This window comes from Cibotium barometz, chromosome 18 (assembly GCF_041138505.1).
Source record: "Cibotium barometz isolate CiBa-2024 chromosome 18, ASM4113850v1, whole genome shotgun sequence".
In the NCBI taxonomy this organism is placed as follows: Eukaryota; Viridiplantae; Streptophyta; class Polypodiopsida; order Cyatheales; family Cibotiaceae; genus Cibotium; species Cibotium barometz.
In genome coordinates, this window is record NC_141063.1 from 42,699,396 (window position 1) to 42,760,343 (window position 60,948).

General features: G+C 39.9%; 1 protein-coding gene across 8 annotated transcripts; it reads left to right on the top strand.

Moving 5' to 3' along the window:
* The first annotated feature begins 36,894 nt into the window (after positions 1 to 36,894).
* On the top strand, positions 36,895 to 41,849 carry LOC147629376 (putative pentatricopeptide repeat-containing protein At3g11460, mitochondrial). Of its 8 annotated transcripts, none has more exons than XR_015267943.1 (4): positions 36,901 to 39,984; positions 40,105 to 40,366; positions 40,442 to 40,589; positions 40,832 to 41,849. XR_015267943.1 is itself a non-coding variant. In XM_086812608.1 (2 exons), the coding sequence occupies exons 1-2, from the start codon at positions 37,196 to 37,198 to the stop codon at positions 40,127 to 40,129; spliced, it is 2,814 nt and encodes a 937-aa protein (XP_086668734.1). In that variant the 5' UTR covers positions 36,895 to 37,195; the 3' UTR covers positions 40,130 to 41,849. The 8 variants fall into 8 exon arrangements, 1 of the variants encoding a protein (XP_086668734.1); XR_015267945.1 differs by having other exon boundaries at positions 40,493 to 40,589; positions 40,730 to 41,849; XR_015267944.1 differs by having other exon boundaries at positions 40,493 to 40,589.
* The last annotated feature ends 19,099 nt before the right edge of the window (positions 41,850 to 60,948 follow it).

The following is a 60,948-nucleotide window of genomic DNA, read 5'->3' on the forward strand; positions in this document are numbered from 1 at the left end:
TATCAACAAGAACATTGATAGGATGCTGGCCAATAAATCCCAATAAGCTCAAAACTTGATTGGAAAGGTTAACAGGCACTGAAGTATGGTTGTGGGCATTCAGCATTAAAGCACTGACAACTTTAGAAACTCGCACTGCATGAACCACCTGCTTGCCTTTTTCTGGCGTAGAAGGATGATGATGTCCATGTTCACCTTCTGGAAAACATTCCATGTTGGAATTCTGGCGAGAATTACGCTTTGGGCACTCATACCACCTGTGGTCCATTGCAAATTGTGCAAAGACTTGAAGGGTTGGCTTGAGAGGTTGAAGGTGCCGATGTAGAGGCTTGCTGACCTGCTGAGGTATCGCGGCGAAAATTGCGGCGATTGTTGGGTCGGCGATCTTGCCAGTTGCGTCCTCGATTCCGATTGTTGTTGTTGGAAGAGGATCCTATTTGTGAGGCTGTTGCCTGACCTGAAAATCTAGGCCGAAAGGGCTGTTGCCGAGTAGATTGCTGACCAGAGGATTGGGAATATTGAGACTCAGGTTGAGATAAATTTCCTCTGCGATTGGGCTGGGAGAAACGAGCACTGTTTGAGGACCGATTGCCAAAGAAGGATGTCCTGGGTTGTCGTCGTAGATCTCCAAGGCGCTCTACGTAGGCAATGGCAGCATCTATGGTGAGAGGGTTAAACTTCTGCACATCTTCCTGTAAGTTGGGTTCAAGCCCATCGATGAAGCTGTGTAGCTGGTCAGCGGGGCTGAGGCTCTCAATTTCCAGAGTTAAACGTTGGAACTCTGTGATATATGCGGCTGAGGATCCTGTTTGCCTTAGGCAGCGGCGGAGAGCAGACCGGGCATGGTAGTCCGCACTGGCAGGTTCAAAGGCCCTGCGGCGGAGGGCACGCCGGAATTTATCCCAAGTAGGAGTGTGTTTACTATCTGCAACACGTCGTTGCCACCATAGAAGTGCTGTATCCTTGAGTAGGGAACTGGCTAAAGCAACCTTCTCGACCAAATCGGTATTGGTCAAATATACCTCCATTTTGAATATCCATTGGTCAAGCACGCGCTTGTCGCGGCGACCATTATAAGGGGCAGGCAGTTTGACATCGAGTTTCTTTTTTTGTGCAGCAGTTAATATTTTATAAAGAAGTTGGAGTTCTGCATTGTTTACCTCGGCAGTTGGATCTGGTTCATCTTCATTTTCTGCTACCGAAGTCTCTGAAGAAGATGGTTGTGGATCACTGGCTGGTGTGCGCGCTGGATGGGGCCGCTGCAACTGGTCGAGTCGTCTGCTGATGGTAGAGAGACTTGTCGAAAAAGTCTGCTGAAGTGTCTCCATCTGCTCGCGTAATAATGTAATGGCCTGCATTTGCTCGTCTTGTTGCTGGCCCTCCTCCTCTGAGATAGATGGCATGTTGGATCTGCTAGAGGGAGTAGCGCGGAGAAGCTGGTGAAATATGTGGTACTGCTGGAGGAGAGAGTGACAGTGAATCGTCTCCCAATTCTGCTAAGAAATCGGAGCCTAACTCCGAAGGCTCGAAGTCTTCCACCTCGTCGAGAGGAGGTGTCTCTGCAGGGGTTAAGGGAGTGTAATCTGGCACAATGAGCTCGCTGTATACTCGAACCAAGGGTTGGAGCGAGATGATCCGGTTCACTGCATCCACACGGCACTCGTCCAGGAAATATGCAAGATGTGGGTACCGTCCCAAAATAAACTCGTAATGAGCAAGATGGTGTGCTGGACACGTCAAGTAAATATGCCAGATCACCCACGCCTGGAACTGAGTGGCGTGGCGGTGACTGACGTATAATAAAAAGTCCAGGGGACCTGGTACATGAACTGGAGCCGGAACAGGTTCTGCAACAGGTTTGGGTAATGGGGCGGGCTCCGGTGTGGGTGTCTCGCGAGAGTTTTCGGGCAATATGGCCTCTGGGACCTCGTCTATGTACGAGATGTAAGGCACGGGCTGATTGCTGTTGAGTTCCATTGAACACCTTGTTGAGAAGGGGGATGTGTGCCAGAGTGGAGAGAAGTCCCTGGCGTGGCAGCGTGTGAGAGGAGCACACCTTGTGTGGAACAGCGTGCAAGAGAAGCGAATGGGCTGGCCGGCGGATGAATTCGTTGCGCTGGCCCCATTCACTCTTTTATATTTTTTTATTTTTTAAAATGCGTTGGTCGGCTGGTGGGTGTCCTTGCGCTGGTCGGCGGCGGCGGGTGTCCTTGCGCTGGCGACCGTAGGGTGCTGGCGCCCGACTGCTCACGTGGCTGATGGAAGCCACGTGAGCTGATGGAAGCCACGTGTATTTAAAAAAAAAGGCTTAAGTGTATAAGCCTTAAATCATAAGGCTTTTTGGTTAACGTTTCGATTTTTTTGTTGAAAAGTTGACGCTTCGCTGGAAGGGTGCGTCGCTACGAAGGCTGGATCACATCGTCGACTGGAGGGTGCGCCTCTTCGAACAGTGTGCCACCGGCAGTATTAAGGAGGCTCACAACCGGTAGCCACTCTTAGCAATCAAGAGGCACGCTGGCAGCAAACAAGGCGGAGAGGGGGGGGCTTCCAAATTCAGCAGCGAAGGGGTGCCATGCGAAGAGGTGCCATCTCTTGGTGCCATCGTTCGTGTGAAGGGGTGCGAACCCATGCACGAAAGGGCACAACCCGATGAAGAGGCTCACGAAGGGCTACTAGCAGGAGATCGCTGCATACTCACCGGGTATGCCACACACACATCTGTGCATCTGTCTTCTATATGTGAATTGAGAAAGAAGGTTTAGGTTACCTCATACTCGTAGATGTAGGTTCCATCTTTCTTCTGCTTCCATACAACGCCGGGTAGGAGAGTAGAGCGGAGAGGGTGAGAGGCTCACAACCGTAGGCCCGGGAAAAAATTTTGCTCTGATACCACTGTGAGGATTACTGTTATTACTTAGTATTTCATCCACTATCTGTGTATTTAAGACTGAAACTGAAAGTAGACTTGAACACAGATGTTTGATTAATTGATTGAAATTGTGATACAACAGGCTCCTTATATAGGAGTTCAAGAGACACGAATGAAAAGACACATCCCATGAACAATAGTCATGACTCTAGGCGAAGAGACACATCCTTTGGACGAATAGCTGCAACCATTGGATGAAGAGTTGCAACCCTAGAGCGAAGGGGTGTGACCAGTTGTCGAAGGAGTGTGGCTCTTGATGAAGAGGCATGTCTCTAGAGCGAATAGTCGTGACCATCCAAGTGTAGGGGTCCTCTGTAATCATCACTTCAGTATCTGTAATCATGAGGAGACTGTATAATGAACTAAGTCACAATCGTGACATTGTGTTTGCATAAGCCTTCCATTGTGATTCTCTATCTGTTAACACTCTCACAACAGTACTAGATCTACAGTTGCTATTATAGCGTAGGATTCGCTAGAATATGTTTTTCTTTCACAGCATTATCTCGATGTGGTGATTGTTTATGAAGATGCATTTACAAGCTCTTGTGTTTATGAGGGAAGGATGTATAGTATTAAGGCATTAAAACTCCTCCAAAAGGCATCCAAAACTTTCAGATTTTGGGGGACGCCTGGGTGATAAAGTTGCACAATGCGGAAGCAAAACAGATAGGAGGGAGGGAGAGAGGAAGAGACATCAGACAATGAACATCTTTAATATGTAGCAAGAGGCTTTACAATGGCAATACTAGCTAGCAGATGGTGTAGAGCAAGTGTGGCTATGAATAGGTTCAATGATTGACAAATGAGAAGAGAAGAGGACTTCATATAGGGAGGCTTGTGGGTGGCTGACTGACCCCATGTAGCTAGCCGCCGATAGCAGCAGGTTAGCATAAATGTGAAAATAAACGAGTCCAATAACAGATCTAGATCCCACATCACAATGAGATGCACAATATTCTAACACCCCCTCTGTAGCTCATAGTGTGCAAAAGTCTGAAGGAGATAAGCTGATGAGGATGCAACCACGTGACACTCCACAGTACTGCAGATACCGGACAGCCTGACTCCTCGAAATAAAATGTCACCTTGGATAGCAAAGAAATCTGCTTGGCTCCTAGTATAGAATTATGAGTCTACGGAAAACACCGCTCCCATCATCCCCCAATAGGAGCTAGTGGACACATCACGTCCAAAAAACCTCTAACAAATGAACCTGGAACTTATCCACTCCATAATCTTTGATACAACAAGCAATAGACTTGGAACACATCCAGTCCATAGCTCCAAAAATGAACTCGTCTCGCCAGATATTTTACGTGCTTGAAACTTTGACACACTGGTCTCATGCACCAAAAATCAGGCTCCTCTCTTGCCCACAGGCTTCCTCTGGCTAGAAGGACACGAGGGGAAACTATCTGTATAACTATAGGAGTTGACCATCCAAGTCCTCCGTAGCTTTTCAGCCTTGGGGACACTAGCAGTATGAGAGTCACCATCCTGTATATGATCATTGCATTTCTTTGACAACTTGGTCTTGGCATGGGCTTTAACGTTGTTGCAATCCTTGGCTAAATGATCGTGCTTTCCACAAGAGCAGCAGTGACACTATCCTATCTTTTGCATTGTTTGTAAGTCCTTGATCCTGTCCACTAGGAGGAAACCTTACCTTCTCCATAGAAACATGGAGAGTCATAGTATAGGACACTTTATGGGAAGAAAACATAGATCATAGGGCTATTAAATGAGGAAAGAGTTTATAGGTTGGTTACATCATTTGAAAAGAATGCACCATGCATGGCTCATAGGCAATACACATATGGGTGAGAAAATGTAGCACATAAGGTGACTATATGAGCTGCATGTGAGCATCAGTATTGAAAGCGTATGAAAGATGGTTGTGTGAGCTTTTACATGGGGATATAACCACAGCTCATGAAGGTTGGTCAACCAACCAAGAAAACAAGGGGATTATATGTCAAAAGAGTTTCATGCATATATGGGTGAAAGAGGTATAAAACATAAATGCACGGTGTTTTACATGCCCTAGCAAAATGAGGTGGTTGAGAGAAAGAATCTCTCTCATAGAGATGGCATGTTGCATGGTTAAAGGCCAAGATTTGCCTCGCGTTCTTTGGTTGGAGGTAATTTTGTGTGCGAGTTATGTGCCAAACACATGCCCCATAAAGGCCTTGCAGAGAATTATCACTTATGAAGCTTGGAATGGTACGAAGCCCTCTATGTCTCATTTGCATATTTTTTGTTGTCTTACTTATACTCTTATTGCTAAACAACAATGCAATAGGTTAGATGATTAGATGTTAAAATACATTTTTGTGGGATACAACTCAAAAAGAAAATGATATAAACTTTGTTATCTAGCCACAAGGTAGATTTTGTTGAGTAGAGATGTTGTCTTTGTTGAAAACTTAAAAATGTATCGTCGCGGAGGACATCTTTGATATACTGCTATATGTGAACAATACCGAAGAGTCCAATGTGGAACAAATGAATGCTCAACTAGGTGCTACAAATCAACCCATATATTGGTTGTTGAAAATCAACTCAAATTTCAGCCCACAGATCAAGGCAATTGTGGATGATGCAGTGGAATACAAAAGGGCATCCATAGAGGCATGCAAGCATATATCAAAATGGCTGGTGGTGCAAACATTGACGGATAACAAATTAGCTACTCCTTTGCCTAACAAGACACATGCAGGTTCTCATTATGCATCTTATTCATTTATGGATCATGCACTGATTGCCGTCATATGTGATGAAGAGGAACCTGTTTCCTTTGAAGAAGCAAAGAAAAATGATCATTGGATGGATGCAAGCCATGCAACATGAGTACGACTCAATCCTAAAAAATGACACTTGGTATTTGCTAAATTTGCCTTATAGTAAAAAGGCCCTTGGCAGGACGCGGGTTTATATGCTTAAGTATAAAGCTAATGATAACGTTGAACACTAATTGGAAAGGGTTATGCTTAAAAGAAGGATGTAGAGTATAATGGTACCTTTGCCCCCACGTCTCGCATGACTACAATTTGGTGTATTATTGCATTTGGGTGGGTACCATGGAATATACACCAGTTGGATATCAAGACTTCCTTCTTGAATGGTCATTTGATGTATGTCAACCTAGTGGTTTTGTTCAAAAGGGACATGAGTCTAATGTATGTAGGTTAACAAAAGCTTTATATGGCCTTAAGCATGCTCCCAAAGCAATGTACGAGAAGAAAAATACACACTTTATTGCAAATGGTTTTCGTAAAAGTCGAACTAAAAGTACCCTCTAAGTAAAGACCTCTAAGTAAAGAGGAGTAAGACTTGTTTCTTGGTCATCGTTTTATACGTTGATGACATACTGCTCTCACAGGTCCTAATGAGGAGAAGATTTCAGCCTCCAAGGATGAATCACGTGTGTCATTTGAGATAACAACTTGGGCTCATTATATTATTTTTTTGGCTATACAACTTATGTAGTATGATGATGGTATTGTGATGTTACAGTCAAAGTACATACAAAGATTGCTTACATGGTTTGGTCGTAAAGACTAAGTCTGTTGCTACACCAATGGAGATAGGTGCTAGGCTTAGTCTCCAGGATGCAGGTGAACTATTTATGCAATATGAGGCTAAACATTTAGTTTAGGGTCTCTGAATTAAGCATGTTTATGGATAGTCCTAGAAGTAAGCGTTGGTAGTAAGCACAGCAAGTATTCCAATACTTATAGGACAATGTTAAGAGGGGTGCTATTCATCTATATGCTTTTAGTGACTCCAATTGGGTTGGATGTTATGATACGCAGTGTCTTACACTGGTGGACTTTTCTTTCATCTTGGTCTTTCATGTATATCATGGCTCAGCAAGTAGTAGTGCATGATAGTGATGTGGATTGTGCATATTTGTGGGGAAATGAAAATTTTACAAAAGAAACATATGGATTGATAGAAGGAATAACATCGCTCAACAATGCTCGGTATTTGACCATGGATGTGCACGCTTGTTTGATGGAAGTGATGTTATTCATCAACAAATTGGGGAGTTGATGCATGATGGTGAACCAAATTTGTGTTTGGTTTGGCAGGCTTGCTAATGGAGAGAACGGGATAGCGATGTATATTGATGACGTTATAGAGCTAGAACATGGCCCAATAGTTGAACATTGGATACAAAACATGTGTCGAAGCTTGTAGGTGTTTATACGGTTGCACTTTGACAAACCAATTGGTTTGTTTGTTGACATACACATGTTTAAGTATGGCCCCATACACATGTTGAAACAAAATTGGCTAGATAAATCCCCTTTCCATGATGATATACTCTTAATTTGAGTTTTACAAGGAAGCCACATGATTTCCTCCTCTCAAACCACAAGTAATGGTGAGCTATCAGTGTTTCCTTACTTGTAAACTCTTAGTCTCATTTCAATATACAAGGGGGCAGTTTTGGTGGGGGGGCAAAGGGAATAATGGAAGTGGAGGTAGCATATACAAGGAAGCCACATGATTTCCTCCTCTCAAACCACAACTAATGGTGAGCTATCGGTGTTTCCTTACTTGTAAACTCTTAGTCTCATTTCAATATACAAGGGGGCAGTTTTGGAGGGGGGGCAAAGGGAATAATGGAAGTGGAGGTAGCATATACATTGCAAGATTGTGTGGTTGATTAATTTCTTTTTTAATTAATCTAGTGCCTGATTTTATTTTTGAATTCATTTAGTGCCTTTTTTTTGTTAAGTTAATAATTTCCATAACACTTTCTAATATCATCATGTGTATGCCCCTCCCCAATGCAAAAAACTACCACATGCTTTTTGAAACACAACACAAACTTCTTTCCTCATCAAAACATTGTCCTTTTTTTAAGGGGGGTTCAAGCCTTGCTTTGATACCAATATTTAAGACTTAGATTAAAGTGATTATCTTTTATTAGTGCTTGTTTCTTTGATTTTTCTTAGATAGGAATTTATACATAAAACATTGGCACGATCATCCACATAAGTGCTATAGGTCCTTTGATAATCAATAATGTCTTAATTGTTAAGGGGGAAACATTGACATGATCATCCACATCAGTGCTATAGGTCCTTTGATAATCAAGAGTGTCTTAACTGCTAGGAGAAAACTCCACAAGCCTAAGGGCTTCACACTAATCTTTTAAATTTCACAGGCTAGAATACTACTTTCATCGTTTTACAAGTTTATATGGAACGTTAACCCTGTTTTGGTATCCTTTTCCCCTCTATCTTTCTTAGAGAGGTTGAACAAATATGTGGATTGAACTCTTGTGTTTTTCATATATATGAAAAATGGTTTTGAGTTTTGAGTTTCATTATGACTAGTGGAACCTTTGACCACTACCTGTTGTGTCGGTGGCCATTCTCTAAATGGGAGGCCACCCCACCGGTTCTTACAAAAATAAGCTACAAACATTGAATACATCATTATCTTTATTTCCCACATCTTATATGTGTATGATGAACCATGAAGTTGGGACTAAGTCCCCTTGTATAAATTCATGGGGTTTTATTTTTAGTCCTTAGATTCATTATTCATTTCATGCAAACCAAAGCAGTCCCCTTTCTAAGAATCTTAATCTTTAATTCTTTTCTTAACAAGGATATAAATAATATTATTAATGTCTAAATATCATTATTTTCACCCCATTGGTTCTTTTACGAACAAGTTGCAAACATTGAATACATCATTACATCATTATCTTATACATCCCCAATTTATTTCCTTCACTAGTCCTAGAATAAATCCCCTTATAGTCATAAGACATTGAAGTAAAATCTCAATCATTCACTTAACACAAAACTTAAAATTGAACAATTGATACCATAATTGAAAAACAATATAAAACATAGAATATAAGAGCTTCCCTAAAACTATCTAAACTTAATTTCAATCCCCAATCATAATTCATATTCCCACGGAATAATTTAGCTTTATAACTAAGTCCTACATTATTCACTCTACAATTCTTCTATAAAATTCAGAATCAACTCATAATTTGACTTATCCTTAAACCTAAGATTTTACAAATCTACAATCTTAGATTTTTCAAAAGCATTTATTCAATCTTTCCTTTAAAATAATAAATGTTTGTGAAAAATATACAATCTTAGATTTTTCACACGCATTTATTCAATCTTTCCTTTAAAATAATATGACTTGAACCATAAACCTACAAACATTTTATAAAACGTGCTTACTTACTAACTCAAGGCCTCTTAACACAAGGTAAAGCCATGCCGATTTCCTTATGCATAAATAAGGTGTATGTTATCCTTATATTCAAGCTTGATTTACAAACCCAACCTATTACTAACTCAAGACCTCTTTTAATACAAGCTTGATTTACAAATCCAACCTATTACTAACTCAAGACCTCTTAACATAGACATAACAAAAGCCAAAGCCCTGCCAACTTCCTTATGCATAAATAAGGTCTATGTTAATTTTATATTCAAGCTTGATTAACAAACCTATCCTATATGGTAAATCAAACTAACTCTTTATGCATGTGAATGCTCGTAAATGAAATATTCATACCATGTTTAAGTAATACTTAAATAACTCTTCTTAGTTTTACAATTACTCATAACCTAAATCTAGGTGATTACACACAACTTAATTATTGGTGTTTGATTCATTATTTTTAGAATGTTTTATTACCTACCGGAAAGAGGAAATTATCATGCTATTTCATGCATGTTATATACTAAGCTTGGGCAAATCTGAGAAGGATATGGGGGAGAGGATGATTTTCAACTCACAATATTGTTATTGCCTACTGAAACACATTCACAAGAGACTACCTTAGTAAGATATAATCACCATGGGGATCTCACCAATGGTCGAGCTCATAACCCTCATGGTCAGCAAGCCGCGAACATATTTGTTAAGCAAATTTTTGTTCATCATGGACTACCCAAAGTGATAGTTTCTGATAGAGATTCTAAATTTTGTAGTCACTTTTGGGTTGCTCTTTTCTCAAACTTAGGCACTAAGTTAGATTTTTCCACGGCTTTCCATCCGGAATCGAATGGACAGACCGAAGTCACAAATAGCACTATCTTAGATATGCTTAGAGCCTACGTTTCCCAGCAACCTATTGCATGGGATAAGTACATACACCTACTCCAATTTGCTTATAATAATACTCCTCATTCTGCTACTGGTCGAGCACCATTTGAGATTATCTATGGTAGAGCTTTACCTATTCCGGCTACTAGACTCTCTCATAAGATTGAAGCTGCCTACCAATATGTTAGAGACTTTGATCGCATTTTATCTGAAGTGCGTGATTGTATTGCAAGAGCTCCAGAGAAGTATACATCTCAAGCAAATAGGAAGCATAAAGATTTTTCATTTCAAGAAGGTGATTATGTACTTTTGAGAATTGAAAAACGGCGATTAAAGAGTGTGGACAAATTCCGTGCAGTTAAGCTAGCACCTAGATATTATGGGCCATTTAAAATCCTTCAAAAGATTAATGATGTGGCCTATAGACTAGAGCTTCCATCTAATTGGAATATCCACAATTCTTTTCATATCCATCTCTTGAGGAGGAACACTTCCTACTCACCCAACATATGAGGAACCACCTCTTATTGAAGGAGAGGAAGAAGTACTAGTTCCTGATACTATCATTGATCAAGAGATAACAACAACAAGAACAGGTAATCAATACTTCAAGTATCTTTTGACTTTTAAGAATCATCCTCAAGAAGATGCTAAATGGATGCCTGAGAAATTTTTCCGAGTTTACCCTGAAATTCTTCATTCTTTTCAAACCCAGCAAATCCGCAATTGAGGACAATTGCAAACTCAAGCAAGAGGGATGTTATGAGAATATATTTTAAGTCCTCTAGAAGAATATTATTTCTTTTTTCCCTCTGGAGTAATTTGGGGACGCCTAGGTTACTCTTGCGTCATGCCGGCTAGGTGAATATCGTGGGTGACACCACTATAAATATTAATACGTGCGGTATATGACGTATGTTTGAGGCCGTCTATGATTATTTCAGTTAGGTTTGTATTGGTAGGGTGATCCCTGGAAGTACTTACGCCTGATAGTCATGAGTTGGTTATGATTTGTGCCTATTTAAATATTTGTGAAATTAATTTAATTATTAATTGGGCTTATATTTTCAGGTGATGAAGACTATGGGAACTAAAGAGTTTACTTTGAAAGAAATGTCTTGGTTCATCACATTTCATTTTTGGCAAGCATAGTAGCTTGCAACCTTAGCAAATGATTTTTCCATTTTTGAACTTTAGGAAAGATACATTTATTATGTGGAATTTATTAAAGCCTATGGCTTTACCCTAGTCCCAATATTTGACACTCTATTTTTGTAAAAGAAGAGTGCCGTGCTCTCTAAAAAGCACATCTTGTATATTTTGGGGGCTATGGCCTAATTTTGGTGAAAAGAAAGCTAATAAAAAAATACTCTTGTGTGGGGAGAGGCCACGCACAAGAGGGGGGAAGATTGCACCCAACATGGTCTATTGAGCTAAGTATTTTAATTTTGTTAAGTGTTTGAATTTCAATTGATTTGATTTAGTTGAAGCTTGCAAAGCAATGGTTTTTATGGTTGAATCAATTCTTGTGAATTCTCTACTCTTCCACAATCTATCCTAGAATAAGATTCCGGTTGCAGTTATCCTTATATTCAAGCTTGATTAACAAACCTATCCTATATGGTAAATCAACCTAACTCTTTATGCATGTGAATGCTCGTAAATGAAATATTCATACCATGTTTAAGTAATACTTAAATAGCTCTTCTTAGTCTTACAATTACTCATAACCTAAATCTAGGTGATTCTCCACAACTTAATTATTGGTGTTCGATTCATTATTTTTAGAATGTTTTATTACCTACCGAAAAGAGGAAATTATCATGCTATTTCATGCATGTTATATACTCATGGATATAAACTAAAGCTTGGGCAAATCTAAGAAGGATATGGGGGAGAGGATGATTTTCAACTCACAGTACTGTTATTGCCTACTTTCGGCCTCCTCTAGAAACACATTCACAAGAGACTACCTTAGTAAGATATAATCACCATGGGGATCTCACCAATGGGGATCTCACCAATGGTCGAGCTCATAACCCTCATTGTCTCCTCTAGAAACACATTCACAAGAGACTACCTTAGTAAGATATAATCACCATGGGGATCTCACCAATGGTCGAGCTCATAACCCTCATTGTCTCCAAGATCCACTATGTAAGCTATAATCACCATGGGGATATTTCCAATGGCCGAGCTTATAGCCCTCAAGGTCTCCAAGCTCCACACCTCCTTGGAGAGGAATTTCTATCACCATCTCCCACCATGATCATTATCACATTGTCGTGTTGTCATGTTAGACTATGGGTCCTCATCCCTCCTTTCTCACCTCAAAACACTCATACAATCTCACTATCATGTATTATTAGAGAAAGGATTAACACAAGAGAAAGACTCTATTGCACAATGGAGAGTATGTTGTATTATAAGAGAAAGTGATTTATATACAAGGCAATAAGTATTCACACACATTTAAACTGTGGTCGATCGGGCATCCAAGGTTCATTAGTGGTCTATTGCTTGTACAATGCTTAATCTCATATTACATGCATGAAGTACATTCATAGTAGGTAATCCATTCTAGCTTGTTGCCACCCACACTTAGAGCAGGAATCGTCATAAATATTCCACCATTTTTGGGTGCCCATCCAAGTTATATATTTGGAAACCATTGCTTCATAAATTGATCATACATGCTTGTGGTCTCTGTATATTCAATGTAGAATTATAGTGACAACTCTTATCAACCACAAAATGGATTGACATTCCCCCCTTCATGATGTCGTGTGACAGTGCATCCTTGTGATTGAGTTTCTAGACTTTGTTGTGGGGGAGAATTGAAATGTTGTTTTGTTAATGTTTATGATGTTGCATGATGGTCATGGTCATTGCTCCTCCGCAAGGATAGTTAGTACATGATGAAGTTAGTAAACGGGATATACATTTTGTGAGTGAATTCCCCTTTTTAATTTCTTCTTCTTCTTTTTCGCTATCACAGGCAGGATTACATTGATTATTTTAAGTTAGCAATGAGTCTAAGGCTTATTAGCAAGGGACGGGAAGAGGTGGGGGTTTTGGAGGAATGTTGACACAATCATTAGAATACGAGAATGAATATCAGTTTCTCATTTGATACATTAAAGAGATGCAAATGTAGCTTCGTTAGTTGTTACTTTCTTTATTTTACAGGACTTTGTCAAATGATCTTAAAGTGATCTTGGAGGGGACTTGTCCTTGTACTCTTCATCCCATGTGCTTTTTATATTTTTATGTATAAATATATTATTTCTCTTACAAGTAGATATATAAAGAAGTGCATTAAAGTGAGTCAAGCAGACTCTTGATGGAGCTGCTCTATGATGACAAAATCATTGGAGAGACATGAAATAATGCTTTTAACTTGTCAGGTTACTTAAAACGTTCTCCACCTTCTTGATGAAATTATATAGTGATGAGATTATTGATGATTTGGTTTGTTGTTTATTGGCGAGGTTTGAATAGGTGTCACACTAAGGATAACATATTTTGTTTGCACTTGTAAAGGAAATCCAAGTGATGGGTTGTACCATTGACCAGGCTTTCGCCCACCAGGTTCCCCCATCCAAAGATGTACCTAGAAGGATCCTAATGACAAGGCTATGGTGCATATAAACTTGTATTTTTCCACCAGGTGAGTATTTATGGTTACTCACGGAGCTATTGAAATAGTTAGCCAATTCAAGAAAGAATGGTAAGACAATAAGCCTACCCATTATTGATGTGATTAGATTTTAATGAAATACTTGATCTTCCATCCAAGTATTACACCTATGTAACTTGATTCTCTTTGGTGTATGACTTGACGATATGAATGAAGCATGGCTAGTAAACAGTTAATCTCTTTTTTTCTTTTTCTTGTGTGTGTGCGCGCGCGCATGCGTGCACATGCATTCAAGTGATCTACATGCATGTAGAATGATTTGAAAGGGTTCCCTCTGGTGTGAAAAAATCAGATTTATTTTCAAGATATTCATGTCTAAAAAACGTCACCATCTTAGGGAACAAATATGCTAACATTATTCACTTATGTTAAAGAATCTGAGCTCAATGTGAAAAGTGCCATTCATCCTGAACATTTTTGTTGATGTGAAAAACCAAACTAGTTTTTCATGATGTGAATTTCTTGAGATATTCATGATGTGAATTTCTTGAGATATTCTAGCAACAAAAACAATCTTGTTAATTTATGATTATGACTAGATGTGGGATTTCTTAAGCCCTATGGAAGCTTGTGATCACCTTAGTTGATGGAATTGAAGTGCTTTTTTAGGCATGAAAAACTTCAGATATTTACACACCAAATTTGGTCCTAATTTGACATAGTTGGGTTACTATTTACTTTTAGCATTTCTTGCTAAAATTAGTAGATATTCATGAAAAAGTTGGGTTGAAGCATCTACAATGTGCATGGCACTCCAAAAAGCCCACCTATCAAGTTTGAGTTAAAAGCCTTTTGTAGCTTCTTTTTGGGAAAAAAGAAAAAAAAATCTAAGTCTAGAATTGAGAAAAACCTTAGAGAATGTTAGAAATGCACCAAAATATCATGTGACATTGGGGACATGAGCATATGGTTCATTAGGTTTATAGCCAACTTGGTGTGAACACTTCGTGTGAACTACCTCTTCGTTAGAGTTAAAAGATAGGGTTTGGTGCCTATAAAAGGGTATTGTACTTGGTGGTTCATTGATCTCAATCAGTATCCTCCTCAATGGGACAAATAGAAGGTAAAATTGGCATGGGTGAGATATTGATATCTCGGTGCCAATAGTGTACTACATCATCGGGGAAACACCACCTGAATTGTGCCTCTTGCCTCCTGGTCCTAGGTGATACTATTGCTATTCTTTGATGATGGTGGATAGAACATGCCCTTTGGGATTGCAGCATTGCACAAGAATCAATATGTGAGATATAAGCTTATGGCTCGAATGGATTCTAATTCAGTCACATACATTCTTTTCTGGTTTGCAGCAATAGCATGCATGTGAGAATATTGTCAGGATGCAAGATAGGCAAGGAGTATTGATTATTGATCCTACTTGTATTCTAAATGTGTGTATGGACTTTTATTGCCATTTGTTGGGTCCGCAGTAGAGCAGGAGGTCATATCTCCTTATGTCATTGCAGCTAGAGAGTAATTATTTCACTTGGTTCGTCTCACCAAGCAAATGAATTGGAAAGAGATATTTATACGGATGAGGTGGGAAATGTGTTGAAGTATTTGCTTAAAGGGAAAAGTCCAGGATGGGATGGGCTCCCCAATGAGCTTTTCACAAAGTACGTTGATAAGTTGAAGGTCCCTCTTGCTTCTATTTTTTAGGAGGTGTGGAATACAGGTATCATGCCTATTGTGAGTTGGAAGATTGGGCTTGTATGTTTATTACCTAAAGTTCCATCCCCAGTTAGTCTAGGTCAATAGAGACCAATCACATTGATGGAGGCCATGTATAAGATATTTGCAAAGGTCTTGACCAAGTAAGTTGCAACGATTTCTTCCTACTTTGATTTATTCAAGGCAATATGGATTTATTAAAGGTTGGAATATTTTGCATAATATACTGAATGTACGATTGGAATTGATTATGCAACTGCTTTAAGGCAAGAGGTGGATATGATTCAACTGGATATTGAAAAGGCTTATGATCATGTTAGTTGGTCTTTTCTTTCACAGCTTATGCAGGCTATGGGATTTGGCCCTTGCATGTCTTCTTTGATTTATACTAATAGCCAGCATGCGCAGTGGCTAGGCTTATGATTAATGGTGGAGTGACTGATCCCATTCATTTGGCGAGATCGGTCAGGCAGGGATGCCCACTTAGCCCTCTCTTGTTTGCAATTGTTACCCATCCAATCTTATCACGATTGGATAAGCTAGTGGAGGACAGTGAAGTTGTAGGGCTTACTCTTAGTAGAGAGCAGATGGTCGGCCACGCATTGGTAGATGATTCTTTCATGTTCCTTAAGACTCAAAGAGAATGTTTAAAAGGCTATGGCTGTTTGGCATACTTTTGGTCTTACTTCAGGGTTATACATTAATATGTAAAAATCTGCTCTGATAAGCTTTACCAAAAGCAATTTTCTTGGTTTGGGATGGAATGGGTTGGTCATACAAAAAAGGGGATGCATCACACGCCACTTGGGTTATCCGATTGGAGTTGATATTGATTCACAGGCTTTGTTGGCATGGATTTCTGCAAGGAAAAATGAAAAGCTTGTGTATTGGAAATCTCAGGGTTGGCCTATTTTTGTTCAGCTCAAAGTGGCACAATCCATTATGATTAGCATGATATCTTTTTCCTTGCCTTTCTTGCCATGGACGGGAAAAGATTTGCATCATCAGATACAATAGCCAATTAGATTTATGCTACGGAAAAGAGTAGGAAATCAGCCAAGGTAGACATGGATTTCTTAGGAATATGTTACTACTCTGAATAGGAGTGGAGGGGCAGCCCTATTAGATGTCAGATGACATATGGTCACTAGGAGATGGCCTTTATTGCAAGATATGTGTGTATTTCAAGAGCCATCGGTGGTAATGGCTAAGGCCCTCATAGAGGAGGTCGCACTTGTGCATGGTCATACCAGGATTAATGGTACATGGTGGATGGTTCCCAACAAGTTCAAATGGTGGCTTCACCTCTCCTTTCTCATTTGATGATCTCATGGAAGGAGGTGTTGGCACACACTAAATGGAAGCCTTCAGATCATCCATTTGTAGTTGAATTCTATGGAAAGTGAGGTGTTGGCTATTTCATGACTTTTGGAGTGGCCTGACAAACTTGTTGAGCGACCAAAATTCAATAGAATGGCTCAATTGGGACTAGTGAATCTTATGGATGCTTTGTTTCTATGTAGAGGTCGTTTATTGTCTTTTCAAAAAATCCATCAATATTTTCGGGTTCCACGTGGATATGTATAGTTATGGGAGAAGGTAAGGGCAGGCCTTACACTGTTTGGTGATATTCTTCAGTTGGAGGATCAGCAACTTGGCTAGATTGGGCATTTAGAAAGCCTTAGGACATTGTCACCGTTTGGTGATATTCCTCAGTTGGAGGATCAGCAACCTTGGTTAGATTGGGCATTTAGAAAGCCTTAAGACATTGTCAACATATAACAAATCAAGTGTGCCATGTGATGGTGGAAGATAAGCGTTGGATCACTAAGAAGGCTAATCGGGTATGGAACATCAAGAAAAGCAGGCCCTAGTGGAAGGAAGTAATCTTACAGGGCAGGTGGTCTAAGATTCCATATCAAGGGAAGGTGTTCTTATGGCGCATGCTAGTTGGAGGCCTACCATTGAAGAACCAGTTGTTGCAAAAGCGGTGGATTACTTCTGGTAATTGTGTGTTTTGTACTACATGCTTAGAAACATGCCCGCTTCTTTTCATTTCATGTCTAGTGGCAAAGAAGGTGTGGGATTTCCTTTCTCGCATATGGATTCTGTCGATAGCAGATAGGCTCGTAAAGGTTAAAGACTGGATTTTTGGCACGATTCTGAATGGGCCGGATAACCCAAAACATTCAGTTTTCTTTCATTTTTTCAGGTGGATAGGTTTGTGGTATATTTGGTTAACTAGAAAGGGTATATTTTTTTGGCGGCATTTTTGAGCAAATACTTTTTGGTGTTCACGCGAGCGGTTTCTCTCTCTACACTTCCTTCCCTCTATTGTCTTGCACATTATGACTCATGGTGACAATAGAGGACAGGAGTGGATGGATACAAGAGCACTATACACATTGCAACTCATTTATAACTATCAACTACCATTGCAACTCGTTTACAAAGTCACCATATTATGATCTTAAACTTCCATTTTATATTCCCTAATAAACTTACAAGGCCACAGCATTACATGACAAACACCTACGACATGACACGATCATTTATACTTCTTTACAAAGATACAATATGAAAGCATTTTGGGTATCAAGTATCATCTTCGCCTTTTCCATCTACCCTAACTTGCGAATGAAGGTGGGAACTTCATCTCTTCGAGGATCCTCCTTTGCCTCTTCAATGATGCCTAAAGCTCTCCATATCTCAATGGCTGAAGTTGCTTTCACCTCTAGCATGTTCTTGTCTATATTCCCTAACAAACTTACAAGGCCACAGCATCACATGACAAACACCTACGACATGACACAATCATTTATACTTCTTTACAAAGATACAATATGAAAGTATTTTGGGTATCAAGTATCATCTTCGCCTTTCCATCTACCCTAACTTGCGAATGAAGGTGGGAACTTCAACTCTTAGAGGATCCTCCTTTGCCTCTTCAATGATGCCTAAAGCTCTCCATATCTCAATGGCTGAAGTTGCTTTCACCTCTAGCATGTTCTTGTCTGCAAGGTCTATCGCTTGGTTTGAGCTTCTTGTAGAGCTCATTTACTTTAGACGTGTTGTCCATGCCTCCAAAACGGCATCCCGATCTGGGTGCCTTTTCTTTGAGTTGCATGAAAGATTGAAGAGCTTTACTTAAGATGGTTGCAAACATAGTAGTATTAGAGGGATTACTAGATGAATTCATAACCATAGAGTTTACAAGGACTCTGTTGTTGCAATATGAAGATATAAGGGGAGAGTGGTGTGCGATGTGTCTAGAAGAAGAGTGTCTAGAAGAACATGGCAATCTGTACTATTTTTAAAACTTTAAAAGGAAGAATTCTTATTTTAAGCATAAGAAAAACTACTGTAAGCATAATTGTTATTATTTTAATGTCTTGATCATTCACTCTCTCTCTCTCTCTCTCTCTCTCTCTCTCTCTCTCTCTCTCTCTCTCTCTCTCGTGTTGTTGAGATCTCACTCCAATTGCATCATCTCTCTCAAAAATATATGCCATGAAAGAAGCAAAAAACAAAGCCATTGTCATAATATGAGTGAACGACAACAATGTCTAAAACCAATATATTTCAAACATTACAAGCTATTGAAATACATCAACACGGATGCCGAACTCCCTGATGGAAGAAGGGAGGTGGTATGGGGTAGGGACCTCTACCAAATGGTGCAAGTGCGAGTGAAAAAAGTGGCCTTGCAAAATCAGGTCGTGGTGCCCATGAGGGAACTGCAAATGAAGCTATGAGGGAACTGCAAATGAAGCTATGAGGGATGTATGTGGCAACAAGACATGTCAATATTGGGGCTCCATTGGAACACTAGGTGGCCATGACAAAGCACTAGACTGTGTTGGGCTCATGGGTACTAGGAGGACTGGAGGATATGGTGCCCCCACATCCATCTACTATTCTCGTCAAATAATCTCACTGACCTCACCCCTGAAAAACTGGTCACCCAAATCATCGTGCACAGCGGCAAGTGGTCGTAGACATGAACTAAGGCACACCTCGTCGCTCTCCATGCTAATGCAATGTCATGCATGCTTTAGCCATAGACCTAGTACTAGCAAAGCAATCTAGGACTGCATCCCTGCGAGGCGATCAGTGAACATCTCGAGTAACCACCTGCCACCCATAGTAGAATCCCACAATTACCATATGTACAAATGGATGACAATGTCTAAGAATCATGCACATGATTACCTTATGAAAGACTCGCTACACTCAACAGTGTATCAGATGGGATCCCCATCCTGCATCCAATTGGTATGGGGAGGTTTCCTCCTGCGCTTTTGGCTCCAAGAAGATATCATTGCCAACCTCAAAACCTCCACAATCTGCAGCTACCTCGCCTCCCGCCTATCATACTTTGGATGAGTGGACGTACTCTCACTGGGGTGCATGAAGATAGCGAGATGACCAAAGCAGAGACCTACTTGCACACACCATAAGGGAGGGAAATCATTGAGCTTGACTTTCACAAAAACTAAAGAATCCTGCACTCATCTCTTCTTGGCCATCTTTTGACATGACATAGAGATATCGGGACGCGCAAGAACAAAGTCCTTCACAATGTGAAGTTCCAAGTTCCTGCCTTCCGCACACAATCCCTAGGTGCTTTGCACGTAGAGTGCACACCATAGTGCCATTAGCTTGTAGGAACTCTGCAATAAGCACAAAAGCCGACTCCACAAGTATCTTCCAAAAAACATTATACCGAGGAAAAGCTCCCGTGTGGAGACACATATCTATAGGAAAATCAGCCCACACCAAGCGCACGCCTCCAAGGCTATCGAAACATCCATGCTTTCCCACCTTGTCAGAGATCCCATGAATCGTTGCAATACTGCAAGATTCCTGGAACAACAAAGCATGTAAGGGGAGTGCAAACGCTATAATGACGATGAATGGAGAGAGGTACTCACACGCCTGAGAGATCGCACCTGTGTTTTCGCTTTCCCATAAGTGTGAGACAAAGGTGATTAATGTTCGAGCTCAAAACTAGGTAAAGGGGGTTCACCACAATGGGACAGTAGTCTACATTTACACAACACCAAATACATATGAGCGTTGATGAATAAATAATCTAATGAATGCTTTAACACGTTAAGTTTACTTACTATATATCCCAAGAGGTCTGCCTTGTCATCTTTTGAACTCTCCGACCCCTGCTCTTGGGTCTCGCCATGCAAAGGGGTCACCCTCTCTTTGCCCCCTGTGCATGGACTGTAGCTCATCTTCATGCTCATCATCCTTGGAATGGCTGTCCTCAAATTCCTCATCTGAGTCATCCTCTTCCCAGTCTGGCCATGACCTTTTATGGGACGATGGAGGTGTCAATTTCTTACCCTTTTTCTTCTTAGTGTCAATTCTTGCTCGGTGGCAGGCTTCTTGCCCTTTTTGGCCACTGCATTCAACCAACATTAGAATTGTAAACTCCCAAAAAATAGGCTTCATACCTCATACAAATTAAAATACTGTGCACAAGGAAACGTACTCTGAAATTGTTTTGCCTCCTCTGGAGGAAACTCCCCCTCTAGGTAGTCTAACCACCATGGACAAAGTATCCATGTGCCCTTGCCCTAAAGCTGGTCGATCCACTCTTTGGGGTACAATCCTGTCTCCTCCACCTCAGACAGTACCCCTGCGTCTGAAGGGTGCTTGGGAATGTAGACCCAATCACGTACACTACTTCTCCACCACCTAATACATAGCCAAGAAGCAGGATAGCTTCTCCACTATGCAAGGCAAAAAAAAAAAAAAAAGAGTTGTGGTGCTTTATACCTGTACAAGAGGCATCGTGTTGTGTATGGTAGGTGTGGTTGCTAGTAGGGATCCAAGGTAGCACGCATTTGTCCTTCCCCCCTAACGAATGCCTTCTCAAAATGAGACTTCTTGTAAGATTTCAGGGCATCTGTGATACCTACCCCAGAGTCTTCTATGGCTCTTTCGTGCATGCCAACTATTCCAGCTTCACATGCAATTTGAGTGTGTACTCGGTTAATTGAAACCAATACACATGACGATGGATCCACATGAAGAAGGCTCTGTCAGATGGCAGAATGTGTGCATCCCTCATAGCAAACTCGACACCGGCCAATATGTCAAGCAGCCTATATTTCCTGCATTGTAAATAAGAATTAGGTTTTTAATAACTTTTAAAAAAGTTTAATGCATCAAGAGAGCTGGAGATCTTACTCTTCATTTGAAACATATGCTCGAGCAATCTTGGCTAGCTTTGGCATAGTGAATTTACTAGCCTTTTCACCCCACCATTGGTACAAGATCACTTTTTTAAAGAACTCTTTCCCACAGTCGGGTAGGCAATTTGTGCCAGGTCAAGAAGTTTCAAATGTGTGTGGCAAAAGAAATCGTCATGGCAGTACTAGTGCAAGAAGGTGGTTCCTCACATTTCATTAGGGAACAAGAGTTCATCCAATCTTGCAAAGGAGATGGAACGACTAGTGGAAGACAACTAGTAGGCTAATCTAGTTGGGAAAATGAATAGTTATTAAAATCTAGATAAGATGCATTGTAATATTTGAACATTTTATTTTTTTAGGTTTAGGAGAGTTTTGGCTTGGATGCACTTCTGAAGCTGAAACGAGAGTGCACTTACGACTTCTTCCACGGAAGCAGGTTCCCAGGTCGAGGGTCCTCAAGTGAGAAGTGTTATGTTTTCAAGATGTCCACCATTGGACCTGCTTCACAAGGTTGGATTTGGTGAATCAAATGCGATGGACCGCGTCTCTGGCGACCTGCGATATGCATGGATACAATTCGACCACACCTGACGAACATCATATTGGGTGACCATGGCTTGTCATGTATATGATCCAAGGTAGAAATTTACCAATGTAGAGTATTTAGGTGGTTAGAGCAAGCTAATTTTACAACCTCTTAAATGACTATCGTTTTCACGCAGCATGCAGGATCTTCTCACCATTACGACATATGAAATGAAAGAGGAGGATATGGAGGCCCAATGTCTATTCTGGGAATGCATTAATGAAGTGATGGCCAACCATGGTTGTGAGAGGACAGATTTCTATGGTTTCATGGGAGACGAGGCTCAGGCAAACTAGAATGCAGTTCGACATGTGTTCAATGGTGGAAAAAACAACGTCTTGATAGATAGGGAGAGGTCTTTCCTATTTCATTGGGAGCAAAGCATGGTTGCCCACACAACAAAGTATTTGTGTGTTACGTCTCAAGGAGAGCATAAAGCAATGTGTGAGAAGTGGTACATGGCTCCTACCAGTGAAGCTGCATCAGTGGAAGCTCGATTGATACGTCAATGGTGGCGCAGTGGTCATGTGATGGACAGGAATTTGTCAGCAATAGACTCTTGGTTGAGCTGGTGGTGGGAAGTGTGGATAGCACATTGGGGTTTAGTCATGACAATGATAGAGAGAAGTAATGATGGTCCAAATACCCCAAGAACAAACCTAGCAGAAAGCAAGCATGGAAGTTGGCTCTGGCAGGGGAAGGATATAGACGCAAGATCTCTCTTTATGATGCATGTACTACTGATATGGCGAATGCAATTTTGCAAAGCACAAAGGCAGTCTCTTACACTCAAGGCAAGAAAATAGGGAGACGCCCAAGCTTGGAGAAACTAAAAGAAAGGTTTTCTACAAGCCCTGCCCAAGTGATCTGAATAATTAATCAGGCAACTGAAGGAACACCCATGTACAGGGGGTGCCTACCACTCTCACTGTGGTGACAAAGAAAGTGCATGTCACACGAGACCATCAAGGGTGGTAATTGATATTGATAATGAGGCCATGCATTGACCAAAGTACAAGACACATGTAAGAGACCACAAGTATTCTGGGAGGCCACGGAAGATCAATTTCAAAGAACATGATACAAGAAGAACTCCAGAAAGAACTGCAAAAGTCACAGAGGGCAATGTTATTGAGCGCAAGGTGAACGAAGCAATGTGGGAAATCCGAAGGACATGCATTGGCAACAAGGTCACATGCAACGGAATGTCTTGTGGGGGTAAGAGGTGTGGGCAACACATAGTCAGATCTGCTAAGGGTGTGTCTGCACCTTCCTTTGAAGGCTATCGCAAGCACCCTAATGGTCTCATTAGACAATGGATGTGGTATTTCCCTGACCACGTGCTTCATTGTTATATTGTGGACAACAACATAGACCCAAAGCCCAGTCTACCACCCAAGATATGGCCAGTTGCTATAGGAACAAACCTTACAAATGAGGAGATATATTCATTGTGGGAAGGTGGATACCATGTGGAGAGCAAGCATGCAGAAGGTGTTGTGCCCACCCCATCACATAGCAGTGGGTCTTCAAGGTTCTTTACTACAACTTCAAAAGATCCGTCATATGGATCCACTACTAACATAGAGGATGGTGGGTCAAGCATGCGAAATGGCATAAGAGTCAAGTATCGCATGTTAGAGGAAGCAACCAAGAAAATAAAGGCCACTTTAAAAATGAAAGCTATAGTGGTAGAAGAAGTGCAGAGAGTGGAACATAAGTATGCAGTTTTCAAGATCAAATCGCATGGGGATGATGCACACGTGGGAAAATATGATGTGCATGTAAAAGATGAACCATCTTGTACATGTCCAGATTTTGAAGATAGAGACGCCAAGAAGAAGCCGTACCTTGCATGCAAGCACTTGTACTTCATTTATTTACGTGTGCTAGGCTTAAGCCAGAGCAAGAATATGTTTATCCACCAACCTATCCTATCTAACCTTGAGCTTTACAATGCCTTATCTCGTAGGAGAACATGCCTTAGTTTAGACATTTCAATGCAAGGATAATCAATTGAGCTTCGATATTTTGGGATAACCTTTGTGGATGTCACCTCATTGTAGAGGGTTCTATTGTGCAATGTCTATCTCCTTCAAATACATACTCACTCTTTCCCAAACAAGATCAAAATATGTATTTTTTTATTGTGGTGCCAAAATTCAAGGATTATTAACAACATTAAAAAAATACTTTTTTTTATTTTGAGTGTTGAACCTCTCCCGTTGCTATAAATATAGAGGCAAGCTCCAAAGTAATTTGTTATACACCATTGCCACCAAGCCTTGTTAGTGGAGTAAAACAACCTAAACCCTCCTTCTTTTTGTTTGTGATGGCCTCATCAAATGTTAGCATTGAAGTTGTTGTTGCGCGTATCCAAAGGGAGGCCACTGATGTGGAGATCAAGCAGAAGACCATAGATGGTGCACAAGCATGGAAAGGTCTCACATCCTTTCCACTTTCTGGAAATGATGATGCTATTTCTCAAGTTAAGGACAAAGTGGTGGGCTTAATTGCAAGTTGGCGAGTCCATGGTTTTATTGATGAATCGTCTGAGCGTGTCTTGCTAAAGAAAGTACGGAATGATATGAACACCATTCGCTTACTTTGTGCCTACACCCCAAAGAACAAGTGAGGCCCATAGTAGTAAAGATGTTGGTTTTCACATTTCTATATTTGGAAGGTGTACGTGAATGAACTTGGTTTTATTTTCAGTTTGAACCAATAACCCCAATGTAGAGGATGTGATGTTGACATGTGTTTATGTGTTCACTCTTGCTGACATAATTATGTCATGTTGCTCTCTCTAACTTGCTTCGCCCCTCTCTCTTCATGGAGGGGGGCTTGGAATTTCTGTAATTGGAAGATGTACATGAAAAAACTTGGTTTTATTCTCAATTCAAACCAATAACCTCAATTGTAGGATGTGTCAAATAATTATATCATCTTGCTCTCTCTAACTTACTTCGGCCCTCTCTGTCTTGGGGGAGGGGCATCTTTTTGGAATCCGCTTGTCCGGTTCCCAAAAAGCGCTCGCTCGAAAATGCTCGCCAAAAAAAACCCCCACCTAGAAATGCCTTCATATTTGATGCAAAAGTGGGTATTACATCTCACATAGGTCATATAAAAGGGCTACTATTGTGGCAAGTCTCTTCCTTGCAGTTAGCTCATTTGGTGGAGAATGACACGGCTATATATTGCATGAGGGTACTCTAAGCTACACTCGTGGTTCGGAATAATTAGTGAGAGAAAGGTAGTACATCACGTATTTGTAAAGTAATTTTGGTAATATATCTTCTACTATCACTAGAGAGAGAGAGAGAGAGAGAGAGAGAGAGAGAGAGAGAGAGAGCCTATACTCAAGAGAGAGAGTTATTGCATGACTCAATAATATCTTCTATTGATTGATGTTATATGAGCTTCAAAGAGTATAGTGCCTTCTATAGGGTTAAAAGCTTTATCTTTGACGCATCACATACATTGAGGCAATCACACATGGCTAAACACATGACATCACTACTTACCACTCACACATAAAACGGCTATAAAAGGTTGTTCACACACAACAACACACTAAGCCATCTAAGGGCTATTTCACACACACATGAGGCTTCCAATACCCAAGAACTATAAGCCAAGTCTATTATCCTTTGAAATCAAGACTTTGTTATATGTCACTACATTAGTAGCCAAGAGTAGCTTAACATCATCCTATTCTTCAATCTACAATGTGCTCCTCACATTAGCCCTATTTTTGTGTGTGTGTAGCTTCTTTTGGTGGATTCTAGCTTCACATCTACGATATTGCAATTAGTTCTCCCTTACCTTGACCAAAATACACATAGTCTAACTTACCAACATATGCATATTTAATCATTATTCTAGAGAGAGAGCACATTAGTATTTGGTTGAGTATATCACATTAGTATTTGACTGAGTATATCACATTAGTATTTGACTGAGTATATTACATTAATATTTTTCCAATACATGCATGTTTAGTCGTCGTTCTAAAAAGAGAGCACATTAATATTTGATTGAAATTTTCCATAGATCTTTAAGAGAATGAATTTATGCATGTTTAATCATTGTTATAAAAAGAGAGCACAATAGTATTTGACAAACGTTTCCACAGACCCTTAGGAGAAGCAACTTGGTAGGTAAGTTTCTGAAAGAGAGTGTAGTAGCATTTGACATAACTTTCCACAAATCCTTAATAGAAACAACTTAGTTGTATGAGCCCTTTCTTTATTTTAAGTTTACAATGAAGCCACACAAATGCCTCCTCTAACCACAAGCTATTGGTAATCCATTGACATAGCCTTCTTCACATCATGAGGTGTTAACTTATTCCATACATTTGAAATCCCCACCCCTAGCCTAGGAATAGTACACATTATCACCCATAAGCCTTGCATATATGGGTAGAGATAGGCAATGGGCACCCACTTAAGTTGGGTGGCCAGGCAAAGACCACTTGTATATATACAACTTTTGATAATGTGAACCAGGAAACTCAATCATTTTTTAAGTACAAAGCTCTCTTCTTCTCTTGAGCTCTTACTTTCTTGCTTGCTTTTGGTTATAGGATGCATGCTTGTGTGTGTGATTGGAATGTAACGAGTTCACATGTGTTTCCATGCATATCTTGAGAAAGGGCCTCCTCGATTTCATGTTTCTTGTTGGGAGGGTACTCAATCCACCATGGGAAACATACATGCTCCCAATATGAAAAACCCTCATCCTTCCATGTACGAAGATACATGCAAGATGGACTCTCCTATGACAACCATTTATTTGTCTCATTTGGGCATTGTATGAGCTGCCCACTCTCAATGAGATTATAGAGCCACCTTTGAAACCCCACAGGACACATAATTATCTGATAAACCGATTATAAGAGTAAAAGTGACATAATGCATGTATCTTACACTTAAGCTTTACGACAAATGGTTTTTTTAATTTTTGGCTATTTGTCCATAAACCTACCATTCTTTAGGATGCAAAGGCTTTTTGGAAATGATGCAATTTCATGTCCTTGAAATATGCCTTAGCACCCTCTTACAATGGCTCACCACCCCAATGTCTAGATCTCGGATAATCTCTAAAGCCCTCATACAAGCATGGTACCAATATGTCTCCTTCATATTATCTGTTGTGGCATTCCCCAACTATCTTGCACTTCTTTAGGCCCTGATAAGATTTGTAATATCTCCTTTTTCCTACACACAACTCAAAGTTTTTTTTACGTGCACTACAATAAAAAAAGGCAAAAACAAGGATAAGAAACTATGTGAAAGTATAAGACATATACCTTGTAGGACTAATTGTTGAACCCGTTATCCATTGCAAGTTTTCCTTCTTCACTGCCTTGTTATTAATCCAATCAATGTTAAACAAGACTCAAAAGAAATCGGGGCCATTATTTGGATTAGTAATAGTAGCGATTTTGTATGCCATACTGATGAATCTCTGCACCAATCACACAGAATCTTATCCAACCTCTTAGAGTTTTTCACTTACATAATCGAAAGCTGATATTTCTATACATACCTGTGTTCTGCTTTTCATATTCTTCATCTCCAAGTACTTGTTGATTAAGCACATAAGTTTTAGCCATTAAGGCCTCATGAAAATCTTTGGTTACACAAAGCAGAACAAGCTTGGTGAGTCACCTCTTCAAGACAAACATCAATTGGTTTAGTGTCTCGAGAAACTAAAATCATACCTGGGCCATCATGTAAGCCAGATTGTTATACTAAGGCTTGACAGGTGTACTTCTTATCTCTAGAATCATTTCTCTTTCAATTATTGATTGTGTCTCTCATGGGAGAGCTACCATTATACTCTCTTTATTTGCTAATCCAAACTTTTGGAACATATAGATCTCATTCCTAACAGTGGAAGGTGCATGAGTGCGAGTAACAGCTTTCCCTCTTGACCACGGGCCACATCCAAAAACTTGCACCTAACTCTTACGTGTCTTGATATCTCATTTGCATAAGCTCCACACAATCCATTAATTTTATAACAAATTGAGGATAAATAGTATCAAGAAATTGTACTCTAAAAGGAGTAGATAGCCATCGCCAAATAAGCAGGCTGTCGCCAGCGTGGAAGTGATAAGGTCCACTTAAAATGATTTTTTTTTTAATCTTGTTATCCTCCTAAGAGGTTGTTCACACATGTATTTCACTTTTATGCAAGACAACAATCATCACCAACATGGGCACCATTAAAGCCACATCATCAAACAAATTTTGTAAGCGGCTAAATGAGCATGCTAATGCATGTGTGTAGGAAAAAGAAGAGTGTCAACCACCAAAGAGTAATAATCAAAAGAAGCTTCGCAAAGCACGATAGCTCGAACATGAAGACAAAAGATATACACACCTCACTACCAAAAATTATACTCTCTACAAAAAAAAAAGTGTGATGTAATCAGCCTCTGAGCCCTGAAATTCATAATGCCAAAGTAACACAAAGGTCAAAGTAGTCGAGCTCATAGTAGGGAGAGAAAGGAAGAGTAAAAACAAACCGCATCCAACCACCTGAGGCCAAAGTTACACTCAAAGGGGGTAGGAAATTGAAACCAACATCCAACCACTATAAAAACTTACATTCAATACCTTTACAAAAAAAACTTATGGCACTAAGGGGGGGTATTGAGAAATATCGTGGCATGGAGCACAAGGAAAATATGGAGTAAGTGTGAGAATTCACACCACCAAGTGAGAAGTATCCCACATGCAAGAGAAAAGCCAAGTTGTACTCTCCTCATATAAAAGGGGGACATCTCAAGCAATGGAACACAAGCACAACATCTCAAGTCTTTCTATGAGTACAAGTTTCCATCTCGTAACCTAATGGAACACAAGAACAACATCTCAAGTCTTTTTATGAGTACAAGTTTCCATCTTATAACCTACTTGAACTTGAGTCTAATCCACACTCACAATTAGTCTCCTTCATTTCTATCAACCTTAGATTAGTAATGTCATTAGAATAGATTAGTGTGTGATTAGGATGTGTAGTTTAGGAGAGCTCGATCCATGCTTTTAACAAGTTACATAGAGGTAGTGAAGGCCATGACACCTCAGGAGGCTATTCTGGTAAGAAATCTTTAATTACATATTTCAGGACATTTGGTTATGACTATTTTGTGTATGTTCCAGACTCATCCAAAACCAAGTGAGATTCCAAGAGTTCCAAGAGTAGGAAGTTGTTATATTCACATTATGTGTGCATATACTAGGAGGCTAACCCACATTAGGCTTGTGAGCATGGAAGCATGGGAACAAGCTCTAGTGGAGCATGGGTTGGGACTAACCTTAAGGGTTAAGGTTAGGGTCAGGCATCCAAGGGTCACACATGGGAAATAGAGAGTCAAGAGTCACTTAAGGGCCCTCCTATATAATAGGGGCATGGGGCACACTCAAGGGAGAGGCTTGGAGGCTTGGAGGCTTAGGCTATGGTCTCTTAATGTTATCTTGAGGCTAGGTTATGTTATGTTCTCTTGTGTAGAGGATCATATCTACTCACCTACCATTTCACACTATAGCTACATGCTATTGGATTGGAGTTATACCTCTTGATGGTATGGGACATCAAGGTAAAGGTATGATGTACTTCATTATATTTCATGTGTGCATCCCTTGGGCTCCTGAGGGAGGTCGGGTGGATGAGATTATGCTTAATTAATGCATGTTTATGCATAATAATTATCTAGAAAGATCTTAGGGTTTTAACAGTGGTATCAAAGCAATCTCTAGTTAATTGTTGTTATTTTTTCTTTCTTATTATAAATTTTTAGCATTTTTTTAAGAAATTTTAATATTTACTAAATAAAAAATATTATTTTATTGATTTGTGTTGATGATTTGCACGTGAATTGTCGATATGGTGATTGGAATGCATGTTACTACTATTCAATGGACGAATTGACGTTGCGAGGGAATTTCGTGAGTTTAATTCTATTTTTCTCTATTTTTATGGTTAAAAATAAGCATTAATGGGAATTTTTACAAAAATACCACATATTTTATTATGGATATTTTTGGTAGAATGGATTCCCTAAATTTCTAGATTTTTTAGGAAATTTTTTATAATTTTTTAGAAATTTTTTGAGCATTTTTATGGTTAAAAATGTATTTTTAATGCATTTTGCGGATTTTTCGCGGGTTTTCGATTTTCTGCCAATTTTTTGCTGAAAAGCAATGCGGGGCAGTCAATTGATGCATTGGGTTCTCTCCCGTACACGTAAAGTTCTTCTCTTCCCCAAAATCTGATTTTTTTCTTCTTTTTCTCTCGTGCATGTGTGAACGCCTTTTAATAGGCATGATTTGATTAAATATTAATCATAATTAAACTTTAATTATGATTAATAAAAGATTAATTAAATCTTAATCATCCTCCTCTCTAAGAGAGAAGGAGAGGGTGGAGAGAGAATGGAGTAGAGAAGATGGAGAGGAGAGAAGAGTGAGGAGAGATGATTTCTCTCCCTCTCTCTCATTTCTGCGTGCAGGCGCCAGAGGGGGGGGGAGGGGGACTGTGCAGCAACAGCCACCGGGCGAAAAATGCCCCCCCCCTCAAATTTTTTTTAAAGATTTATACTAAAGCTTAATTAAGCTTATTGAAACTTTTTTTAAATTTGAAAAAGTGTTTTTTAATTCCAAAAAAGCTTGAAAAAAAGTCAAAAATGAGAAAATTTGAAATCTGAGAAAAGAAAATTCTCTGAAAATTTTTAGAAATTTTTTCTTTTGGTGCCTTTTGGCTTTTCATCTTCCAGGAAACCTTTTGGCTTTCCGCATTCTCGGGAAACCTTTTGGCTTTCCAAATTCCGGAAAATCTTTTGACCTTTTGGATTTTGGAAACTTTTGACCTTTCACATTCCGATTTTTTTGGTCTTTTCATTTTCCCGAAACTGTTGGCTTTCCGTATTCCGGGAAAACCGTTGGGATTCCGATTTTTTTTTTATCATTCATATTCTAAATGCGTTCGGGATAAATTAAATTTTTTAAAAAAATCTTGAAAATTAGTGGAAATTTAGACAAAGGTTATTTTAAATTTCGGGAAAATGTGGGATTGGTGTTTGGCATGTGGTGTGTCCATTCAGGCGCCCATGACCATTAAAATTCCTTTAAAATATATATTTTTTGACCCAAAAATTTAGAAAATCCATTGAAATTGTAAATAATTATTGGATTTGAGAATTGTCAGGCGGAATTGGAAATTTCATGAACGATGGGATTCTCTGGAAAAATAAGGAATATTCTAGAAATTATTTTTAAAAATCCTAAAAATTGATATTTTTAAAATATCAATGGTATTTTGACAAATCTAAATTGCTAAATTTTTTTTGGAAAAATATAGGTTTGGAATGCCATAAGATAAGTTTGGTGGAATTCAAAATTATCATATTTTGAGGCCCTATAAAATTAGGAAAAATTAGAAAAAAATCATGATAATTCTTTTTCTCGAGAATTTATTATTTTCGAGAGTTATTTAATGTTGAAGTATATTTTCTCGTGTGCTGACATTAGATAGATGCGGGTTATTCGCATATTATTAATACGATTATACCTCGTATTAATAGTTATTTCTGTTTGGATTAATTCTAAACGATGTTTTCATGATTTTTTACCATTGTTTAGCCATTCTTTTTGGACATGTTCCTTAATTTCTTCAATGATGGCTATAATTTGCGTTCAAAGTGTGTTTCACCTTTGACACTTGTCCATGATAATTTATTTTGCACTTGTTTAAGTGTGGTCTATGCTTAATTTCCTAAGCCTAAGACAAATTCTATCATAGGTTAGTTGATCGGTTTGTTTTGGTGGATTTTATTGGATGTTTTCCAAGTTTTATTTGGACTCATCAGGCTTTTGCGTAAATCACTTGTGTCTAGGGGTTTTTTTTAATGAGTGCTACTCACTTGCTTACTTTGGAGGTTTGCTTGAACGACACCACGTTCATATACTCCGGATTGATGAGTTGGCAACCAATTTTAATGCTTCTTTTGGTATGATTAATGTCCATTAGATGGTATGCATTGATTTTTTATGATCAACTATGATTTTCATGGATTCAAGGAGCTTCTATGCTTTTATCCATGGTTTTATAAGGATCTTTTGATCTTTTGGATAATTTCATGTGCTTTGAAGATAGCATTTGCCTTCGTTTTTTTGCATGTAATTTTGGAGTATATTCCTTGTACTCTTGTACATATTCAAACTTAGATACCTAGTTGCTTATGTATCTAGGTGAGTTATTTTTCTACCCTAGCTTTATTGTGTTTATTGGGTAGTTATCATTAGAAAGGCGCCAATAATTCAATTTCTTTTCTAATGATGTACTCAAAAAGAGTTATTTTTTTATGTAGTCTCGGGTATATAGAGACAGGTTTTAGTATGTGAAAGTTTGGGATAAGGCTATCTTATTCTTTTTATACAGGATTTTATTCATATTTCCTAGACAGCATACTCGGGAGTTTCAAATTGGTAAGGTATGTATGGGTGGTATCATGGTGGTATGGGACACTAGCGATCCCTCACATATACTATCTTATGGGATAATTTGGGCTCAAGATTGTTGCTTTGCTTACATCACTTAGCATGTTGACCTCAACATCCAAAGACAATCTCATTTTTTGAATTCACTAGAAGTTATAGTGTAGGCATTCTCTCTAGATAAACTTCTTTTATCTATAGCCTGCATGTATGATGAGTGTAATCTTGTCGGTATTTTCATTTGTTGAAATCTCTTTCTTTAGAGTTCAACAAGTTTATCTTGTTGTGTTCGGATTAAGAAAATTTGGATTTTTCCTTTGTTGGCATTTCTTTCTCTAGTTCCGTACTTTAGGTGATTTATACAGTCAACCTGATGGTTTACGAATGGACATATATGACTCATCGAGACGTTGATGACTCTCTATGTTGATATGGGTAACTCGGGACACCGATAATTCCATGTGGAGATGTGGGTACGTCGGGGCACCGATGAATCCCTGGTTACTGCTGTTATAATGCCATGTTTTCGTACTTTATTCCGAATGGTTTATAACGAGGAAATTACTTTGAGTATGAATTTCTATGATCATCCACAGTCTGATGGTGGGCAAACAGAGCGTATGCATCAAATTGTAGAGGATATGCTTCGTGCATATGTCTCTGGAAAAGCATCAAATTGGGAAAAATATCTTCCAATGATGAAATTTGCCTATAATAGTTTTAAACATACGGCTATTGGTTTTAGTCCGTTCATGCTTATGTATGGGTATCAACCCAGGGCACCTATTGATGTCGGTCTTAAGGATATCGAGCTTGATGCATTGAGGGATTTCTTGCATGATATGCAGGAAATGCTGACCGAAGCTCGGGAGTCTATCAGGAGTGCTCAGGATAGGGCACGATTCTATGCTGATAGAGGACACTCAACTTGGTCTTTTGAACCAGGAGCGTTGGTTTATTTTAATGTTCCTAAAGATTCTCAGACGTTGTCATCACTAGGAAAATGCTCGAATTTATCTCCTAGATATTGTGGTCCATTTCGAGTTATACATCGGATTGGCACGATTGCGTATGAACTCAAACTACCTCCAATTGTTAGAGTTCATCTAGTCTTTCATATCAATAGATTGAAAGGGAAACTGGGAGGTGAGGATAACATAGTTACTCCTTAAGAACTCGTTGAAGTCGAAGAATTATCCTATGTTCCATATGAACCTGATAAGGTACTTGAATTCAGGGAAAGGAAACTTTGAAGTTGAATAATCCCTAAGGTTAAAATTAGGTGGAAAGATAGGGAAATAGAGGATTCGACTTGGGAGTCGGTTGATATGGTTTAGCGCAGTTTTCCTTCTTTTCATTGCAAGAGTGCAATGTTTTGAGAGAGGGGAAGTATGTTATATGCACATTATGTGTGCATATACTAGGAGGCTAACCCACATTAGGCTTGTGAGCATGGGAGCATGGGAACAAGCTCTAGTGGAGCATGGATTAGGACTCACCTTAAGGGTTAAGGTTAGGGTTAGGCATCCAAGGGTCACACATGGGAAATAGAGAGTTAAGAGTCACTTGAGGGCCCTCCTATATAATAGGGGCATGGGGCACACTCAAGGGAGGGTTGGAGGCTTGGAGGCTTAGGCTATGGTAGGCTATGGTCTCTTGATGTTATCTTGAGGCTAGGTTATGTTATGTTCTCTTGTGTAGAGGATCATATCTACTCACCTACCATTTCACACATATAGCTACATGCTATTGGATTGGAGTTATACCTCTTGATGGTATGGGACATCAAGGTAAAGGTATGATGTACTTCATTATATTTCATGTGTGCATCCCTTGGGCTTGGGGGTGGTCGGGTGGATGAGATTATGCCTGATTAATGCATATTTATGCATAATAATTATCTAGAGAGATCTTAGGGTTTTAACAGAAGTGTCTCTTCTTAGTGTGTACAATATGGAGTCAAAGGGGTATCGACTACATAACCCAAATGCAAAGAAAATAATTGGTTGTGATGATGTGGTGTTCATGGACTAGCTTCATCATGTGGAGGAGAAGGCTCCATCCACACTATCCTTCAACAATGAAGAAGTATCCTATTAGACACAGCTACCAATGATAGTACCAGCTCCACAAGGTGGGATCATTAGATAATGAAGAAGAGAAGCCTACAGCACCATAGAAGGGGCCATCCTAAATGGGTGGAGTAGCTCTTGGATGGGAAAGCTCCATTGGCAATGACAGCTATTCGTAGATCTAACTAAATAGAGAAGAAAAAGAGGGCATCTGGATGCTCACATTATCAATATGGCCTTGATGGTTGAGATAATGGAAGTATAAGAGTAGATTGACCAATATTCATACACTAGACTTGGCCGCTCATGCTAAGTGGCCGATAATGCAAATGGATGTGAAGTTAGCAATTCTAAATGGCCATCTCCAAGGAGGAGTTTATGTGGAGCAGTCCCCTGGGTTTGAGATACCCGGTTCAGAAAACAAGCTGTGCAAACTCCAAAAGGTATTGTACGGGCTGAAGTAGGCCCCTCGGGCATGGTACAAATGGATATATGCTTTCTTTGTAAGTATTAGTCTTCCTGAGAGCCCATCAATTGCAAATTTGTATATTTGAGCAAGACACGTACATGATCATTGTCCTATATTTTCTCTGAGCACGACAGGTACATGATCTTCATAGAGACACCACCTATTTCATCTATTGGAGATCATACCCATCACAACGAACAAAACAACATCAATCTATTGTTGGATCGAGCCCTCCTCTCACGCATATACCCCTCCTATCCCAACACTCTGACAATTTGAGAAGCTTAAGTAAGTTTGAGGGACCTATAAGATCTCTTGCAAAGAGAACACACACACACACACATGTATGATTAATGTGAGATGGATTAATGATCACATTTGTTGCACATCATTATGTTACTGAATATGGCCAATTTGTGTGTGTGTGTGTGCACGTTCTCTTGCAAATGAGATGTAACTCCTTGACATATGACTTGAAGTAGATAAATGAGATGTGACTACTTTACATATGACTTGAAGAGAATGTGCACACACACACACACACGTGCATGATCAATGTGAGATGGACTAATGATTACATTTGTTGCACATAAATATGTTACTGAATATGGTCATTTTGATAAGATTTCATTTTGAAATAAAACCTTTTTCTTCAACATTCTTGTCACTCAAAAAACTTTGAAAAGCTTTAGGTTGAATTTTAAAATTCTAGTTAATCAATTTGTGAATCTCTTAATTTGAACAACCAACTCCTGAGGACCATATTGATTACAAAAGTATACTTCTTAGGGCCGTTATACAATGCCCATGTTTCTAAGGCCCTTAATACTTATATAAGGACTTAATTTAAGGTATACTTAGTTTACACAAGTATACTTGTTAGGGCTCAAATCCAGTGTCTGGGAGACACTAGATTTGAGCCCAAATCCAGTGTTAGGGCTCAAGTCCAGTGTCTAGGAGACACTGGATTTGAGCTCAAATCCAGTGTTAGGGCTCAAATCCAGTGTCTGGGAGACACTTTTGAGTGAACCTTACATGAATCCTTCTCACCATGAGTTGAAGAGGAAAAGACAGATTTGAACGATAATTTCCTTCATGATTTCATCCATTTACTTCTATTTTTTGAAAACTTGGAGGTAACATTTTTCCTTCTTCTCTCAAAGTTGAGTGGGCTTGAAAATATAAGACAATGATCATGTAAATGTCAAGTATACAAATTTGCATTTGATGGGCTCTCAAGAAGACCAATACTTACAAAGAAAGCATATATCCATTGGTACCATGCTCGAGGGGCCTACTTCAGCCCTTGCAATACCTTTTGGAGTCTGCACACTTTGCTTTCTGAACCAGGTATCTCAAACCCAAGGGACTGCTCCACATAAACCTCCTCCTCCAGAATTGCTGACTTCACATCCATTTGCATTATCGGCCACCACTTACCACGAGCGGCCAAGTCTAATCTAGTTGTGGGCCTCCCGAAAGTCGAATCCTATGACTTGTGCAAAACCCTTCACAACGAGCCTTGCAAGTTGCCTCTTGTACTTGCCTCGACGAGGATAAAGCGAACGTGTCTTTTTCCAAACCCTGGCCAAATCTACAGGTGTGTTCAGACGAAGTGGCGGACACATCATAGTAGTTCTGATAGAGTCCAATTGGGGCTGCGAATGGCCGCCTAATCTCCAGGTCATTTTGGCCGCCGGGAACGTCTGAAGCGGCCGCGCAGCTCATCCGCCTGCGTACTTCCCCGCCCTGCGAGACCAGTATCAGAAAACCAGAGAGATGGGACTGCTACACCACAAGAGAGACTTGTGAGAGAGCGTTACGAATAGAACCTAGGAAGAAATTAGAGAGAGAGGGACCAAACACACACACACACACACACATCAAGGCACAGTTGGTGGATTAGCGTAAGAGCCTCTCTCCCGGAAGAAATGCGTTGAAACAATGCTGACTATAGAAGAGTCCATTGGCTCTTTGGATTTGATTGATGAGTTGCCTCTAGTCGAGAACCTTATACACATCTTGCAAAAGTGCAGAGATAAGAAAAGCCTCGCACATGCCATGCGTGTGCATAATTATGTATGTGAATATGGTCTAGAGGCTCTTAGAGCACTTGGGGACTACCTTGTCCCCCTGTTTGTAGAGTGTGGGAGCCTTCCTTATGCCCAGCATGTGTTCAACAAGCTAATTCAAAGGAGTGGCTATTGCTGGACCTCTCTCATACAAGGGTATATTGATAACGGGGCATCACACCATGCCCTCACCCTGCTGCAGAGCATGCAAGACGATGTTGTAGACCCGCGCAAGTCCACAATTGTGGCCCTACTTAAAGCTTGTGCTAGGCTTCAATGCTTGGAAAGTGGCCGTGAAATACGCACTCGGATTGCAGAAGAGGGCTACGATCGAGACCCTTTCGTTGGTACGGCCTTGGTAGACATGTTCGCCAAATGTGGCTCTCTTATGGAAGCACAGGATGTTTTCGACAACCTGCCAGTTCGAGATGTCATCTCTTGGACGGCATTGATTGCAGGATATGCTGATGGCGGGCGTGGTGAAGAGGCAATAAAGTGCTTGGACCGAATGCAAATGGAGGGGCTGTCTCCAGATGCTGGCACGTTTGTTTGCAGCTTGAAAGCTTGTATTAGCATAGGAGCCATTGACAAGGGTCAAAAAATACATTCAAAGATCATTGAAGAGGGGCTCGAGAGAGATTGCTTCCTGGGGAATACATTGGTTGACATGTATGCCAAGTTTGGCTTACTCGAAGAAGCACAGGATTTGTTCAATGATATGCAAGTTCGAGATATCATCTCGTGGAATGCATTGCTTGCAGGGTATGCAGAGCATGGGCTTGGTGCAGAAGTGTTGAACTGTTTTGAAAGAATGACATCTGAAGGTGTGTGTCGGGATGCGGTAACCTTTGTCTGCATCTTGAAAGGTTGTGGCAGCCTAGGCAAAATCAGTAGGTGCAGGATGGTACATGCTGAGATTGCTAAAGTGGGACTTGAAAGAAATCGTTTTATTTGCAGCACCTTGGTGGATTTGTATGCCAAAAATGGCTCAGTTGTTGAAGCACAGCATGTGTTTGACAAGCTTCCGGTACGAGATGTAGTCTCATGGAATGCCCTTATTGCAGGGTATGTTGAGAATGGTTTTGGTTTGGAAGCATTGACCTATTTTGAAAAGATGCAACAAGAGGGCATCTCTCCGAATGCTGTCACACTTATTTGCAGCTTGAAAGCATGTGCCACCTTAGGAGTCACAAGCAGAGGCCAAGCAATACATGTGGACATCATCAAAGAGGGATTCGAAGGAGATCTTATGGTTAGCAACACTTTAGTAAATTTGTATGCCAAATGTGGTTTGCTTGCTGAAGCACAAGAAGTATTTGATGGGCTGCCCATGCGGAATGTAGTCTCATGGACTGCGCTCATTGCCGGGTATGCTGAGCATGGGCTTGGTGCAGAAGCATTAAATTGTGTGAAGCTGTTGCAACAGGAGGGCATGCCGCTGGATGCTATCACGCTTGTTTGTAGCTTGAAAGCTTGCAGCAGTATAGGAGCCATAGAAATTGGTAGAGCAATACACTCAGAGATTATCAAAAAGGGTTTTAAAGAATACTCCTCTGCAAGTAAAACTTTGGAGGATTTGAACACCGAATACGGGAATCAAACTCTTGCTCAACTTCATGTAGTCGAGACTGCTGAAGTACTACTGGAAAATGCTCTTATTGATATGTATGGTAAATGTGGTACCATGGTTGAGGCTGGGAAGGTGTTTGATGCTATGCCGCTAAGGGACATTGTAACATGGAATGCATTGATTACAGGGTATGCTCGGCAAGGGGAGGTTGACATTGTATTTCAATTGTTTGATAAATTAACAGAGGAGGGTATAAAACCAAATGGGATCACATTTCTTGCTCTTCTCATTGTATGCAATCATGCAGGCCTTGTGGATAAGGCCAAGAATTCTTTTATGGGTATGAGCAAAGATTATTGCATCAGTCCCACCATTGAACACTACAATTGTATGGCCGATCTCCTTGGTCGTGCAGGCCGCCTAGATGAGATTGTCGTTATGGTGAAGGATATGCCTTCCAAACCTGACCTAGTGACATGGATTACTGTGCTGGATGCCTGCCGCAAGTGGGGTAACGTAGAGCTTGGTAGACAGGTCTTTGAAGGTACAATGAGATTGAATGAATTAAATTATAGAGCATTCATAACAATGTCCAACATCTATGCAGATGCTGATATGTGGGAGGATGTGGATAAGGTTGATGCTATGAGAGCGAGATTATGCATGTCTAAGGAAAAAGAGAAGTCTTGGATTGAAATTGATGGTATCGTACATTTATTTGTAGCAAGGGATGCTGGGCATTATCAAAGCAAAGATATATGCACCAAGCAAAGTGATATTTATACCAAAATGGAGGAGAAAAGGGTAGTGCATGATATAAATCTTGACACAAACCATGCGTCAAGGGATATGCTTGACTGTTGGAAGGAACTTCCAATGTGTGGGCATAGTGGGAAGATGGCTATCAGATGTGGCCTTATTAACACATCTGCAGGTGTAACCATACGTGTTGCCAAGAATATGTGTGTGTGTGATGACTGTCATGCAGCCACAGCTTTCATATCAAAGTCAGATCAACGAACTGTTGTTTGCAGAGATGCAAACCACTTTCATGTCTTCAAGGATGGAAGGTGTTCTTGTGGCAAGAACTGGTAATAAAACTCCATATGTCGCAAGCTACACATACAAATCATTGCTGTTCTTTTTATGGTTTGGCTATTTTTCATGGTCCTCCTTAACTCTCACATTTGTTTATGTTGGTGTTATGATAGGGTCCAGAGAATTTCTGCAGGTTGAACACCTGTTACCATAAATGTTTTATCCCATAGAGGCAAAGAAATTTGCATGATTTGGTGGCAGCAAGTTTACAACACATCAACACTACAATGCCACCCTCAACAGGCCAGCCCATGTATTGTGCATTTGATGGGTATCTAGCATATAGTTGAGAGGACAAGAAGGCCTGGATGTCATAAGAGGACCATACGCAACAGCGGTGTCAGTGTGGAAATCACCAATCCATGCAACAAAAAGGTTAGTGTCTTGCAAGATTTTTTTTCTTTATTAGCTTAAGTGATAATAAGTTTGTGCTTGCATGCATGTGTACAGATTGTGGTTTATTTCAGAGTATGTTCTGGTGCATGCAATTCATGTTGACAGTGAAAATTGAAGCATATCCTGGCAAACATTTGTTCGATCCTCGGCCACAGATTATCAATGCATAAACCAAGAGAATCATTGTGCCTTATTTAATCAGGTATTCTGCTGGTTGCTTTGAGCCTTTACTAGTTAACCAGAGCTTAGCTGTTGCGTCAGGATAACTGACAATATGCTTCATGAGGTGGTTGCTGTTCCTTATAATTTCTTTCCATTTCTGGGCTTTGTGTTTGGCCAAAGACAAGCTTTTCAGAGGAACTTGAAAACTTAAGCATGAGGCTTATTGCACATGTTAGTGGCTTGCATATACTATGCATCCTGATGAGTTCCTATTGTGCACAGAAAGAACAAGGAGATGACAAGTTAAACACAATAAGAACCTGTACAGAAGATGAAAGAGATCTGAACATGTAGAAGACCAGCTCCATATTAGTACGTCATTGTACATATATGCAGATCCACTTATGTTGTCAGGGTTGCACTTCCAATCACTTCAAAACAAAAAACTGAAAATTTACAGAGAAGAGGAAGGAAGATGAAAAAGAACAACCTGCGGAAGACTTGTTTCTTTCAATCACTTTGAAACAAAAAAAGTGGAGGATACAGAGTAGAGGAAGGAAGAGGAAAGAGAATGACTACAGAGAAGACTTGATTCTTTCAATCACTTTGAAACAAAAAAACTGGAAAATACAGAGGAAGGGAAGGAAGAGGAAGGAGAACCACAACAGAAGATTTGATTCTTTCAATCACTTTGAAACAAAAAAACTGGAAAATACAGAGGAAGGAGAACCACAACAGAAGATTTGATTCTTTGAACCTAACCTATTGTATATTACCAAACTGGTTCTTTCAATCACTTGGAAAAGTATACAGAGAAGAGAAAGGAGGAAGAAAGAGAACGACAGTGGAAGACTTGATTTTTTCAACCTAACCTATTGTATATTATCAATTGGAATAAAGCTGAATTTTTTTACAAAGACTCCTAGATATGTTGAAAACAGCCTCCTTGTAGTCCGTTTGGGGAAATCTCTTGCAGGAGGAGGCCTTGGACTGATTTGTGTTGATTGCTACTGTTCAGGTTGACTTTGCTACTCTTCATGGCTTGATCCTCTCCCCCTTGGCTGGCTGCTCCAATTGACTTGTGGAAGACAGATCCCTATTCATAGAAACTTGCCAAATAAGTTGGCTAACTTTGTGTTAATATGTATTTTTTGCGCTAAATCCTAACCCTATTGTGCATGGCACATGGTGCGTGTGACATTTGTAGCAGTGTGCACAAATTATAATTACAGGGCAGAAGCTGCATGGCGTTATCTTTCATCGTACCCAGCAATGTTGATCCTGAAAGATGTTGACACAACATTCTTGTTTATGGAAAAAGAAAAACAGGGATGACAAGGAACACAGATTCGTGGAATACCATCTAGAAGTCTTTGGTACATATTGTCAGTAGATGTTGGGTTTGAGTTCATAACACTTTGGTTTAAATAAGTCAATGTGTTACCTTTGTAATCAAGAAGGTTCATCTAGCCAATGTCCTAACCACAGAAGAACTAAATGTCAAAGGCACCATTTTATTCAAAATAGTGCCTTAACAGCCCTTGTTTACCATGTCCTACAGTTCACAAGCTTGTCTTGAGTCGGGAGCTTCCATGTGGTTTTATAAGTGAGCCACATTCAGCATACATATCGAAGTGGTCCTTCCATTTCGGCAATCTCGGCATGTATTTCACAGATTGGTATGTGGCTCTTACACAACCACATAGCTTTTAGGCTTCTACAAAATAGGGAAACAGTATTTAGATCTAGGCAATCTGGGGCTTCCCCACCACACTGAACACAAAGAACTGAGTCATAAATTCCCCATCACACTCATCTTTGACATATTGTTAAGGTCTTTGAGCTCTTGCAGGAAACACAAAGAACTGAGTCATAAATTGCATCAAAGATGCCCTCAAACTGCACATGTTAAGGAGATCTTATTGCAACATCTGTTTAATGCACTTGCACTATATGCTCAACGGTTACGCCTTCCAAATTGCACATGGAACTGGGTCGTGCTACTGTACACGGATTCTTATCATGGGTGTATGTTAGCTGCTAAGCACAAGCATACGCGAGTGTGCTGGTTTTTTTTAGCAAGAAGCTGCTGTTTTAGTTGCAGAGGGGGCGAGTGTTGAGAGAGTTCTTCGCAGGTCCCCTTCCCTCCCTCTTTCCCATTCTCTTCCTCCGTCTCTGTTTCTCTTCCCACTCCTATCGTCTCTGCAATCAGGTTCTTGGAATCAAGGCAAATTTATGCAGGAATGGAAGTCTGTTTTTTTTTTTGGGGGTCCAAGAGGAGGACACCATAACTAGATGGTCATAGGAGTAGAAGGGAAAAGAGGCGGGAAAAGGATTGGGGGGGTAGGGTTGAAAGCATGAACACGGGGTAGAAAGAAAGGGAGAGAAGCCGGCCTGCTTCTCCTCTAGCTCAAGACTCTACTATGGTTTTCATGACCCTCGCATGTTTTACCATGTAGATGCATGAAATGCTATAGCCATACATAATAGGGTACATGACTCATTGAACATTTCAGGCCAGTCCTAGGGTATTTGTGTTGATTATGGTCTCCTTAACTAGTATGTGGATCGGACTAGTACCAGGATTTTAGCATCATAATAGCTACAAGTTTGTGGCCGACTCTGCAATAATTGTAGTTGCTGATCTATTCCTTCTTTCTTCGTTTGTTAAGTCCTAGTGTTGGTGTTGAGTCTTAGGGTTTGTCAAGTGTAGTGGGTGATGTATTCTTTATTCCTTTTTTAGCTGTGGAAATGTTAATTTTTCAAGGAGAGTTGATTGCAGACAAGTGTAGAACCACTGCCTATGAGACTCCAATTAGCTGATGTATTCTTTATTCCTTTTTTAGTTGTTAACTTTGCAAGGACAATTGAATGCAACAAGTGCCGGATCGGAGACTATGAGACTCCAATTACATAAATCAAACTCACAAATCTATGGTAGTACTATGTATACAACAATAAAAGAATTCTTCCAAGGAAGGGTACATTCCTTGGGTCTTGTAATTTTTGGAACCCACATGGAAGTGTTATTATATTATATACATAAATATAAATATAGTTATACTTTTACACACATATATTATTTGTGATATTTGCATATTACAAAGCTCTGAAATCAACTTACTGAAATGAAACAGTAGTTGCAAGCCTCGAATTGTGATTACATACCACTGATCTCAATTCATTGATTGCACATTTCTTGTTAGGTCTTCTATCATATGCATTGAGTATCATAAAATTAAGTTGATGCAAACAAGGTCTTCACTTCCCAACCTCTTCTCAACAATCTTAGCATATATCTCACTCTCTCATCTATGGCTCCTATGCTACCATAAGATTTCAAACTCAAAATAATCACGATAATATTTCGAGTATTGTGCCATGATGCAATCAATAGTCCATTAGAGTGAGCCTCAATGTGAAAGCATAGCTAACCCTTCTTGTGTCTTAAGTAAGCCACACTCAACATTAAGATGTTAGCAATAATACTTTGCATGTATTTCTCTACCCTTATTCTTAAGCATTTTTATGCTATGGAAAGCTTTGAGGTTGCAAAAGCAACTATACATTTGGGGAGTGTAATAGGCCATGTCTTGCTATCTTGCTATAGCACATTTTACACTAAAAAAATATCAAAAATAAATCTGAAATGTAACAAGGCAAAAACACTAAATGGTGTTGTAGAGTTACGCAAATGTAATCATAACACATGTAATACACCACACTCGGGACCACAAGTTGAAAATAACACGAAATGTCTAATCAAAGGTATGACTTGTTTCTTTCATGTCTAGAGAAAGCTCTACAAAAAGTTTATCTACCATTCTTTGGGCACCATAAATAAGAAGCAACCTCTTGACCACTTAGGTTCATTTTGATTGGAATGTCATTTAGATAGTAATGGCAAGGTCATTGGTATATGCACTCAGAAGAACAGTTTACATAAGCTTTTGGAATTTGTCGCTCAAGTTGATGTTGAAATAATAAATTATGGTATGAGCAATACATGCATTTAAATTTTCAAAATCTTATAGGAATGCAAAGAGTAACCTAGGTGACTATCTCCTACCACTTTTTGAAACCTTGAATGTATGTGAATGTATGTGAAGCTTGTATGATGGGCTAGTGGCACCCAATACATCCAAGGTTGTGGGTAAAATTCTCATTGACATTTGTGACTTCAATTGGGTGGATGAAACCTACATAAGACGTTGAGTAATAGGATTCTTTGATTAGCAAACCATAGCCCACGATTACACTCTCATTGATAGAGTGAAAGACATTATTAAATTATGTGCATCATGTGAAGCATTATGTATAAGGAGCATGAGAAATGTAGGAGCATCCTAAACAATGTATGTGATAATCTTGTGTCTCAATTTAGGTAAGTTGTAGCTTCACAAACAAGAATTATCTACACCAAGGAGTACAACCTATCTAGAGTGTGAAAGTGAATTGATTATGGGAATGGAAACCTCAAGGGTGGTTAATCCCTCAAGTTGTACCAAACCAATATTTGAACCTCTGTAATCTAATCACTTATGAGGGAGAAGCTAGCAAGATTCCTCTCTTCTCACTCCATCACTCACCCTCTCTCTCTCTCTCTCTCTCTCTCTCTCTCTCACACACACACACACACACACACACACACAATCACATTCCATATCTAGTTAATCACAAGCAAGAATCAAGAAGCTTACCTCAAGCACACACACACTCTCTCTCTCTCTCAAGCACTCACACATACAAGTAAACAACTTAACAAGACTACGTAGCTAATGACAAACATAAACATGGAAGCATGCAAGAATTAGGAAAGGAAGAAGACATGGAAGCATGCAAGAATTAGGAAGGGAACAAGACATGTAAGAAGTAAGGAGCTCCCAAGCTTAAAAGATTATACTATGAAAATTGACCTTACACACACTCATAAGAAGTCACACATATACAAGTGGGCTTTGCTCGACCGCCCACACTTACGGGGTTCCCAAAACATGTTCTCATTGCATATTTAAGCCTTATATGGCAAGCTTTCATTACAAAAACAGTGGGCCTTTAGCTATAAACAATGTGAACATCTAAGCTAGGGCGAGGATTACAAAGACTGTATGGAAAAGACTGACAACCCCCTGGAACCACTTTTAATGCTCACGACTCGTTGCCCTTGACAACTGATCATGCATTGTGTTTATGCATGCTCTTTGAAGTCTTCTTCTTCCAAACCTTTAGTTCTAGTTAATTAGACTTTTTAGGGGCTACTACAGCCTTTGGGGCTTGTGCCTTTGGCTCTTTGACTGGTTGCTTGAAGTGTGGGATTTTTGCTTATTCATAGCCTTAGATGTTCCCTGCCACCCTTGTCTTGGCTTGGATCCTTGTGATGGCATTAACGGGCACTATGTGAATAAGTCCTCCTTGTATGCTTAACAAGTTAAGGCTTATCAAAGTGGTAGAAAATTCTTTAATTTCACTATTAGGATAATCCTTGTAAGTATGGTTAAAATCGTAGTTATAGCATGTGTCTCTATAAGAAACTGCGTTGGGGTTCAGCACGTGGTTTGGAATGCCTAGAGCACTAAGGGGGTTTTGGTGTAGGGTCTTTGTAAGGGAACTCTGCAATGCAACGTGGGCCTTTACATTGAAAGCATTACATCGGTGTTGCCTATGTATCATATTATTGAGGTCTCTTCCTCTTTGTTGTACAAGGATTCAAATAGAGAGGTATAGTCTATGGGTGAATCCCGTTTAGGATACCCATATGGATTATACTATTGCTACTCACATGGGTCTTATTGGTTATATGACTCATAGCTCTCTTGTTTTGCTGGTTTTTTGTCTCTGTAGGTAGGCTCACCAAAAATGTTACTACCTCCTTCACCCTCTCCTAGAAACATATTCACAAGAGATTACCTTAGCAAAACCATCGTGGCATTCTTTCCAATGGTGTGACTGAGCTCAAGCACACCACTTCAAGAGCTCCATACCTCCTTGGGTAGCCATTTTCATCACCATCTCTCACGAGTGTTATCACACCGTTGCATTGGGCTACGAGTCCTCATCCCCCTTATCACCTACCACCACTTGTACAAGCTTTATCATGCATTAGAGAAGAATATTAGAGAGAGTATTAACACAAGAGCAAGACTCTATTAACACAAGAATATTAGAGAGAGGATTAACACCGTTGCATTGGGCTACGAGTCCTCATCCCCCTTATCACCTACCACCACTTGTACAAGCTTTATCATGCATTAGAGAAGAATATTAGAGAGAGGATTAACACAAGAGCAAGACTCTATTGCATAATGGGAGAGTATTTTACATTATGAGAGAGTGGGTGTCTTGGTGAACCTCCAATAGCTTACAGGGACCAACCTAGTAGAAAGCAGTGGGTCTTTCAAATCATTATGGGTGCCCGTCCAAGTTGTAGATTTGGACATCGTTGCTTCATAGCTTGATCATAGATCCTTTTAGTGTGTCCGTCTTTACTCTTTGATGTAGAATATTATTGGTAGCATTTGTTAATCCAAAAATAGGTTAACACACATCATGGTCCAAAAATAGGTTAACACACATCATGGTCCAATAAACAGGGGATCAATTTTAAAGAACCCATTAGACCATTAGCCCTGCTACTCAAGCTCAATATACGATTGTATTGTTAGATTATTTTGCCAAGTGGATAAAAGCTAAAGAAACATGAAAAGTTGATGTGATAAACTACTAAGTTTCTATATCAAAACATATTTTCAAGGTTCAATTATCCATAGGTAAGTGACAAAGGATCACAATTCATCAATAATACAGTTTGTCACTTATTATTTGAGTTGTTGGTTGTGCCTAAAAATCATCACCTTACTATCATAAGCAAATAGGCAAAGCTAAAAGTACCAATAAGATATTGTGTCCTATCTTACTAAGCCAAGGGAAGCAAGTAGGTCAAATTAGGAGTACTAACCTAGTCAATGTTAGTCAAAATAAAAGGCTAGTCAAAGGTAAAAGTGTTACAACACATCTATTTTTTGGGAGATTAAAGCACATAAAACTAAATATAGTAGGTGTGATTAATAGTGGGGTTAATCAAGATAATGGTCTAAAAAGAACAACTACAATTCATCTAAGCAACCAAATTTGGTTAAAATCCACCCACTTACTAAAAAGTAGGTCACAAGTGTCTAGAATGGTAAAAGCAAAACTTGGGCAAAGTTTGAGCAAATTATGAGGCTTTGGCAAGAGATCGTTGAAGCTTATAGCATCATCACACCATAGGGATGTGCATCCAAAGCTAGTTCACATTATAGACTCAACACTAATAAGGAAGATTGAGTGTCTATATATTAATTACCACTGCATACTAAATCATGCTGAGGTTGTAACTTTGATGTGATGGTTGCTCCTACAACATTATCCCTATGTCTTTAATCACCTTGGACTACATCTTCTTGTGGGTGTCAGATTTTAGGTAAGTGCATTAAGAAAATGGCCTCCTTGGTCACTATAACCAGCTCAATCGGACAACCAAACCTCGTCATTATGACTTCATATATGAATTTGCCATAGATGATGCTGCGTTGTCATACGGCCTTGGCTTCCACACCCACTTGGTGCAATAATATATGGCAATCAAAGTATATTTGTACATGTAAGCCTGGTAGGTGGTTCAAAGGGACCTACAAAATCTAAACCCCTATTCTAAAATGGTTTCAATGTTAGGATCGGATTCAATTAGGAGCATGTAGCTATCCAAGCCTTTGGCACACATCACACTCCTTGGCATACTTTTAGGCATATTTTAAAATGGTAGGCCATCATGAGCTAGCTTGAAAAACTTTGTGCCCAATTATCTCTCCTGAAAAGTGACAACAAAGTGCCAACATCATAAGCATCCACAAAAACATGAAATAACTTCAACCAATCTAGAAGTTGTAAAATGGGAGCAATGACTAAAATTTTATTTAAAATTTGGAAGGCCATCTCACACTTTGCAGACCAGATGTGTAAACATCATTTTTCTTTGCAAGCACATAAACCGGATATGGGACATGGGCCAAGTATCTCAAAAAAATGGGTGGTGTGTCACTAGATTTGGCCAATTTGACCAAGGAACCTACCCAATTCTTTAATATTCTTGGGTGCTTGTAGAGCTATACTATAACAATAAATTTCCAAGGATCCATTGCCAATAATTATTTAAATATGATGTGCCCTAACAGTGCTCCATTTCTCACTTTAAAGATGCGTTTTCTTGGATTGAGGTTGAGGTTGGATGGCCATGCTCTTCTCCAAATAGAGAGTAAGTTGATGCACAAATGCTCTGATTTCTTCCCAAACACATTGAAGTCATTAACAAACACTCATGGATGTGGTCAGGTAATCATAAAATATTTCCTTGACTATCCATTGAAATGTAGCTTGCAATCATCCGAAGTGGTTGAAAAACTTATACTTTCTTCATTCTTTGTACTTCCCTCTTGATCCTTCCATTTAGGTCAACTATAAAGTACTTCTTCAATTCATTAGCCCTAGGCTTTTCATAATTTAGATACTTTTTGCACTATCCCTAGGATTTTCATCATTTTTGCAATGAGAATGCAGACTTTTGCAATGTAATCTCTTGCATTATCTTTCCTTTGTCTATTTCTTATAGTTGGAGCATTAGCTAGTTCTAAAAGCGTGCACATTAAAACCTTGTGATGAATGCATCATGTAAGTTATCCCAAGTCTTTGTGGATTTAGGTAGATCCACATGCCAATCACTTTCTTTAGCTACTACTAAGCACACTGGGAATGCTCTTTGTATGATTTCCCTTCTTTCACATGTGCTATTGCCTCAGGGCCTAATTAGTTTGTTTCAATATTCAAGTTATCCTTAATCTCCTCTTTCTTCCAAACTTCCTTCTTGTGCAGTGGTGATGATGTTGCCTTGCATCTAATCCTCTCCAAGATCCTCAAGGTTCTCTCCAAGATCCTCAAGGTTCTCTCCAAGATCATCAAGGTTCTCTTCCTTTGGATCTTACATAGCTTCTCTAAACTTCCACCTATTTCTTATCCCTCCCTCCTTCCCACTTACTCCTACTCATGCTGCCTAGTTCTTCTCACTTACTCTCCTACTCACTCTCTTAACTTCCACATGTTTGTTATCTCCTTATTCCTAATCACTCCTACTTACTCCTAGTTCTTCTCACTCACTAGTATTAACTCTCTTAACTTTCACCAGTTTCTTATCACTTCCTCCTTCACACTCACTCCTACTCAATCGAACCTCTTCTCTTGTAGCTTATAATCCCTACTCATTGCCATGTATTTGCTTCACTCCACTCCACAATGTAGAATAAGCAAGAGAGTGTGCTCTTTCACTGAACATTATGCTTAGATTACTTCTCGTATATAGCCATGCCTACTATAGCTAAATCTCAAGCTAATCTCACTCAATCTCACATAACTATGAAATAAAATTTAATCTAAGACATAATAGAATGCAATGGAACTGACAAATTATCGAAATAATTCACCAATATAGCATAGCACAAAGGATAGCACATAAGGGAAGGGAAATAAACTTATTTACAAGTGGATAAGATAAGTGTGGGATGTTCGCACATGATTGGTGTTTCCCACAACTCACTTATACATTAGTCTAACTCGTTTACTCTTACTCTCTTATTCTCTACAAATTAATTAATCCTATGGCACATTATTGGGCTTTCTCGAGGTTCATGGTCACTATCCATAATAGTTGGGATATAAGGCCTAAGGTGTACCATTGGGTGTGCTGGCATAATGAGCTAACCCTCTCTCTTCTAAGGTGTCCAATTGGGTAATGGGATGATGATCCATTCTTCTCCCTTCTAGAAGAGAGAGTGCCAAGTTATGATTAGTGATAACACCACGATGAATCATACTCCTACTTGTTCTCAGTCCTTCCCCACTTCCTAACCTTAGTAGTGCAACCACTTGGGGAGATGATGTTTGAGCTAATTCTCTCCTTCCCACTCACTCCTACTCACTCAAAGTTCTTCTCTCATAATCTTGCAAGCCTATTCATTGCCATGTCTTCACTCCACTCCACCCCACGATGTATAATCAATAAGAGGGTGTGTTCTTTCACTCAAGATTATGCTCAATAAGTAGCCTAATTCTCACATAGCCATACATAGAGCTAAATATTAAGCTAACCTCATAGTCTCATGAAAATCACATCAATAAGAGTTTAAATTGAAGCTAAAATACAATAAAATGTAATAAAACTCACAAATCATAAAAAGAATTCATGAATAAAGCATATCATGAAGGATTATTAAGAGATAAAGTAAGAAATTAGTTCACAATTTAAGGTAATTCAATGTATGGTCCATTAGAAAGTGGAGAAATTGACTTATATATTTTGGATAAGATCATGGCTTGGTGTGCACAACTCAATACCTTAGTTTAGCTCTCTAGCCTTATTCTCTATAGACTAAATAAGCCTAAGCCACATTTTTGGGCATACCCTAGTGCTGATGGCACATTATTGAGCATACCCTAGTGCGCCAATGGGCTTCTATTGGTACACATTACCCATTAAATGATGGGCAAGGCCAACACGAGCTTCCCAATATGTAGTTTGGTTCCATATATTTGTCATTAAGCCTATCCTTCAAGGAGAAAGAGGCAAACTTAACAAGATAAGACAAATCAAATAAGGTTAGGGAAGCCTCCAAGAAGGGAACACCTCTATTCCCAAGGAATTTTCTAATGATACAACAATTCAGTTTCCTTCTTACAAAAACTTATACTCCATGGAAAAGTGCTGAGCAACTAGTTCGCCGATAAATATTCCATTAGGAGTATTATATCAAGAAACAATCCCAAACTACAGCAAGTACATTGGATGGAGAGGGAGGTGTGATTGATCAACTATGGCAAAATGGAGGTTATGTGTTGTAAGGGAAGCCAAATCCATGGGAGAGTGACTCTTTCAATGCGGCATTACCTATGGAGTACAAAAATTTTCCAAGGTTAGCAACCATCTTGGGGGGAGATTTAGGAGTTAATGTCCTCACAAATGGAGGGAATCTCTACCAATAATGGGGGTAGTCTCCACCATTAGAAAAGATGGACATAGTCATGAAATTGGCCAACCAATCTCTCAGTTTGATGTGGGGTGTACTTGTCGGTCTAAGATACACAATCACATTGGTGGTTTTGCCCAAGTCTCAATTTCCCCCTTAGTTTGGTGCAATATTGGGAAGACGGTAACTTAGAATAGCTCTAGTGATACATGATTAGGACAAGAAGGGCAATCAAAATATTAATCCACACACATGTTTATCCAAGCTAATAGAACTAAGGGATTTTAATGCATCTTTAAACACAACAGAAAGGACCAAGGAAAGCTATGGCAAACTATTAATGAAGACATTAATAGTAATGAGCACATCAATTAGATGCATAAATTGATAGTGATTGCTACACTAGGTATCCGCCATTAATGGGATAGAAGAACCCCAAGGTTTAGTGTAAAATCCCTCTTAATAAGCAATAAATTTAATTGGGAATAAAAAATATTGTGTTCAAATGTATCATTTGACATAAACCCAAGTCTAGATTAGCCCTTAGGTTAAATTATGGTAGTGCTTGGTGTTGGTACTAAATACACGTGGCTGCTGAGACCCTAGTACCTCAATTGTTCATGCTTTTGAGATAGGTAATGACCATTAGAAGTGACTCTTAGGATTATTTGGCACTTGTATTCTAGTGGATGTGAGACATTGTCAGGCTCCTCCAATCATCACAATGGGTCTAGGAGTGTTTGGGCTCATTGGTGCATACCATTCTAGTATCACAGTCATGGTGCGGGGATATTTTGTGATGTACTAATGTGACATTGGTGTGTTACTTAGATATTTTGTGATACTGGTGTATTACTTAGATATGAGATATGTGACATGAACATATGATATATACATGATTTGAAACAAACAATATAATGTATGTTTTCTTTTGAAATAACTATTTTTACAAAGGAGTGTGTGTGTGTGTGTGTGTGCGTACGTGCATGCATGTGTGTGTGTGTGTGTGTGTGTCCATTACTAGAAAACCCTTGGTATCACGTGCATTCAAGAGGTATTAAAAAAACCCCTTAGCTAAAATTTTCCTCCCAATAAAACAACCCTTCTTTACTTATGAACTAACGGATTTTTTTCTAAAGTTGAATTAAAATGTTACCATATTATAGTAGTGATGTGTGTGAACACACTTAGGACCGCCGGGGCACTTTTTCCCTCACTAGGAGGTTTTTTCCCCCGTGCATTGTATATACGCCCATTATCTTCTAGGGCTTGTTATCTTTCATTTTTGGCACTCATAATACACTACTGTGTTGTGCTCAAGCTTCCTCATCTTCTTGAAGTTGTGTGTGCATTCCTGCAACCCTAATTCCAACAATTGGTATCAGAGCAGGCTTCCTCCTCCCGGGCAGCATCACCGGCACCTGCCGCTTCATCTCCTCCGATTGCGACGAGGTTTCACGAGCGTCTGCAGGTTAGTATATGCCGTGGGAAAGCCCGTAGGGCTTGTTCGTTTCAGAATTTTGATCTGAAGTCATTTCGCCCTCCGTTTTTGCATTCCAAGTACTGCGCAGGCAAAATCGTCCTACTGTGCAGATTTTCTGTCAAGATTAAAATCTGCAGGACAGGTGCCCATTCGTCTGTTTTGGGCTGTGCTACATAGCACAGGTCGATTTTATACAGGTTTACCTCTTACAGACAGCATTTACATCTAGTAGTACAGTCATTGGCCATGGCTGACAACAATGATGTATTCCGCATGTTGGCTGCTGAGGATAAGTTGGATGGCACCAACTATCCATTGTGGGCATATATGATGCGACATGTATTGGTAGCAAAGGGGTTATGGAACATTGTGCAGGGTATTGATGCACGTCCTATTGTGGCTGGGAATGCTGCAAACACATCAGAAACAGGTACTGTTGATGATGGTGCAGGCACAAGTGCTGTAGCAGCTGTTCGAGAACCACCACTTTCAGCAGAGCAGATTCGTTGGGATGGTAGAGATGCGCAGGCTCATGCCTTGATTGCGCTGTCTGTCAAACGTACCATTATCCCACATATTCGCTCCTGCAGGACTTCTAAGGATGCTTGGGATGTACTTGCCACATTGTATCAGGCAAGAAATGAGGCTCGTGTTGCTTACCTCCGAAAACAGTTGGAGAGTGAGCATATGAACGAAGGTGATTCTATGGATAGCTTTTTGACAAAGATCAAGGATTTCAAAGAGCAGCTCATTTCTGCAGATGAAATCCTGTCAGACAGTTCACTTGTGCAGACTGTTTTGAATGGTCTACCAGATTCTTATCAGGGTTTTGCTTCCACTCTTCGCTTGATGATGAAAGGCAATCCCAATGCCTTATCATTTGAGGAGTTAGTTTCTGTTTTGCTGCAAGAAGACCAGTCAAGGCAAAACAGGAATATTATGCGTGTCGCAGATCAAGCTTTCGTTGCTAGTCAGAGAAGCGGGAAAGGTAAAGCTGGCTTTTCTTCTAGTAAGCAGAAATCTGCAAATGCTGCGCAACCAAAGAAGGAAGACAAAGATGAGAAGAAGGGTGACAAACAGAAGACATTTTGCAAGTACTGTAAGGGAAATGATCATGTCATCAAAGCGTGTCCTAAGCTGGCTGCGAAAGAGGCTAAAAAGAAAGAGGCTGGTATGGCTGTTGCAGATGCCTCTCCTTCTAACAATGAATCTGCTAATGTTGTTCAAGATACAGAATGGGCATTCAATGCGCAGTGCAGTTATGACCCATCTTTGCATGACACATGTATGTCTGCAGTAGATTCAGATGTATGGTACTTTGACAGTGGTGCCACTAAGCATATCACCTCGCAGCGCAGTTTATTCACTTTCCTTGAGTCTGCTCCCACAGGGAATACTGTCACTTGTGCTCCCGTTAAAGGAGTTGGACAGATTGTGCTGAATGTTGCAAATTGCAACACCTTTACACTTTTTGATGCATTGTATGTGCCAGGGATCAAAAAGAATCTGTTGTCAGTCTCCGCATTTGCCAAAACAGGTTTGGTTGTAAAATTTGTGGATGACAGATGTACTGTTCATGATCTCTCTTGTGGTGACATCATTGTAGCATCTGGTTCACTATGTCGAGGGCTGTATAAGCTCAATATGGATGGCAAATGTGTAGAGGATTCAGCATGTGCTATTATGGATACGCAGGCTATTTCAAATGCAAAACTGTGGCATGCACGTTTTGGTCATCTGAATTTTGCAAGTTTGCTGCGCCTGCAGAAATCTGAAATGGTGTCTTCTTTGCCTAAGCTTGAGGCACCTGTCAAGCATGTTTGTGAGGGCTGCATATTGGGTAAAATGCAGCGTGCTTCCTTTCCCAAAGATGGATCAGTGAGAGCTGAACGCAGATTGCAGCTTGTTCACAGTGATGTTTGTGGTCCCATGCAAACTCCATCATTTGGAAACTACCTTTACTTCGTGACTTTCATTGATGATTTTACCAGGCATGCATGGGTATATCCTTTGAAGGCAAAGTCCGAAGTGTTTTTGTGCTTCAAACAGTTTTTGGTTATGGCTGAAAATGTGTCAGAAAGTAAGATGGGCACCCTCCGTTCAGATCGAGGGGGGGAGTATATGTCTTCAGAATTTAATGCATTTCTGGCTGAGCGTGGGATAAAACACCAATGTACAGTGCCGTATACACCACAGCAAAATGGTGTGGCTGAGAGAAAAAACAGGTCTCTCATGGAAATGGCAAGATGTATGGTTAAGAGTCAAAGTCTACCACATGGTTTTTGGCTTGAGGCTGTCATGTGTGCCACTTATGTACTAAACAGGTGTCCCACCAAAGCATTACAGGTTGTCACTCCATATGAGGCTTGGCATAGCCGCAAGCCATCTGTTGGCCATTTACGTGTTTTTGGTTGCCTGGCATATGCATTAGTGCCTGTGCAACATCGCAGAAAATTGGATGACAAAGCTGTCAAATGTATTTTTGTTGGATATAGTGCTGAGAGCAAAGGCTATCGTTTGTATCATCCACAGACAAAGCGCATTTTGGTTAGCCGTGATGTTGTATTTGTGGAAGATGCAGTTCAGCCCTTGGTTTCATGTACTAAGGAGACAGATATCAGCTCACGTGATGTCTATGATACATTGTTGCCTCTTTTCAGTGGTGCACAGTCAAGTGCAATACCTCATGAGGCAGTTTTTCAGCCTATGCAGGTTTTAAATGATGGCACAGATCAGCCTATATCTGATGCAGATGTGCATGATGCACTTGAGGATGAGAGACAAGAGATTGAGGGCTCTAGGAACATGCCTAGATGGCTGGTGCAGACTTTGCGTGACAGCAAGTTGGATGCCCCTTTGTCTAGTCGCACTCGTTCTGGCTCTCATGGTGCCTCTTATGCGTCAGATTGTTATGCATTGGCTGTTTCTAGTATGTGCGATGAAAGTGAGCCTGTTTCATTTGATGAGGCACAAAGTTCAGAAAATTGGATGGCTGCTATGCAAGCAGAATACGATGCTATTATGAAGAATGGTACATGGTCTTTATGTAACTTGCCCCCTGGCAAGAAGGCCATTGGCACTAAGTGGGTATACAAATTGAAGCGTAAGCCTAATGGCACAGTGGATCGCCATAAGGCTAGGCTTGTTGCAAAAGGTTATGCTCAAGAGAAGGGCATTGATTTTGATGAGACTTTTGCTCCCACATGTCGTATGACCACTGTTCGTAGCATCTGTGCATTAGCAGCTCATAATGGTTGGAATGTACATCAGCTGGACATAAAGACTGCGTTCTTAAATGGAGATTTGCATGAGGAGGTGTATGTATCGCAGCCTCGTGGTTTTGTTCAAAGAGGGCAGGAAAACAAAGTGTGCAGGTTAAAAAAGGCTTTATATGGTTTAAAGCAAGCTCCACGAGCTTGGTATGAAAAAATACATGCATATTTGACTGCACATGGGTTTCAGAATAGTCCAACAGAAAGCACTTTGTATGTTAAACGTGTGGATGGTGTACATCTAATCATTGCTCTCTATGTCGATGACATGCTGCTCACAGGACCAAATGAGAGTCATATTGCTGATTTTAAGGCTGATTTGAATGCCTCTTTTGAGATGTCAGATTTGGGGCATTTGCATCATTATTTGGGGATACAATTTAAGCAGTGTGATGGAGGTATTGCTTTGTGTCAGACAAAGTATATTGAAACATTGTTGCGGAGATTTGGCCTTGAAGACTGCAAGCCTATTGCTACTCCAATGGAGACAGGTTTGAAGTTGAGTCTTCATGATGCTGGAGATCACTTTGATGTCACACTCTATCAGACAGCTGTTGGTTGCCTCATTTATGTATGCATTACGAGGCCAGACATTCAGTTTGCAGTCTCACAGGTGAGCAGATTTATGCATAGCCCAGGCATTAAGCATTGGCAGGCAGTGAAGCGTATCTTTCGCTATTTGAGTGGTACTCGGCATCTTGGGTTGTTTTATCCCAAGGGGGGATCATTGCCGCCAGATTTACATGTTTTTTCAGATTCTGACTGGGCTGGTTGTTATGACACACGCGTGTCCACGAGTGGTTTTTGCTTCATGCTTGGAAGCTCATGCATATCATGGTTGAGCAAGAAGCAGCCTACTGTGGCCACTTCTAGTTGTGAAGCTGAGTACAGGGCAGCTTTCACAGCTACGGTTGAGTGTGTGTGGCTCAGACGCCTTATGGCTGATTTGGGTGTTGGGCAGCCATCTGCCACCACCATCTTCACTGACAGTCAGAGCGCATTGGCAGTTGCGCGGAACCCAGTGTTCCATGCTCGTACGAAGCACATTGAGGTGCACTACCATTATGTCAGGGAGAGACTCTTTGCAGGACAAATCAGTTTGGCTTATGTGCCAACACAGGATAACCTTGCAGACCTTTTCACAAAGGCTCTGCCTCGTGAGAAGTTCGAAGCTTTTCGCAAAGCTTTGGGCTTACTCCCTTTTGTGGATTCGTCCACATAGCTAGACACTTCCCTATACATGAGTGCTAGCTCTTGTTCACCGCATCACTCCAGGGGGGATTTGTTACCATATTATAGTAGTGATGTGTGTGAACACACTTAGGACCGCCGGGGCACTTTTTCCCTCACTAGGAGGTTTTTTCCCCCGTGCATTGTATATACGCCCATTATCTTCTAGGGCTTGTTATCTTTCATTTTTGGCACTCATAATACACTACTGTGTTGTGCTCAAGCTTCCTCATCTTCTTGAAGTTGTGTGTGCATTCCTGCAACCCTAATTCCAACATAAAAGACCCCTCTTGTTAATTTTTCTCAATGTATCTAATTAAAAAACCCCTCCTGTTGAATTCATGTGGTACACTAACATTTTTTGAGATGAACCCCCCAAGGTGTGTGTGAACTCTTGCTTTTAAATTGCATGTGTGAGTAAAGGAGGAGTAAAGTGGCAATTTTTAATTAGATACATGAGTTCACACCAACTCCATAATCGTAGTGATGGGAAGAAGGGCAGATCCATGGGATTGGATAAGGTTAGGCTAAGCCTATGAATCTAATCAAAGTAGAAAAAGGGTTAGACCCTAGAAAGTGGGTAGTTGAGTGGACTCAAGAAGTAGGCTTTTTTCAAAACAAACAAAATTATGTTATTAAAACGAGAAAAACCTGGGACGAATAGATTAGTTAGAAAATCGTAAATAAGGATAGATGCATTGCCTTCATAATCAAGAAGTTAGGACATCTTGTAGGTAGAGCCTAGAGGAGCAACTCGATGTGACCTGCTTGTTGTGAGAATTATAAAGGGAATACACTTAGTGGAATCATTCACTTTTCTTGTGTGATAATTTTTCTAGTCAAACTCAGAGGAGCTTAAGGAATAGCCAAGCATTTGGACATTGTGATATGAGGCCCCAAATGAGTCACCCTACCCTATGAGATTATGATGTTTAGATGTATTTCTATCATATGATGAACTGCTTCAAACCAAAACTTATAATATTTTATTGGGTTTCTCTTTCGGATGGAGCAGTTGGCTAGACCCTATCTATCTCGAGTCCCCAACCTATCTTAGGAGAATGACATAATAGATTTTGCATTCGAATATCTCTTCTCTTTAGGACATTGTGCAGATTGAGTCACCTTGGCCTGAAATTTTTAGAGCCTTTACTTTTCATTCCGCGAAGGTATAGGTGGTTCTCAGGATAGTGGATCATGGCTACCTATAACTAGGACTAGTGGCTATTAAAGAACATTTCCCTTGCGATGATCCTTATTCGACTTAATGAGCGTAGTTCTTTATGGGTTGCTTTGGTGATATCTTAGAGTTCATATATTGATGTATATGACTCTTAGATGCTATATTCCTTGACATAGGATCTTGACTACTAGCCAAGCCTGTGATCAAGTGTATTATGACATGTATGTTCACATGTATCGTCCTGACCTCCATGAGAGCATGAGAGCAAGGCTTGGTCATTAATGACCTTCCTTTCATATATTCAAATAAAACTTTTTAAAAATATAATTTATCTTTTTAAAATAAAAGATATATTACATTGTCTTTTGTTCAGACCTTGTTTTCTATTTTGAGTAATGTTATATAAAATTAAAATGCAGTATGACAAAAAACTTATCTTCTACTTTGGAAGGGCAAGTAATCTGCGTTGCTTTTTTGAGCATCTATTAGTTATAATTTTTTGTCGAGAATCTTAAAGTGGAAGAAAAGTTTATCATGGGGATAGAAATAGACTATCTTCCATTTTATTATGATAGGAGCATGATGGGTCTTGCAAAATTGAAGGTTAGTGTTGTGGTTCAAAGTGGTTGGAGAAATAAAATTGAATCTAACCATCTCAATCAAGACTAGTTGAAATGGGAGGACATGAAGAATTACCTTTATTAGTAGTTTTATCCCCCTTCTTAGGTTTCAAGAAGAATAAGTTCTCAGGTTGGCGAACCTATTGATGCATATCACAAGTCTTATGCGAGCCTTGTCAGATACGCTCCAACAATGGTTGATGAGGCCCTTCTCCATTGGTGTCAGAAGATTGGATCCTTCCCCCTTGGACAGATTAGTAAAGAATGCAAAACCATCGCTATTAGCTAAAGCAGTCAGAATGGTTGAGGATTTTGCACAAGCCTTTCATAAGCCTTTTTGGCTCCTCTTGCAAAGAGAGCTCCATCAAATTCTAAAGAGAAATAGGGGACAAGATCGGCTCTAATTATCACACGCTAGTGGGCCTAAAGGCTAGGATCCTTTCCCTCGAATGCCCTTAGATTTGTAGTTTCAACTCAGGAGCAAAAGTGTTTGAAATGCTAGCAACTAGGACATTCAATGAATGATTACCCAAATGCACCTATTGTTGTCACCTATCTGCTCCAAGGTCTCAATTCCATAGGCCTATCATAGCCCATAATAATCAGGGCCTTCACCTTAGAAGTGGAGAAATCAGCGGAGGCCAGTCAGCAGCACTACTTCCAATGATTGCCCACATGCACTCATTGTTGTCACTGTCCAACTCCTTCTACTCCAAGGTCTCAATTCCATAGGCTTGTAGTCACAACCCATAGTAATTAGGGACCTTTTCCTTAGAAGTGGAGAAATTAGAGGAGAATAATTCTAGCCCAATAAGTAGTTGTTTCCAATGCCATGACACTAGCTAACCAGAGGAAGCAAAGAGAGGAAGAATCTATGCCACAATTGAGCACCAAGGTCAGAAGTTCTCAATTATTCAGACCTCGACCGATTTCCAAGGTAAAGACTGTAAGCTTTTAGTTGACTCAAGCATCACTCATTCTTTCATTTCTCTAGGATGCTTACGTAAGTTAGTGATGATCAACCAAAACAAGGTAATCCAATGCAAGTGAAATTGGCAAGTGGAAAAGTTCTTTTCACACACCATGAGACAGATTTAATTCAATTCTCCTTGGATGGGAACTAAACTAAAGGGTTTTTCCCTTAGGTGTGTATGATGGGATTCTTGCTATGCATTGGTTCGTATAAAATCAAGTTGATATTCATTGTTCACAAGGGAACTATTTCCTTCATGGATCTTCACGGGAAGAAGGTGCAAGGGATTGGAGTAACTGGAACTCTCACCTTGCAACTTGTTAAGGCATCAAACTTATTGAAGAGAATAAAGAAAAAACAATCAATATATGTTGTTAAGCTCAATCGTGGAGGTAAAGAGGGATATTGTAACATGTGGGAGCTTATAGACAAGATTATATTTTGGATAATGAATATATTATAAATCATCACCTTTGTTCCATATACGATTACACAACATAGCACGAGAGAGAGAGAGAGAGAGAGAGAGAGAGAGAGAGAGAGAGAGAGAGAGAGAGAATAAGGCACGATACACCTACTTGGGTCCCAAA

What these genes read in the sequence shown, in the direction of transcription:
- LOC147629376 (XM_086812608.1), top strand. Translation starts at nt 37,196, where the DNA reads ATGCTGACTATAGAAGAGTCCATTGGCTCTTTGGATTTGATTGATGAG. An exon ending in TGTTCTTGTGGCAAGAACTG is followed by an intron (nt 39,985 to 40,104) that starts GTAATAAAACTC and finishes GTGTTATGATAG; the next exon opens with GGTCCAGAGAATTTCTGCAG.